The 60948-nt window shown below is 42.6% G+C and overlaps 2 protein-coding genes across 3 annotated transcripts in view; both read right to left on the bottom strand.

Moving 5' to 3' along the window:
• Nucleotides 1-755: 755 nt before the first annotated feature.
• tmem145 (transmembrane protein 145) lies at nt 756-33909 on the bottom strand. The gene is made up of 15 exons (XM_070835992.1): nt 33799-33909; nt 23060-23134; nt 22475-22552; nt 20522-20608; nt 19697-19798; nt 12649-12733; nt 12036-12107; nt 9861-9929; nt 9114-9194; nt 8723-8801; nt 7318-7411; nt 5115-5287; nt 4281-4401; nt 3698-3886; nt 756-995 (listed from the first exon to the last, which is right to left on the bottom strand). The coding sequence occupies exons 1-15, from the start codon at nt 33907-33909 to the stop codon at nt 756-758; spliced, it is 1656 nt and encodes a 551-aa protein (XP_070692093.1).
• Nucleotides 33910-38964: 5055 nt separating this feature from the next.
• The window catches only part of lipeb (lipase, hormone-sensitive b), a 22208-nt gene continuing 224 nt past the window's right edge, over nt 38965-60948 (bottom strand). Inside the window, exons 1-13 of one of the 2 annotated variants that reach the window (XM_070834961.1) lie at nt 57597-57644; nt 52601-52842; nt 51403-51687; nt 50238-50328; nt 48841-48986; nt 48257-48442; nt 47184-47336; nt 44452-44596; nt 43520-43747; nt 42348-42533; nt 41112-41293; nt 40065-40322; nt 38965-39463 (exon numbers count right to left, since the gene is read on the bottom strand). In XM_070834961.1, the coding sequence (XP_070691062.1) occupies nt 39059-39463; nt 40065-40322; nt 41112-41293; nt 42348-42533; nt 43520-43747; nt 44452-44596; nt 47184-47336; nt 48257-48442; nt 48841-48986; nt 50238-50328; nt 51403-51687; nt 52601-52840 (2505 nt within the window). In that variant the 5' untranslated portion in view covers nt 52841-52842; nt 57597-57644 and the 3' untranslated portion in view covers nt 38965-39058. Of the gene's footprint in view, nt 39464-40064; nt 40323-41111; nt 41294-42347; nt 42534-43519; nt 43748-44451; nt 44597-47183; nt 47337-48256; nt 48443-48840; nt 48987-50237; nt 50329-51402; nt 51688-52600; nt 52843-57596; nt 57645-60948 lie in introns of those variants that run through there. The other variant, XM_070834960.1, reaches the window with a different exon arrangement.

The following is a 60948-nucleotide window of genomic DNA, read 5'->3' as shown; positions in this document are numbered from 1 at the left end:
AATCCAGAATAACCAACTGCAATGAAGGCATATAAGAATATAAATTAACCCAACAAACTCCATATAGAGTAAATATCTATGCTTTATCAAAATGTGCCAAACATTAAAAAAAAAAAAAAAGTCTTATTTTTTTTACATGAATCCAATGAATGTAATGGCATGAACTTCTTCTGATGGTCACAGCACCGACTGGAATTTAATGATGTGGAAAAAACCCCATGAAAACAGATTTCCTTTTTTGAAATAAAACTATATAGAGTGGTAGCTTTCTCCTGTTTTAGCTATTTACAAACTCGTCCAGGCACACCATCAATGCCTCATGAATTTTTGAGAAAAAGTATTTCAAGAATTTTGTTCATTTCCGCATCGTGCACAGCTATCATTCTATTGCTCTGGCTACATCCACTTTGTCATCCTCCTCCCCGTGTGCCTTTTACTGGTCAACATCAAATATTTATTGCTTCTTTATTCTTTAACAAGCTCAGCACTCCTATCTAACAGCCATTTCCCCCTGACTCCTCCATTCGGGTTATTTCCATTCACAGGTGAAAAAGGACCGCTTAAGGATTCACTTTTCTGATGATTTCTCCTCTTCGGCCATCCAATCTTTTTTGGCTGTCCCTCCCGTCATTAAACAGTAACACCTTGATTTCCACTCTGACCCATTCTTTACTTTGTATTGTCAGTCTGTCCTTTCCCCCCATGCCTTCCCCTCTCTCCCTCTGTCCCGCCCTTGTCACGTCTTTCTCTCCGTCTCACGCCTTCGTTCCAAACCCTCCTCCACCTCCGCCCTGCATGCTGAAATACTCGGTGAAGGAAGGGAGCCGGGGGGGCAGCGGGGGCGAGCGTGCGGCCGGGCGCGGGGGTATCGGAGGTGGAGGTGGGGGCAATATTGACGTCAAGTCAGCAGCTGTGGTGATGATCTTCTGCTCGCTGTTCCTCGGGACCTCCGGTCCTTTACGGGCCACCGTCTCCTCCACCGTCTTCACTGGGTCCTGGGGGGAGGGAGATGATGGGTTTACACTTTTGACCTGGTCTGATCCTCTGGGTGTAGGTTACAGAAATGGGTTGCCCTGGCAAGAGAGTGAGACCTTGCAGACACCGTGTCACTAACACCATCCTATACATCACATTTTGACAGCTTCCTCTGCAGCTCACCGATGCTGTGGTGGTTACATAGGTTGGGCTACATTACACATGTACTGGGTTTCCTCACCTCCAGCTCACTTACTTAACTATCCACAAACCACAGTTTACCCTACTTCGCTTAGTTACGTAGTTTAGTTAGTTAATTAGTGTTTACTGTGTAGCACAACCTTTACGTAGGCCTTAAGTCATCATCAAGATATAATGAAGGACTTCTGTTATACATTTAACAATATGGCACATTTATGCTAAACCTAGGGATGACCTCAGAAAGAAGTGAAAAATGTCCATTAAAATTTCAAGGTCATCATCAAATATCTTGTTTGGTCTGACGAAAAGTCTGAAACCCAAAAATATTGAATGAACAGGTTCTCACACTGTGAAGCTAGAGCCACAGAGGATTTGGTATTTTGTCATGAAAATGACTTTCATTATTAACCAGTGATCAAAACACTAGAACATTTATTTTCTGTTGATCACTATAAGAATCAGCAGTGTACTGTCGTCAGTCTTCCACTGTTAAACATTACAGTGTATAAGAGCAAACTTTTCATGTGTTAAACCAGCATTTTAGCAACTAGTTTAGTTTTAATGATAGCGTGTTCAGAAATTGTGAGACATATAACATGATAAGTTCACTTAACTGTGATATGATCATCATATGTTATCATCATCATGTTAACTTATGGGGCAACACCATCCTTCATGCTGTCTATGGAAACAGTAACAGAACCAAGTCCCTCCAGTGTGGATGTTTTTATACTAAATACAGTATTTCATACATTTAAGTCTTGCCCTCCTTGGGAAGAGTAATAGCAAATTTGTTTTATCTGTAAATGGTTTTCTAAACAATTTTCAAGCTGCCTTCTGACCACATTACAGCACAGAGACTGCTTCTGATAACCTCAGTTTTCACCCTTCAGGCCAAATACTGCAAAACAATAAGACTGCGTGTCATACTGCATATAGCTACAGACAACACTCAGATTTACTTTGCTCTTTCACCAAACGACCCTCATCCAATGGACTCGCTTTATCGACGCAAGCAATCACCTGTAATGATATTTTCTTCACTTAAATAATGCATTTCATTTGACGACTAAGAGATGACACTTTTATTTCCCACCTTAATACAATATTCGATTATTAAGACTAAAGGCCAAGGTGGAAATTGTGGTGTTTTATATTACTTAATCCACACTGTTACATGGTCTTCTCAGTGTTTTCCAATTAAATGTCTGCAGCAAACGCAGCAATTCTGGTGCTAGATTTGTAACAACATCTAGGGGAAATGAGCACATTACTCCTTGTAGCACCACCACTATCTGGGTGGCGGCGCTACAAGGCAGATAGTGTTGCTAGGCACCAGTAATTTAGAGGGATGTTCAGGAGGCAGGAGTAAATGCAAAAAAAAAAAACAACTAACTTTTATCAATAAAATGTTTCCCGAAACACCAGCAAAATGAAACTTAATTTACTAAAATTAAAAAACTAAATTAAGATGGAGCAAAAAGAACAAAGGCACTAACCAAACCTGCAGCCTCACAGCGAGCTGCAAACTCCTTACTAATGTCAACAGCACCCAGCCCCTCCCCACTAAAAGGACCAAACATGTTTTATCTCTGCCTGATTGAGCAGCTATTTTGGGCTATTTATTACTGCCATGTCGTTCTATTCATCTTCATTGTCAAGTTTTGATGCCTTTTTATACATTAAACATTGTTAGTTGTATTTGTATCTGTGTTTGAAAGGTTCTGCGCTTGTAAACTTGCCTTTCCTTGTCAGGACTTGGTGTCAGTTGTCATGCATTTTGTCAACTTTGTACCAAGAATCTGGGTTGCTCCTTCATGCTGTATTATTCCTGCTGGTGTCTGCACATTCTATCAGTGTAGCTGAAGATTTGGAGCTCATCTTGTGTCACTCATTTCTGTGCGCTGTGAAAACGCAAAAAGTTCCCCAAGCCAGACAATTCATCACGGCGAACACGACACCTTCATTTGGGCTTGTCAAACTTTCTATTTACTCATTATTTCCTCATGCCCAAGTGTTTTCACGTCTGTGCGTGTGCTGCGTTACGCTGTGCTTACTGTCATTCACCTGAAGCCCACAGGAAGAGATGACAGTTTCCACAAGAAATAAACCTTAAAAACATGTCTCTTTACAAACTGCATTGTTACACTGATGCCTTGTAATTTGAGGCATCTTTGTTAGATGAGACAGCAGTTAATTTCAAGGTAGGTTTGACACAGTGAGGTCTGCATTTTAAAAGCATCAAAACATGACTACAACTTAGATGTATCTGGTTACATATAGCAGGCACTGCAGAATGGTTGGGAGGCGTTTAAACTGACATACAGTACACGGGCTAAAGTACTCACCGTGGTGCTTGTATTTACAGTAAACCTGTCTGCACCTTAATTTATTTCTCTTGTTCACGAATGGGGCAGATTTAATGCAAAATAAAACAATGATAATAATTAGCATTTGATCTTCTGTGTATTTAATCCAGGACATTCAGCATGCATCCAAAAACATGTGAAGTTAGACTCACTGATTGGATGGAGAAGAGCTCAGTAAAGTTGGGTTGTGAGTCTCCCAGGAAGGAGCTATTTCCATAGGCATGATGGGGGAAGCTCTCCGCCCCCTCGCCACCTTTCGGACTAGACAGCAGGATCCCGATCTGGGACGTCCGAACATGATACGGGAAGTTCTTATTGGCTGCTGAAGGTCGTGTGATAACCTGAGGGACACAAGCATGAAAAGACATGAAAGATCATTTTGGCTGATTCTTACATATGTAACGTATGTATAATCAGTATATATAGTAGAAAACATACAGCCACAGGATATAAGGTCCAAGTGAGAAATGTCAATTGCAATGCAGGCAGTGCCCAGGAATATGAAAGGAAATTTTGTGAGAGCAGTACGGCCCATTAGTAAAGAACAGTGTGTCGAAGGTGAGGAAGAGGTAGATAATGATGTGTGGAGAAGACAATCAGCATGAGGCATTTATGAGTCAAGGAGAGTGAATAATGTATGACTGACAGTGGAAATAATGACTCTTGAATAACATGAACTATGTAGAAGTGCTCTGCATAAGCGTCTGTGCCTGTGCGTGTGTGTGTGGTACGCACGAGAAAGACGATGTGAGCGTAGAGGTGGATGCCGAGCTGAATGCCGTTGACGATCTTCTCCCGGGCCCAACGAGGAATCCCAAAGTTGGCGATCAGAGCCATAACTGGCACTGCGAAAAACCTGCGGAAGACAAGTGGGTTGATTTAGGATAATGGTGTGGAGAAAGCACATTAAAAGAACAGATGAGAGCAGAGTTTGGTGGTGAGAGAAAGAGAGGCAGGGAGGAAATATATTAAAGCACAAGGAAAGATAAAGATGGGAGGAGAGGAGCGGCGTAGATAATGAGACGGGAGATAGTGGCGGCAATGAGAGAGAAATGCAGAGATAATATTAGTCTTTGTAATCTACCCTTTATTTCAAGCTCATGCTATTATGCACAGTGAGTGAAGGGCAGAGAAGCTGAGCAGTGTATGTAGAAGGGTTTTTCTCAGGGTTGTGTAAATGAAAAAATGCTACTTTCCAGTACAAAGCTTTAAACTGCCACACACATATGGGAGCATAAATTATTCTAATAGAAGAGACTTCATCAGCTGAGTAAAAATAGATATATTCCTCTAGCAATCATTCGTTCAAGTACAATTATCTACAGTGTTAGTAGAGCATGGAGGTTGGGCACACACTGTTGTAGAAGGGTGGCATAAAATAAACAACTTTTCATTCCCGGGCCGCTAAAGCATCAGCTATCTTGTGCACATTTTTACAGAGCGGCATAAATTATTCAAATTGAAGAGACCTCAAACAGAGAAATGTGTATTTCCCTACTCTGGCAATCCCTCGCTCAGGTGCTATTATCTGCAGCAAGGCCAGAGTGGAGGAAGCTGCGCAGGTCTCACCATAGTGTGTACGTGGTGAAAAAAGGGATGTAGAAGGGTTGTTTCTCAGGGTAGTGTTTCAGGGAGACCAGCACGGCGTAGCAGAACCACACGTAGGCCAGAAGCTGCAGTCCCATCAGTCCGTAGCCTGCAGGGCTGTCGTAGGCGTACAGCACTTCACCTGGGTCAAAGAACTGGATGAAGCAGGATGAAGATACACACGTTAAACTAGCTTAACTTTCACACAAAGTAGAAAAGGAGCATATAATGGTTTGACTACACATTGCGGTCTGTGTCCTAATTAATAAGATGAATAGCTCGTGGTTCAGCTGGTGCACTGCGATGCCAAAGCTCAGCTTGTAGGATTCTGTGTCCGTCTTTGACATTGACACTTTTTCTCCACAACTAGGTCATCGGCATGTGCGCCCAAAAGTGTTGTGTGTGCGTGTATGTGGTGTGTGTCCTTGCATCTGCACACACAAGAAGATTGTATTTCACAGTCCAGTGACTGGATAGCGTTGGCCATACAGGGTTACCCTTGCTACATAATGCATAGGTGTGACGGCTCGCTGTGGAGCTTCTTGGGATCCAACCAGAGACTTGTCAGATTCCCAACTGCAGGCCCAGTGCCAGGAACACTCTTCAAGTCTTCATTTCAGTTCCAATTGTAACCTAGTTTGGCGTATTTTTAGCAGGAGCTCCCCTGAGTTTTGAGCTCTTTAATAGCAGGGACCATGTAGGAGGGCAGGCGGCACATAAATTACACTGCTTCAGATCCACATACTGCAGTGTGACAGATGGCTATAGGCTCCAGCGTTAAATATAGCACGGATACTTCCACTGCATGATTCCCACTGGGTCATTACCACGCTGGATTCAAAGACTGTAATCCACTGTCCTTAAATGTACCATCATTAGATCTGACTGTGTGCTGGAGCCTCTGTAGTATGCAGAGATGTATGCACACACTCCTGAGTGTGTTATTAATTCATAAACCCGTATGCTGAACATCATATCTGGTGAAATCTGTTTCCGTCTTCATACACAGAGACACAGTAAAATTAATGAGAGCGGAGATCTTACAGTATGCTGATTAGTAATGTAAGTCCGACTTTCCAGTCCCAGGAAACCTTAAAGAAAGAGTCAATGATCTGAAGATTTATATCTCAGGTACAGTAGTAAGTACTGCAAACCTCTCAAATCAACTTGATGTGTATTCATAATTACCAATGTATCAGTGTAATGAGTGAGTTGACAGAAAAGGCCATTACAGCCCACGTTGATCTGTGGGCCCAACTCTTCCATGAATCTTTATGAGATTATTAAAAAAGCCAAAGAGAGCAATAATACGAGTGCAGCACTGTGTCAAACGCTGCCAAGTCAGAAATCTTGCTCCCAGTCAGCATAATTTAGACGCTGCTTTAAGTCACATCTGAAGAGGCAGAGCTTGGAAGCGTTCACACGCTTTACAAGTTGGAATCTAAATGTAAAATGTAAATAATCAAACTGCTGTACACTTTGCTTTTATTTACTACTGTACAGAGTAGTTAGTGTGAAATCGGGGGCTGTCACTAAAGATTACTGTCACTGCTGAACATTCTGTCAATTATTTCCCCAACTGATCAGTTAATCTTTGTCTATGAAGGGTGAGAAAATAAACAAAACATGCTCATTGTGTTTTCCCAGAGCCTAAGATGAAGCCTTTATGTTGTTTGTTCTGTCAACTCATGAGTCCAAATTTACATAAGAGACAGCTTTGATATAATATAATAGAAAAGCAACAAACTTAAGAAGCTGAAACCAGTGAATGATTCTTTTTCTTTTATTTTTAAAACTGTAATATCAATTTTCAGCTCTAGTTAAAATAACCCAATTGTGTCTTCCTACTTAAATGTATTACTGACAGGAATTTTTCCCAGCTTGCAGCTCATATTTACAGAAAACCTGACTAAACACCAGCGTGGCACACAATCGCTGCTGGTGAGGAAAGCAGGGGATGGAGTTGAGTGTTGACTAGTGATGAAACAGTTGGCAGCTCAGGTTCTGGGAATTATGGGGATTTACAATTGTTTGACATACAGCTGAAATGATAATTGATTTAAATACCTAAAAAAAAATCCATAAATTAATCAGTAATTGAAACAATCATTGACTACGGTGCAATGTGGGTAATGTATGGTGTGTGTGTGTGTGTGTGTGTGTGTGTGTGTGTGTAGCACTGTACCTCTGCTTCATAGATGAAGAGAATGACGTAGGTGATTGTGTAGACTGTCATGTAGATGCTCAACTTAACCGACCCACTGTGACTGATCCTCGCCCTGACACACACACACACAAACACACACAAAGAGGGTCAAAGGTCACACAGAAGTTAGCGGAAGATAAAAAACAAATACACACACACACACACAATCATGCATTTGCTGCTTCACACTCAAAGCAAAATCAGCTTAATCTAAAAGCAGCTATTAAACACCACATGGCACAAAAGACTGGTGGCTCAGCTCTGAACTATGAATATAAAATGGCTGCAGACTCATGGCCACTGTGAGGCAGGCTGTGAAAAAGGCTGTCCACACTCACAAAAGCAGAAACGACTGCTTCTTTATTTGCACAGCAGATATAGAAGCATTTCAGCGTTAAGCCTTCATCAGCATTTCAAAAACGTCCTTTGCTCGGACTAATTTAACAGCACACACCAGAGAAAACATATCAAAGTCATCGGGTAGTTATCTCCAAACTGTCGACTTATCAGTCACTGCAGATAAACAGACGTGCCTCTAGCTTGATGGTGATGCAGTTTTCCGTTTATTCACTGGGGTTTTAAGAGGGTCTAATAAGTCCAAGAGATCACAGAATCTCCCGAACCCAGAGGAGGATGTAATCCTGGAGTCTAAAAAGACAGCTTAAATCTTTGAGTTCAGTCTAGAAAACACCCACAGAGATTCAATTGCGCCCCAAGCAGGACCAGTCTTCAAACTACGAGTGGTGGTTTAGATGTTGACTCACCACGAATCAAAACTCCAGACATTAGGAGCAGCCTTTGTACTGAGCCCTTTAGATTTAGAAAAAAAACATCATTGTGACCTTTTCTCACATTTAACGGACTCAGATAGCCACTTCTGGGGATAGCTTGGCAACAATTTAAAAGCAGTGTAAGAACTGCTGGCATGTTTGATAACTGGACTGACCACTGAGAGTGGAATAGGGCATTTCTCTAGTCAGGTGTGAGATGGATACATGCTGATGTGCCAGAAAAGGATAGAACTCATAAATCATCTATTGTGCAGGTTATCTGAAATGATGCCTGTCGCAAGCAAAAGTCCACTAAGCCTTGCCAGACAACACTGAGCAAACCAAAAGTTTTTAGACCTTCAGCTGACATGGAAACACATAAAACATCAGATTCCCCAGACGTATCAAGTGTTCATCCAGACCCTGTGTGCTAACTGACTTTCTGACTGACACCTAGCATTGTCACGCCATGAGATACAGCGTAATGACCGTGACAGAGAGAGACAGCAGCAGCACAAACACACCCCCACAAGGTGACAGGTTTGCTTGAACAGAGACACACACGAGCATGGAAAAATACAGACATAAGCTGCAAAAACAGCGCAAACCCCCACCTGGTGACAGTGAACCCTTTGCCCAACAATATGAGCATCAGAAGGAACACCAAGAAACTGACGGAGAACAGTAATTTCCCTGGAGACAGACAGAGAGGAGGAGAGACACAGAAAGTGAGAAAGAGGAGACAGAGGGGGTAATTAGGTTGTGGTTTCCGAATCTGTAATTTCAGAGGGGAAAGATAAAATCAGGTTGCCACACACATATGCGTGCATACACATACACACACAAAATCATGCCTATGCCCATCAAACCAGCTATTACACTTCTTCACCCGCGCACACATCCATCATCGTCCACTCATTCATTCTGCTCGAGCGGCAAGTGATTTTCCAGTGCAGAGGCAGAGTCTGTCAGTCAGTCGGTGGCCGATGCAGGAGAAGAACTCACCAAGTATTTTCAGGCTGCCGTTGCCAACTCCATCTCTAGCATACAGGCCCCAGTAGACACAATGGAACAACAGGCTGAGCACTGCCAAGTGGAAAAGATGCAGCGAGGAGACAAATGAGAAAATAAGAGAGCGGCAAAATGGGGGAGGGAGGGGAGGAGAGAGAGGGGAGAGAAGCAGGGGGAGGGGGGGGTGTTGGGGAAGAAGGAGAGAGAAGGTAGATGTCAGAGAGGAGAAGTAAAGAAAAGATACAGAGCAGCGGAGATGGGGAGATGATAATGAGGATAGAGGTAGAATGGGAAGGTAGAGTGGGAAGAAGAGAAGCGAGACAGAAAGGAATTGATAAAAGGAGATGAGAAAGGAGCAGAAGGCTTGAGAGAAGTGGGAGGAGAGGGAGGGAGAGCATTTAGAGGTGGCAGGAGAATCGAGAAAGGGATTAGGAGAGGGGACAGGCAAGCGGGAAGGAAGACGGCGAGATAAGGGGGGAGAGGGGTGAGGGGAGGATAGGGTGAGAGGAGTGGGGGGGTGTTCGTCAGTAACAGCATGCTCCACTGAACACAGCATGGCTGTTTGCAAAAGTTCCTATTCAGAGGCTAATAAGGGCGATAATATCTCGGCTCTTTTAGTTGGGATTAAGGTATGAGATGCTGCAGCCATGTGTGAAGCTCATTGTCATCTTGAGTGTGTTACGGCGTTGTGTGTGTGTGTGTGTGTGTGTGTGTGTGTCTGTTCGGGACAGAAGCGCTCACCCTCCACACCTGCCGCCGTCATAAACATTTTGTAGGTTGTGTGAAGAAGCTGTCTTCCCTTCAGATTGTCTGCAGGGGAAAAAAAAACAAGAATAAGATGGAGGTGATTGAGGTGTGTGTGTGTGTTGGTGGGGAGAGAGATAAAAAGGATGGAGATATGCTAACAGATGGCGAAGTGGAGCGAGAGAGGTACAGAGAGAGAGAGAGTGAGAGAGAGAAGAGGAAAAATAAAGAACAAGGGAACGGAGGGGAGCGACCATTAGTATGCATCCATCTTGTGATGCACACGTCTGGATGAGGCCTTATACGTCTTCTCTGCTCTCTCCCCCTAATCTGAGAGGAAATATTTTTAATGCGTATTTAAGCAGGCAATTTGACTACCGAAACACTCCTACAAACAGCAGTGGCCCGGAGGGAAGAATTTACAGGGGGAGGAAGGACCATAAACCTTCACACACACACACACACACACACACGCACACACACATACATACACACTCACAGCTACCCGTATAACAACAGCCTTAGCCAGCCAAATGCTGCTGGATCATCCCATGACTTTTCTAAAAAAAAAAAAAAAAAGGTCCCCTGATGACTAAAAGGAACATTTCTGCCAAAAATTTAAATTCTGTGTCTTGAACTTAATGTCTTATGACCTTTAAAACTTTTTCCCATTCTTTAAAAAGCTGCATGCATCCCTGACATTAGTGAATACTGTTTTCATTTAGGGCCCTTTAGGCCTTTTTCCACAATTTGTTCAACACTCTACACAGTTATTTTCATGACATTTGTTTGATTCTAACTTGTGCAAATAAATAAAACTCAAACTCAATAAAACTTAAGCCTCCATGTGTGTGAATATTCCAGTGAAGCCAGCAGAGGCAGCATACACATGGTGGATAAGATACAGCAGTGCACTCAAAGCTGTTTCCCAATTTGCATAAAATCACAATAAGATTTCAGCAGAATCCACCAGTCAAAAGATGTATTTGCACCTCATTACGCTGCCTGATTCCCCTGCACTATGGCAAGCAAAGCCAGAAATAAACTTCCCCCTACAGTTATGACAGGTCCACTTCCATTTCCAATCAATATACTAACTTTCAGATACATTTGACGACAAAACACTTGAACAAAGGATCAGTTTTGTATCCAGCCATGAAGATAGTTTTGGTTCTCCTAGCCCAGATTTTGAGCCATTCATGTTGCAGATTTCTGCCTTCACATTCACACCAATAAAATGGAGCTGTGTGTAATTTAGAAATGGTTTCTGCCAAAGACAAAGTCCCACTAAAAAACTACTGACAGGGAGTTCTGTTGATTATCCTGAGAAAAAGTTGCTGCTGAGTGTTTCAAATTATATTTTTATTAAGCTGTGAGCGCAAAAACAAATTCCATTTTCCTCCATTGTATTGGGGTGGCTGCAGAAATCTTAGACATGGATACTTCAAAGTCCTGGCTAATAAAACCAACACTTTGATGATAATAATGAATGAGACATTAAAAAAGAAATCTGTTACACTCATCTTTTTCTCTAATTCCTGCCATTTCTCTTTGGGAAACACTTCTTCCCCTGCTGTATTGGTTCATTGGTTCATTTAAATGGGTTACAAGTCACAAGTGGTAGGAAAATAGAGTTAAGTATGAAGATGTGTTTTTTTTTTTGTCATTTAAGCAAATCAGTTCTTTAAGAGTGTGGAAGAAGGGAAGTATGTGGCTGCACAGGAAGAACCTCACATGAAGAAAGAGGAGAATGACAGAGAGCAATCATTTGTTCTAAGCTGCTTGGGGTTATTTGAGCTGTGACCTTCGTATGACAAACTCGCTTCACTAACCTTCAGGCTACCACTACCATCTCCATTCAACCATTCGCCTTAACACGAAAACCAAAACCCGCTCTCACCGTCCTCTCACTCCTGCTTTTTATGTTGCTCATGCTCTGTTCCGACAAACCCAGAGAAAGAGAAAAAATAGGTACATGCTCCACCTTTACTTATCAGAGGAAACATGAAGACTTACTCCTATCCCATCAAGAAAACATGTAGATTTTATAATAGATCTGAAGAAAGGGGCACTTTGTGACTGCTGTGGGCTTTGAAAGTCAGAATAAATTGTCTTGTTCATAGAAGGAGAGAGAGAGGGAGAGATAAAGTAAGTGGAAAGGACAGTACTTACAGGCAAAGTAGCAGGAGAGGAGGAACACCATGGAGAAGATGACCAAGAACGTGATGTCCGTCTCCAAGATTCCTGGGGAGAAGGGGGGTGGGGGACATGGAGGGAGGAAACAGAATAATTGATGAGAAAGAAAGATGGGGAAAAAAACCCAGAAGAGAAGCAGTGGGAAAAGGAAAAACGAAGATGTAAGAGAGAAGGTGGATTCAAAACCAGGAAGCAAAAGGGGTAAGTGAGGTTTTCAGAGAACATCAAGGTGAAGAAGTGGGGGGATAAAAGAGGAAGAAAAAGGGAGGGATGAAAAATCCAGAGAGGCAGGTACGTGATAAGGGTATGGGATTAGTAAGAAACAGAGAGAGAGGGAGTTACAGTAGGAGAGCGGGAAAGAGAGAGAACATTGGAGATGTAGGAATAATTCATTTAGAAGCTACCCGGGCCTCTTCTTCTTTTCATCCCGTCCTCTCAGCTCATCTATCATCATTAATTCATTCAGCCGTCTCTTCATTATTGTAATTTGTTCAGTTCAGTGTGCTTTATTGGCCGTGCTAAGTGGTGTTGGCTTGTGCCATCAGCGATTCGTTCCATAATCTCTCTCTTTCCATCTAATCACTCTTACCAAACTCATCTGCAGAGAAATGCTGCGTCCAGAAAGACTGGCCATTGGTCAGTTTCATCTCGTACTCCAGCTGCAAGCCTTCGCCCTGGAGAGAGGAGAGGGGCAGAAAAAGACGGAGAGAGAAAGACAGAGAGGAGGCAGCGGAGATTAAAAATACATTCTCTTACACTGTTACAGCCTTTGCGATCCGTACAAAATATACATTAATGCTTGAAGCTGTACTAGACAGTTCTGCAGGTTGAAATGTTAGCAAGAAGTAACTCTTCAGATATATTCCAACACATTATTCCTCTGACTTTTTGCTATTTTCTTTTAAATAAATCTGACAATAGAGGCCTGCAGGGCCTTTGTGTGAGATAAAAGGCATGCTAGCTGGACTTACAAGCTACATCTTACAGTTAACCTGTTTGAACCTCAGAGTGCTGGATCACCCAGACAGCATGAGTGAGAAAGAATTAAACTAAAACAGCAACATCACAACATCTTGGTATCTATACATAAAAATCAATATAAGATAACAATATTTTGAGGATGGACACAGAATATTTACTTTCACAGAATATTTACAACTCTAAGAGGGATTGAAGTCCATCTGAAATTAAATTGCATATTTATTTTCTGCTACAGCACACATATCTGCTCTGAGCACCTCATGTGCTATGTTCTGCTTTGAAACACAGAAAATCATAAAGCAAAAAGGAGAAACTTTTGATTTTCGGATTTCATGATGGTGCCCTCTAACTTCACATTGATCTGTCAGAATACTGCGAGTTGCATCGATGGCGGAACGTCTGGGTTTTGTTTGATTTTTGCTTTTCGTTTTTTGGCACAAGCGCGAGTGCAGTGGCTGAGTGTGGAGCCGATACCAAAACGAAACGTTTTTTTTCTTTCCTTTAGGGGCTCAGAGGTAGAGTGGGTCGTCCAACAATCCGAGAGTCGGTGGTTCGATCTCTGGCTCCTTTGAGTCAGCATGTCGAAGTGTTCTGGGACAAGACGCTGAACCCCAACTTGCTCCTGAAGCTTCATGAAGCTTCAGTGTGAGTGTTAAATTCCACCTGAATGAATGGTGTGTGAATGGGTGAATGAGTGGTCGAAATGACTGGAAAGGTGCTATACAAATACAGACCATTTACCATTTTACCATTTCCCGGACCTAATCTGTTCAACATGTAAAACAAGATAATGGACATGTTTCCACTAAACACTTTTTTGTGGTTTAACAGAAGAATCAAAAGTTCTCAAAAGTTAAATGCTGCCATATGAGAAACAAAAATGCTTGATGCTTTTAGTACTCGACAGCCTCTGATACTCACTGCTTCTCACCACCAAAAAAGTATTGAAATTTGTCGGTGAGCTCCATCGATAAAGAAGCCTTTATTGCTCTGCACTCAGACAGATCACAATGATCAGTGAGCGATTAATAATGCAGCCTTTCAGCCTGGGAAAAGAAAAATCAAAAAACTATACCACCTAATGATGAACATTTAAATACATGAAGATGTTTAGTCTCCTAACACATCAACCTGCTTTAAAAAAACAAACAAAAAAAAAACATGCAACATATCCAAAAAAAAACGCACAACCAAGATGCAAAATGTTTTCTCAGAGCCGCAGACATTTTCCCGCTGATGTTATATTCTTGTTGTATTCTACGTGACTGAACAGTGTGCCACGCGCAACTTCAGTGGACTTACTTTCGGATTTTGTTTGATGAGTTTTGACATAAAATTCCTCCCTAACACAGCTGTAATTTCAAATAACACAGCTCAGATTGCTTCCGCCTTTTGCACCCAAACAGGAAGGAAACGGGCAAATCCTCCTTGGGGAAGAACACAGTGTTGGTTTCGCTGCTCGGTGTAATTGTGCCATATTGTCAGTCAGCCCCCCAGCTGGCCTCAAAGGGCCCTGGGATCCCCCAGGTGTGTGGAGGAAGTTAGTGGAGAAATAAAAAGGAATCTAGGCTGCTCTACCGACTGTGCTGCCAATGAGAAGATGACCCAGATTAACAGGAAGGAAGGATGGATGGATCATATCCATAGCAACAGTTTTCTTTGATTTAATGCAGAGTATTCCTGTTTTTTATTATTAATAGTTAGTGTGGCACACTTCTAAATTATTTGTTAAGCTCATTATAACTGTGTGTCATTCAGATATGATATGTTCTACATAGCGGCTTTATGAATGAGAGCTCAGAAAGAGAATATTTGGATGAGTAAACAGGCAGGAAAGGAGAAATACCGTGGAGAAAACGAACATTACCTGTGTGGTAAACCACTGTTGGAAAGATGTTAAGTCGCACTTGTCACACAAGTAAAAAGTGTCAAACTCAAGTGAATTTGGAGGGTGACAGAAAATGAGGAATGGGGAGCAGAGAACAAGAGTTGGGGGACAGAGATGGGTTGACAATCAGAGCACAGAGAGCTCATTTCACACACACAAGTTCAAAGCCGATGGAGTTCGCGCTTGTTGCGGTGGAGCGAGGGAAAAGAGGGGGGGAGGAAAAAAAGACTTTGATTTCATTTGGCAGCCTGAGACTCCATCTCACTCCCTCCATCAAAAAGGGCGAGAAGCATGGAGCGTGCACTGCCACAAAATCAATACAGACACAAAGAGCAGGGAGACAGAGATAAAGAGAGTGATACATGTAGAGAGGGAGAGTTAAAAAAAAAAGCAGGTACAGAAAAAAGCCAGAATGAAGAAAAAGGAGCAAATGCAAAGACGGAAAGAGAGATGGCTGCAGGAGAGAATGGACAGATGAGCGGAGGAGTAGCACTTCGCACAGCAGGGAATCTCTCTCTGTGGAGTCGACAGCGAGTCACAAGACGATTTTGGGGGGTTGCTTATTGGTTTCAGGTGTAAAAAGGCGTCCGCCTCTGAGATACTGGACTGATATATCACACACTGAAGGTGCTCTCACCCAAACACCTGTGCAGTCTTGTACATCTTCCAGCTCCCCTGGGCTGCTGATAACTGCATTTAAAAAGAGTCTTTTGGGAGTGTTGATCTTGTCTCTGGGAGTGTTTAGATATCGCTTGCAGTTTAGGGACCTGGGGAGTGTTTCTCAGTAATGTGAGTGTACACAGACAGTAATGCTGGACATCTAAGCAAAATATGTGGAGACCCAAACATAATACTAATACAAATAATACTAATAATAATTTACTAAATAATGGTCAAAACTGAAGAAGCAGAGGCCCTGATATCCTGACACTAATATGAGTCAAGCTCTAGAAACACTGGAGCCTACATTTCCCAGAATGCCCATCAAACTCCACACCTCCAGTTTCTAATATAGGTTTTTTATAGGACATGACATGTTTTCACAGGCCATGTACCACTAACCATAATGAGTAAATTGACTTTGACGTGGAAATTAAATAAATAAAGTGTCCTATTAAAATGCTGTCATAACAACCTTCACTGTTTGAGGACGACTTTCCAGAACATTTTGGAACCTGGCTGCAAGGATTCAGCCACAAAGGCATCAGCGCTGATGTTGTGCTTACACAACCTGGCTCAGGGCTGAGGTCAGGGCTCTGTGAAGGCCAGTCGAAGTCAGAGATTTCTTCATTTCTGCTCTGTCATGTTAAAACAGGAAAGGACCTTCTCCAAACTATTGTAACAAATCAGTAGTCAGTTGTCTAAAGTACCATTGTAGGCTGTAGCACCAAGATTTCCCTTAATTTGATCGAAAAACAGCCCTAGACTAGAGGCACCTCACTGTCCAAAGGCTATAATCTGACATTCAGACAAAACAAATAATCAATTAATCAAGAAAATGAGCACCAGATTAATAATAACTGTAGCCAGTAATGAAAATAATTGTTAGGATAAAGCAGATTTTGACATACAAATATTCTAGCAGAGTCACAGTAAACTATATAAGTGCTGCACTTGTGTTCAAATAGCCACACATATTCAGGCCTGTTCATTTCCAAAAAGATGAGCATCTCTCCCAGAAGACTTGCAACACTTTCAAATACTCCTCTTATTATTTCTTATTTTTTACATGAAAGAAAAGCGGTGTTTCAAGTCCAAACTGGCTCCCCATCTGGCACAAAAGGATACGATAAGGATCCCTCTTCTGTATGTGACTAGTGTCTTTATGAGAGATGTAGTTTCCAGTATTTTTGACTGAAACCTGGACAACACACAGCAGATGTGGGCGTGCTTGTTCCATAAAGATGAGTCGTGAGTTGACAGCTGAGAGATTTCGGCCATTGTGGAGGTCTGCGCCCGTTAACAGCCAGACTAATTTTAGTGCTTCCTTGGCTCCCTGCTGGGGTCATTTTGTTTCATTACCAGCAGTTGTGCTCGGCATAATTAAGCAGAGGTTGATTAGAGCCATTCAAAGCTCTCCAATTCTCTTCTTCTGTTTCAAAGACCACAAGGATAAACGCCTCATAAACTAATACTCAGACAACAGTGGCTGGGGTGCGAGGCAAGCAATGGAGCCATGCTATTGAACTGTTCTGTTTTTTCTATTTTCGGTATAATTAGCTCTACCTAAGGAGTTCTACTCCTGTAACTCCTCCAAAATAATAACATCATAGTGACTCATCAAAAATAAAAATACCAGGCAATGTGTTCTTTGCCTTCACCGCTACATGGATGCAATTAGAGCCACGTTGTGCAGTATGATGTATTATGACAAGTAAAGCTTTTTCAAGGAAGTTTTTGAGACTATATTCCACATTCAAGCCGGCTAATTTCAGTGAACTTTGATTATTCTGGCAATTTACTTGTCTGAAAAACCTTCATCCTGACTGCCAGAGGTCCTCTGCTCTGCAAGTTGTGATGACCTGAATTTTATTTATAATGACTGTCTTTCTTTCCACCTGATGAAATAATGATTATTTGCAGCCTCAAGGTTTCCTGCTATAATTAATCAAGAGAAATTGCCTGGAAATGTTAAATAACGATCAGCCTTTTATTTTAGGCGAGTGCAGGCGAGTCTACATCTGTGAATTGAGAGTAGACATCCTCTGTTTATAAGGGCTTATGACCTGATATAGATCTAGACCCACTTCAGCACGGGTGCAGACTGAGATGGAAAGTGCATGAAAGGAGGAGGATAAGAGAGAAACAGGGACAAAGTGAGGTAAATAAGTAGCAGCACATAAAAGTGAGGGTGCACGGACAAATGCATGGAATGAGCGAGAAGCAAAGAAAAAAGGAGACCAGCGAGATGGCAAGATAGAGAGGAAAAACACAATTAGAGACAGAGAGCAGCAGGAGGCGGCGAGGTAAATAGAGATGAAATGGCGTGGAGCGCGTCACAGCCTGGTGACAGAGGGCTGAAAGAGAGCGGGACGTAGCCAAAGATTGTGAGCGACAGAGGTAGGAAAGACAGAGAGGTGTGAAAGCGAAAGGGGGGCGGGAGGGGGCGGGAGTGGAAATTGGCCGCAGGGCGCAGCGTGCATACGTCCCCAGGAATGGAGACGGAGCTTTTATACTTTAGTCCAACAGCATTAGGCAGCATGTCTATCAGCGGACGCTGGCGTAACACTAAACCACACTCCGTGGGAAGGATCCATTCTAATCATATTCCTCTTCAGCCAGCACTCTCAACAGACAGCACAAAAACAAACCCACAAAAAAAAAAAAAAAACACTCACACACAAATACACAGTCATGACCAGGAGCGTGATGCTGATGTAACCCAGAGTGTGACACTGATAGGCAGGCAGACGTACAGTGATACACATCCAGCAGAAGTATAAACGTATTCACGCTTTCCCTCACCCACTTTCACAAATGTGAAAACAGTGTACACATAAAAATTTAGCAACAACAGTGCACACACACACACACACACACACACACACACACACACACACACACACACACACACACACACACACACACACACACACACACACACACACACACACACACACACACACACACACACACACACACCTATTCCTGGGATCCGTCTTTGACTGAAGCACTCGGTGTGGGAGGATGCATCATCTCCGTGCAGAGCTATCATTGTACAAGCTCATGATTTCTTCACCAAGTGCCCCAGTCCAGACTCACATCAGCAAACAACACAACACATCTTTTGCTCCTGGCACACCATTAGCGCAGCACTGAGTCCCATTATAAAACAACACAATGCTTAAAAGTCCCTGAAGCTAGCTAATCAATAGACTACAGTGGAGCCCTGCTAAGGCATGTTTAGCACGGTTTAAGCAGGGGGTCGCACGCTATGAGTCTCTGTGCTTTGTTGTACAAAGCATGGGTGGCAGATAAAGCGCCTCACACTGTCCATATGCAATTCAGAGAGAGATGCACAGATTCAGGATCAGCTGAAGCATATCATTACTATGAGCTGTATTACCGTTGGGATCAGGTCTGCAAAACATAATAGCATTTCTAATCGTTGGCATTGTATCATTTTTTTTAAATTGCATCCTGTATATCTATCTCTGTAAATCAAAGGGGTTTAATTTCCATGCACTTTGCCAATTGAGATGACTTTACTTCTAGAAATTAAAATGTAGCCTGGTGGGAGATGCTCAAATGGGGACGCACTGGGACAACAATTATTCTCAATTTGATTAAAAATTTAAAAAAAATGAAGCCAGCATAAAAAGTAGCCTTAAAGCATCCAGGTCCTTCACAGAGCCCTCCTCAGGGTGTAACGGGTATATTTTTGCCTGTGCGTTCCCATTTTAATATCTGGTGCTGCTGCTCGCACCTGAAATCTGTTGGAGTCCTTTTTTGTTTTTTGCTTGATTGCAAGAACTTAAAACTATGATCTAAAATGTTAGAATAGCTATTCCTTGTGAAAGAAACAAAAAACATTTCAATCAGTTTATAGATACTTAAGACAAGTACGTGAAATTTTGTCTTATAAAGAATCTCCCTCATCAGTTTTGATGGCTTGACGCTGATGATGAAGTTTTTTCATTTGAACAGCAGCAGAAAACAAACAATGACGGCGGAGTGATGCCGTGGCAGCCGCCTGGTAGCACGCCCTGCCATCGCATAGAGAAAGAGCCAGCGGGGTCACGGGGGGGCGTCAGAGGTCAGTGCTTACCCCACACTTGCTGAGAGCGATGTACCACCATCTCTCCCTCACTGAGCGGAAACTACGGCCACCCACACAGCTCAGAACCTCCTCGTCGCCGTCTCCCTCCACCTGAGAGAGAAGAGAGGAAGAGAGACAGAAGAAATGCATGGGGGTGGGGTGTGCACAGAATACGTAGTTATCCGAAAAAGCCGGCGTGTTTTACCTTAGAGACACAGTAAATTATCACAGTGGAGTCTGCGCCTGATATATCAAGATACAAACATATTTCACACCCAGATATAGCCTGAAATGTGGCAACGAGATCCACTAACCGCCACAACAACAGAGTCTCGCTGGAGATCACACTTCCTAATGTGATAAACAAACACGGTGTGTTGCTTATTGAAAAAGACACAAAAGAAATATAAAAAAAAGGTGCTACAGGAGAATAAAAAACTTTTGGACCTATTCTAGTTGACCGGTATGAATCATCAACAGTGGAAATGTGTGAACCAGTAAAACACTTTATATGCCATTAGCTCTCACTGCTTCTCTCTCTGTGTATTTGTTTACCTCTTTTACATGTTTCTGTTCCTTTTTTGCATTACAAAAGAATAAGTAATAGGAAAGATTCAATAAATGCAGCTGTCTGGTGATGAAAGGGAATAATGCGATACTCTGTAACACACAATATATCACACACAGTATTACACAGAGAGGTCAGAGAGACGCAGTACGGCATCCCAGCATTAGATTCTGTGGGATTCTCAGTGGCAGGATGCCATTTAGTGCAAGTATGTGTGTTTGTGGATATTTGCAGGTGTGTGTGTGTGTGTGTGTGTGTGCTCTTACCACACAGCCTGACCAGGTGTAGCGCGTTGTGAGGTTGATGACCTGGTTGTTCTCAGGCCTCAGCACCGCTTCCTTCTGGTAGCAGTTCTGACGGGAGGAGACACAGTAAAATCAAAAGGGGGGACGATGTTTAAAACATCTTAAAAAGATTTACATTTCTGTTGTAGCTACTTACCCTCAGCCTTTCGCAAAAAAACCCTTTTCAATAAAGCTCAGAAGAGGTGCCCAAACTTGGTGCACGTAGCTGCGGGTTACACACCTACATTCAGCTCTGTGCGTATTAAGTAATAAGAAAACTAGCAGCGAAAGCTTATGAGAAACTGTTTTTGTGTGTTTAATCAAACTGTAATTAAAATTATGGCTGCACTGCCTTCTGGTCTATTGAAGCCGCTGTAAGTGGAATTAAAATTGATATTTTTTTTTGTCTCCTCTGTGATGGATTTCTCCCCGTGTGACTGCTGCCTGGAATGAAGGCCACGCTATTTGAGTCTGGGAAACAGACACCGAAATCGTCCTGAGAGCTGAAAAACGGCGAGCTGTTTGTCGCTGTGCTGGAAATATCTGTAAGTCACATTAATGTCACATCTGTGTGTCTAAAGATGTCTGGAAGAAGAAGAATTCACCACCAAATGACTACATGTGCCAAGAAATGTGAAGTACCAGGTCAATGTTATCGTTTTTTTCTTACAGTGCTCGACTGTTTTAGCATGGATTTTACACAGAGCACAAAACACTTGATAGCCCTAATAACTGTTTGAAACAGTTTTACTCTACACTGCTTTAATAACACAAGAAACAGTTCTGTCAGATGGTGGTTAAGCAGAGCTTTAAAAGGGGTGAGCGGATGGTACTGGCATATGTCTACAGTAAATGGTTGCATGATACATTATTCATTGGTTGTGAAAGCAATTTAATGTTGATTTTATAGACTGTATCGTGTTATATCCCATAGTACCAAGCTGACTGTGGCAGATACAGGCCAATACAATAAAGATGAAGGACTTACGTGCGCTACTCTGAGGCCAATATTACATGACTCCACTCTATCAGCTCAGAAAGTCAAAGATCTCAGACCTAAGACTCTAATTATAGAATCGACCAGATATTAAAACTACAAATTTCACAGACCGTGGAAAGGAGAGTACGTTTGTAAACCCGCTACAATGTGGGAACTCTCCAAATGCATACAGTGAAATCTGTTAAGTGCGTGGAAAGATATGCATTTTTTGTTGCTTTGGCTCTGCACTCGAAAAGATTGCATTTGAAATAAAACCCCGGCTATGAGGCTGAAGTGCTGACTTTCACTTTTAAGGGCGTTCAAGTATTGTTCACCCAGTGATATTGTTGGGCGAACAATATCAATATCAATCATAACCTAATTTTGAACAGTGCAGCGGCACAAAGACAGGGTTGTATCGCCCAATATGGATGTAAATATCCTCAAATCAAGGCTGATGGCCAAAACTTTACCCTTTTAATCACCGTTTTATCTAGGTTCTAAGCAATGGGCCAAAAACAACAAATATATGTCAGTGTCCAAATATTTGTGAACTTTACTAAAATGGTTGCACTGCTGCTTTCCAAATCAGAAAATAGACGTCCATCTGCAGAAAATCTTCCTCCTGTCATTTACTGTGGAGCAGCTCCAGTTCAGACAGAACTCTCTGTTCACCAACATGAATTGTACCCTCCATGATCACTGCATGTATCATCAATAATACATCATTGCCTGTGAGTGAAAAGCCTTTCAGGAACTGGGAAAGACAGCTTTGTTTTATTCCGAGCAGCGTGAGCAGTGTGAGATCTTTTAGTTCAAGTCAAAATTGGAAAATTACCTAAATTGGAGTCACAGGGCTTCTTCATTACAACAGTGGCATGAGAATTAGTGAATGGAGGTGCATTTCTTTTACATAACTGTCTAAAGACATAATGCAAAGGGTGTCAGTATCTCACCTTTTCAGGCCGCTTGTACACAGCAGGCCACTGAGAACTGTCATCAAAGTAGAGCAATATGTTCTGACAGCAGCGAGACTGCACAGAGGAGAGACAGATAGAGAGAGAGAGAGAGAGCTTAGAGAGTGCACAGATCAGAGAGGAGGCAGTGAGACGGTTTGAGATTTATACGACAAAAACTGTTTCCAAAGTCTGCAGGCTACAACAGCAGAGCAAAGCATGGGTAAAAGAAGACAGAGCGGAAGAGCAAAACAGACGCATAGAAAGACAGAGCGGGGGAGAGGAAAAAGGAGAAGGAGGGGATATAAAAAGAGGACGAGGCGGGTAAAGCAGGAACAGCCGGAGGAAGAAGAGGGGAGAGAAAGAGCGATGGCATCAGTTTAGAGAGAGAGAACTAGTTGAGAGGAAGGTACTGAAGTAGGGAAAAGAAAGGACGAAGGCAGAAGAAACGACACTTGTGTTGCCAGAGAGGAAAGCGAGGCCAAGCTGAGGCAATGTGGAAAAACGGACTGAAAAGAAAAGATTTAAAACAAATCGATGATGCAGACACACACACACACACACAGCTGCAGTGAGCCATCCTACCTTTGGATAGCGGAACCGGAAGTCCAGACGTCCAAAGTCGGTGAGAAAGCAGAAGCGAGTGAGGAAAACCCAGTCCTGGAGAGAGAAGGAGAAGAAAATGAATGAAAGTCTATTTTACACGAGCCCTCCTACATTAAGAAGCATCTCAGCTCTCTGTGATGAGACGCTGGAAGTTTTTGGTACAGTTGCACTCTGAAATGTCCCAGTTAAATGTCCTCGTAAGTGCTCCTCCAAAAGGCAAACACTTTCAAAAGGAGTGAAGGGAAGTGAGCAGGTTGACGTAATTGCCCCATCAGCCATGTTTTTTTTAGCTTGATAAAAGTGTTAATTTACGCAGAATTCATGGCATGTTAGTCTCACTTGAGGTATTAAAGTACTGAACGGCTTTGTGCAACGGATGAATTCACACGTCGGCCACTGATGAAGTCAAGGGATGACGAGAGAAATACGTCACAGCCTAGATTCATTCAAGTTGAGACATTTCACTCAAAACCACAAATGTCAGCCGGCAGTAGAGGAAGACTCAGGGGTCAGTAGCATTTATTGTCTGAAAGCATGAATGTCTGTGCTTATGTTTGTGCCATCTATTAGGATGTGAGGTACAGTGTTGCACAGGATGAGTGAAAACAGTGACCTGCTGGTGACGCACATCAATCCATCCAATGGATGCTGAGATATTTCAGTCGACAATAGTGAAGTGAATGACCGACACAACAACAGACCGACAGACTGACATTGGCATTCAGTGCGCTTATAGAGGAGGGAAAAGAAACCGTTAAAAAGAGAAAAAGAGAAGAAAGAAAACAAAAAGTCATAAAAGCGCTAATAAGGAAGAGAAAGAGAAGGAGAGGGGAGGGGGGGAGGGGAGGGGACACAGAGGGACAGAGTTTCACTGAAGTTTAAGAGGAGGTAGGAGAGAAGCAATAAAAAAAAAAAGGTTAGGGTAGAAGAGAAAGCAGCAGAAGTGGCGAGGAGGGAGGCAGTGCCGAGAGGGTAAACTTTTAGAGAGGGTAAACAGAGAGGGCATTAAGGGGCTGCTGAGCACATTAACACAGGAGAGAGGAAACCCATTCGTTGTTAATATTATTCAGCCATAAGCTTGGCAGCATGAGACCAGATAATAGTGCTGATAGTGTGCTTCGCTGAGCTTACATAAGGCACTGCAGCAGCATCGGCATGGCAGATCAGTCAGTGGTGGTCTATATATACACTCACATACATACATATATCTTATTTATTTATTTATCTGTAGAAGGCATTTATACATTCTGTAGATATGGATCACAGTGCTGAACGCAGCACATCACTTATATGCTGTTTACACACACGCCTGTTTTATCTGGAGGACTGTCCGGTGTGAGTAAGATGAAGAGTTTTGAAGCAGAATGAGACATCAAGTGTTTCACAAAAATTAATTACTAGTCTTCTAAAATTAGTAGAAAAAAATGAATTTAGACTAGTGGCGCTAGAGAGAGGCTGGATTCAAACCTAAAATACAACAGATTTATGGTGAACGCCTTTTAGTCCATAGAAGTCGACCCTTTTTTCTTCTGTTGGTCAACAGAAGATTAATCAGCAACAATTTGCTAATTGTTCAATTGTTTAGGTCATTTTGAGTCATTTTAGTAAACTGAACACATTTTTAACTGTAATATGAACATTTCAACATGGGCTTTATTAATCCAAACATCTAAGAGACCAAATGATTAATCAATTAATCCAGTAGGAAACATCACTTGTCGCAGCCTTGATTATACAAAACGTCCCAAACATGTTCAATAAATGCACCAGAGTTTAATATTAACAACACAAACAGCCACACAAGAAGTTAGTTAGAAAATATCACAGGAGGGGCTGACAAGGTGCCGCCAATGTAAGTTTGTCAGTACTTAAAATTATTGAGGTAAGTTTTCTTTCTAAATAGGTACCAATGAAACGCCTGAGCTTTGGTACCATCGTCAAGGCAGTATTATTTTTAGTATCTGAAATTAGTTAAATCCAAGTTGTGTGACCAAGTTGCCTATTAAATGCCAATTTGACACTAGAGCTAGAGATATTGGACATTAGAGAACCAATTACAATTACTTTGATAAATGCTTAGTTATTGCCAAGCATTTTCTGGCTCTCAAATGTGATAATTTGCTGCTTTTTCTTCTCTTAAATACAAGTAAACTGAATACTTTGTGGTTTCAGACTGTGATTTTTAAAAATTATTTTCTTACATTTTATGGACCAAACAATTATTCAAGGAAATTACAGCAGATTAATATATAATGAAAATAATCGATAGTTGCAGGCCTTTCCTGATTTACTGCAGAACAGGAACCAACTTTCAAAACTTGACTATGTAGACACTCAAAGCTGCAGACAAAGTACTGACTGCTGTTTAAAGTACTGAGCCTCAGCACTCAGATACTGATTTGGTGTGTGACGGCTCGTGCTTTCCTGCAATACCCAATCCTAACAGGAGTACGATCATTTATCTGGATATGAGGACAAAACTGATATTCATTTATCATGAAACACAAACGTCAGTTGAACAGTTCAATTATTCCACTGCAATGTAAATTTCAAGAGTAGGAAATCACAATTGCACAGTATATAAATAACATAGTCCCTGGTGATGAGAGACTCTCTCATATCAGGTTATTATATAATATTGATGCATCTCCAAGTTTTACCTCAGGTGATGTTTCTTTTCCCTTAAATCAATTGTACTCTTCAAATGTTAACACAAGCAGATCCAAAACATGACCACAACCGTGTTCGCATTCTGTTTCCATTCATCCAACCACACACAGAGGAGTCTGTTGCACATTTCAGCCTCTTCAAGGACTCCAGTTCTCCTCTTCCATATTAAAACAGGCCTTCAGGTTGGATGTTATGAACTCTTGATATCCACCCAACCAGCAAAACTCCCCGTGCACCATTATACTGTAATTACCTCTGCCCTGCGTTCTTCCTACATAAACAAGCACAGTAATTTCTGTGCTGAGAAATAAAGTGCAACCAGAGCAGTGTAGCGTGGCTAGCACCGCTGCCTCCATATATCACAGCAAACAAAACCGCAGCCATATTTCAGCTGCTGCCAGCCTCCTTCATCCCCCTGAGCCTCTGGGTTATAATTCATGGCAAACTCCTAAAGTCACTGAAGCCCGAGACTCACTCCCACCTCTGTGCGTTGTCCCCGGTGACGCGTACCACTGTAACCATGACAACCGGGGCAGCAGAGGGAAGCATTGACCAACAGATGAATCCCTGGAGAGAGGAGAGAAGGGTGGTCTGGTTGGGATAGTGGGGGGTATCATTTAACTCACCCCCACAGGCTGGGACTGTGAGAGACCCCCTGTCGGACACAAACACAAACACACACACAGAATTACCCACGAGCATCTGTCACACATGCATACACTCATCCATGCACACCTTCTCACACGCATCGTAACAAACGTCAGACTTCACCCCCCCCCCACCCCCCCTTTATTGTCATAGCAACCACAGCATGTTTGCAGCTGCCATAGAAACATTAAAAGGCCAAACCCTTCATTAACAGGCAAACTCTTTTATTTTGTCCCGCTCTAACACGCTTGTCCTTCAAATTCAAAAACCCAGTAAGCAGTAGTATACAGCTCCGACTAAACACTGCTGTTCAAAGAAGATAATTAGTTAGACTTTCTACTTGATACATGAGCCAATTCATGGAGCACACACACACACGCAAACATACAGACACACACATACCCACACACCGAAGGACACGTGGCCATTGATTGTGAATCTCAAGCATCCACCCCAGTAGTTTCTAAACCACAATAGGAAATTGATCAGTGGGGCTGCACATTAAACCGAATGTGATGAATTATCAGAATCATAATTTTTGAGTTTAATCAAGTCACTACTTTCAGTGAATGTCCACAACCAATGACATCTAAACAGTACATGAACCAACAGCCCACTATCTTTAACTGGTCATACAACACTGTGATTAAACTGGACTATATCAGACGTGAGCAAACATGAGAAAGGAAATACAATACATGGCCAAAAGTATGTGGACAGCCAAACATTGCACCCATTTGACATTGTGGAAAAATTTCATTTCTAAGCCATGGACACTAAAAAGCTGCAATAACAGCCTCTGCTCTGTGAGGAATGCTTTCCATAGAATTTCACAGCCAGGCTGCAGGGATTTTCTACCTCTCAGCCACAGGAGCATTAGTGAGGTCAGGCGCTGATGTTGGGTGATAAGTCCTGGCTCGCAGTCGGCGTTCCACTTCATCCCAAAGGTGTTTGGTGGGGGTCGAGGTCAAAGCTCTTTGCAGGCCAGTCAAGTATTTCCTTAACAAACTCAGAAAACCATTTCTTTAGAGATCTGGCTCTGTGCAGGCGTATGGGGGCATTGTCATGTTGAAACAGGAGAGTCTCTTCTCCAAACTGCCACATCCATTCGTTCCAGCTTCTCGAATGTGAGGATTTAAGATTAAACTGAATATTTCTAGGTTTTGAACGTTTGGTCATGGGAATATGGAAGAATGGGCTGTACGTTGGGCTTTAGATAGAATTTTAACACACATTTTCACTATTTTCTGACATTTTATGTCAGTGTAAGTTCAATGATTAATTGAGAAAATATAATGCTTAGGAAAATAATTGTTATTTGCAACCCTAAACCATGAAATACTGTCTTGGTGCACAAATACTTATGACATACATTTGGCTGCATAGTGCCCTGACGCACAACATAAAAATATTTCCATATCACCCAGCTCTATACAGTTTTCATTATCAATTAATCATTTAAATAATTTTGCGAAATGGCAAATATTTAGTGATTGTAAAGTAAATAGTTTTGGAGGGTTTGGACTGTTGGTCAGACAACACAAGTAATCTGAAGACGTCACCAAGTGTTCTGGGATATTGTGACATTTTCTAGACAAAATGATATTTGCAGATTATTTAAAAAAAAATCACCAGTTGCAGCCCTGAAACGTTAGTGAGAGGAGAAGCAATAACGAATAAACAATTAGTAGACAATCACCAGTTAATTGTTTGAGCTATTTTTCGACATTCTTTTGAAGATTTGTTGCCTTCCTTTTCCAGTCATGTCTTTAGGTTTTAGAGTGTTGGTTGGACAAAACAAGCAATTTGGTCAAAATCCCTTTAATGACACAGGGACCTTGTGATGAGCATTTTCTACCGTTTCTGACATTGTAGACCAAGCGATCAGATGAGAAAATAATCAGCAGATTAATCGATGACGTTTCTGCACAATGGAGTCAGGATATGTTTAGCTTAAAGAGTAATCCAGTGATGAACCACTGCACTCCTTTAACAGTGTCAGACTCATGACGCACAGATTTTTAAAAAATTGAGGCAGCAGAGCCAGAGATATCCTTCCTTGGCAAAACATGGTAGTGGCCACAGAGGTCTTGTAAAACTCACAACCCACAACCTCAGATTTGACACTCTAGAGCCTCAGAAGGTTTTACATAACCTTGTTCACATATGTGGTAGCAGTAGCAGTAATAGTAGTAGTAGTACTCCCTGAGACCTGTGAGCAGACTTTGATGTGTAAAATCGGTGGAGTTCCCCTTTAAAGGCAGATCACTGTGTCTAACAAAGCAGAGACAGCCTCAACAAGCCAGCACAGCTCACATAGCTGTTAGATATCCCACCGATGTCAACAAGTAAACCAAGCGGACACTAGTTAGCCCTGCGTAGCTTGTGTGTGTGTGAGTGTGTGTGCGGAGAGTAGAAGAGAAACTAAGCCCTGGAGAACAGGAGCAGTGGATGAGGTGTCTACCTTAATCCCCTTTTAGTCTTCTTATTTCTCCATGGCCACTGCATTGTGATGCAGAATCACTCAGCCACCTCCCCAAGTGTGTGTGCGTGCTTGCACATGTATGTGTGTGTGTGTGTGTGTGTGTGTGTGTGTGTGTGTGCGTGCTTGCACATGTGGGTGTGTGTGTGTGTGTATACGTACACCTCATTAATCAAACCCCATGCCTTGATGCAGTATCCGGTCAATTCAGCATCTCTCCGTCTCATTCCCACTGTCTTTCTCTTTCTTTCTTTCTACTTCCCTCGCATTTTCTGGCCTTTTATCTCAGTAGCTTTTCTGTCTTTTTCCCTCTTTCTCTCCAGATCCCTGTTTGCTTGCTAAGCCTCATTAACAATTAATTACCAATCAGCTAGTCAAGTCACCCCTGGACCGCTGGGCTTCTCAATGATTCATTAGTCAGGGTTACACAACGCTGCGACACATAAACACACTCACGCAGCGACACACACACACACACACACCACAAACACATGCAAGCTCTGTCCCTCTCTGCCTCTCGGGGTGTTTCACAGGGGCACACATGGACTTTGTAGACATGCAAACGCACAAATGCACGCACCCACACATACACACACACACACACACACTACAGCAAGCATATGGACACATGAAAACACTCCCTCACATGCACATACCTGTATCTAATCACAATGTGCTCATTAAAAAGAGATGCAGGAAAACTGATTGAGTTGGAAACACTATGCATACAGGGTTCCCTAAACATACTTCAATGTAACTTGAAGGATTTTTAGTGACTTTGAAAGTCTAGTTTGCTGAAATTGAAGAATTTAGAACGGGTATATTTAAAGATAAGACATGACATTAATTACAATAAGACATCACATACCAGGCCTCTTTACTTTATTATCCTATTAACTCCAGAAATCCTGCATCTCAAAAACGGCTGCCATGCCAACCCCGACGTCCATCACAGTGTTTTTTTTTCTTTTTTTCCTCAGGATGTTGATTTTAGGATGGAGAGAGTCCCAGTGACCCGAGGCACGCTGATGAATATGGGCGCTAGATTTTTTTTTTTTTTTTTTAAATTGGAAGAGGAACTTTCAAGGGCATCTGTTCATTTTCATTAATTTTCAAAAGGAAAGAAGTTTAAAGACCTTTCTGGTCTAATCCACCCTTTTCCATTACCGGTGGAAACAGTTCTAACCTGTCTGTCGACAGCCACATTTTTAACAGCATTTCAGTCCTGATTCTCTAAACCCACACAATCTATTCCCCAAAGGAATGCAGAAAACTGAGTGATTGATTTTGAATTCAAAAGCGCAATTTCAAAGAGTGTAAGGGGTTCCATTTTCCATTGAAGTTATACTTCTACTTATTTTACTGAGCTGTGGTCAATCAATTTTAATTCGTGATTTGGCCAAACAACAAAAAAGAAGCTTGTCTGTTGTCTGGTTAATGAATTCTCTGGACTAACTGTACTTGTGTTCTACTTTCTAAACCACGAGTACGTGCTTGAAGCTTCATTTCTAGAAAATACTTACAATTTAAATTACCATTACAACATTGGTCAGAAAAATCGCAATTACATATTTTCACAAAATCAATCAGTCTTTTGGAAACTGAGGTTTGCCACCTGCAACTGCAAGTGTGAGCCGTCAAAATGTAACAGAGCAACACCTCAGCCCAGCCAAAGGTCAGACGAGGACTTTGCCTTTGTAGAAAGTTACAAATCAGCATGCTGCAGACTCGTTCAGCTCAATGGATCCTGACACAAGGGGAAACAGGATGAAGCTCGGTGTGGATTTACTGCCTTGCTCATGGGTCCTGGCACTGTCGGCTGCTGAAGGAGTGTGAGTGTTTTTAAATTGTTTCCCAGCTAGGGTGACCTTCCTCTGACCTTAAAGACACCATAGCCCCTCAAAGGGATGTTTTATCAGTGCCTCCACACGCCATGAGCCTCCGAAGCTAATTGTGGACATCGACCAGTCCAAATAGAGCCAGCGACCAGTCTGAAGCACAGATGCCTTTGGATAACTTTGCCTGTCTTTCTCTATATTCCTCCACTCCAAAGTTTAACAGTTCACCCGTCCCAGTGAGGTGAATTACATTTGTCAATTTACAGCTCTGCACAAACTCTGCCTTCACCTCTGCAGACACCGATACAGCTACAGCATCGAGGGATTGAAGCGGAGTGTTTTTGTGTGCGAGTGCTGTCTGTGTGTGTGTGTGTGTGTGTGTAAATCTGAGCGAGAGAGAGAGAGAGAGAGAGAGAGGATGTGGAGTGGAGTTAGTGGGTGACCTTGGGGCAGGAATGAATGAGCAAGACTGATGATGTGTTAAACTATACACACACACAAACACACACAAAATATCAATATGTCAAGTCTGGTGTTGCCTGATGTCATTCACAGCGCTGTGCTGTTTCGCTTAGGTTGTCAAAGGATCCCAGAACGGTTCAAAAGATCAAGAATAAGGCGACAAAACAGACCAAAAGGTTGAAGAAACATTTTGAATAGAAAGAACTCAGAACATCTCCACTTTTTATTAAATTGTTTACTCCAGATAATTAATTTCTTCATTCTAATTTGTCTGACTTCACAGTAAAGCTAAAGCAATCGCTCAATTAATCAATTAATTCATCAACAGAAAATTCATCAGAAACTATTTTGATAATCGTTCAAGTCATTTTCACGCAAAAAAAGCCAAAAATCCATTGGCACCAGCCTCTCAGATGTAAATATTTGCTGCTTTTTGCCTTTTATGACAGTAATCTGAATATCTTTGGCTTTTTGGGTGTTGACTGGACAAAACAAGCTGTAGGATGACATCACTTCTGGAAGTTGCAATGGACATTTTTCACTATTCGCTTAACATTTCATAAACAAAACAATTTATAGAATAACTGAATTAACCTAATGATGAAAATAATTGTTTGTTGCAGTCTTCAATGTAGTTTAACTACTGAATTTACTTATTTAGGTAAAACCTCTTTTAATTGGGGCCTTGCATAACAAGACAGGTTGGTTAAAACTGTATTTTTATTTACTGCAGAGGACTAGAATGAGCAGATGTCCTCCTAGTCATGAGCTGGAGAGTCACACACACACACACATACACACACACACACACTTGGAAGTTGCCCAATTCAACCTATTGCCGGCCACTGAGCAGCTCCACTGGAGCAGGTGCAGATTCAGCGCTGCGTTCAAGGGCATCTCAACAGCGGTGATGGATGGATGAGAGCCTCTGCTTCAATTTATCCATTCAGATTCCTGTCGACATCCTGGGGATCCAAACTGGTGCCTTCAATCTCTCACTTCATGGCACATTTTTATTAAAATTGTGAACACAACAAGTCCGCGAGCTTGAGTGACAATTAAAGCTTGTTCCTTAAAACTACCTGGCGTCTGATTCGGAGTCTGTTCTTTGTGCTTTTTTAGAGGGAGCCAAGTAAGGTGATATACAAGTAAGGCGATATACTGGTGCTCAATAGCAAAGTATTTCAAGGTTGGGTCTTTTTGCTGCCAAGTCACATTTTGGCAACACATGAAAATCTGTAGTACATGGAGCACCTGAGCACATGTGATTATATGATTGCTTTTTTTTTTTTCTCTTTTACAACCGTACCTTCCATGATATGATGACCTGAGCCGAACAGTGCAACATCACAGTCCCCTCTCCTGCTGTAGGTCACCCAGCAGCCCCACTGTGGCAGCCACAGATCACAGCTGGCCGCGGTGCCTCATGACAGAGATGATCAATTCAACCAATGAAGGCAATTTTAAGCAAAAACACCAAACATCTAGAGCTTCCCAAGTGTGAACATCTGCTGCTTTTTCATGGTTTACATCACCGTCAGATGCATTTGCACATGTTGCCTTGGGCTCTGGGGAACTGCTGCTATCATATCCATTCTGTGTTATGTTTGTGCGATCTATGTGGCATGTTTGTTAAACATTCATTTTCTCCCCCCCCCCCCCCCCCCCCCCCCCCCACTCTGGTTCTCACTGACTGAAAGGTCAAACGTGTCCCCTGCTGCTCCAGAGAGGTAAATACTCCGACTCCCCCTGCACAGTCTCGGCAGCAATTCCAGCAGAATAACCAGGATGGTTTGAACCATGAAGAAGGATCTGAATTAAGGCTCACTCGCCGGTGTTGTTTGTTACAGAGGCTGCTTTGTCTGCAGAGTGGCCTGCCTTGTTGAACTCGCAACAAAATGGTAGACAGCCCTATTGCACTACTCATCAATGTCAAACTTGATCCACAAACTCGTGAGAATGCGAACCGGAGATGTGGAACAGCAGGTGGTAGCCTCCTGCGTTACAAACGGCCCGGGGGCTCACAGCGTCTGCACACTTAACATCTCAACTCGTCAGGGCAGCGATGGTGCTGATCCGTCTGAAAACAGCACAGAAACCCCCCCGAGCAGGTTGGACCGACGGATCAGCCAAATGACGCACACCTGTAACGGCTCCTCTGATCATAAACACAAACACCGCCGAGCATCTACACCAGCACCGTGCACGTAAGGCTGGATTCGGGTTGAGGATGAGGAGTCGCTGCCGGGGAGGCTCGGTGGGCAGCGGCGGGCTGGTGGGATGCCGCTGAATGGGGCTACAATGATGCCAAAGACCATCACAATGAGGGGGAAATATACGCCACAGATGACACGCACGCAGATGGCGCGCAACATCAAGGCAGAGCAGAGGTGAGGGTGCCTCATATGGCGGCTGGAAACAGACATGACAATATCCGAGGCAACTTAACGGGGGATCGGCGGCAGCCCCTCCGTCCACCCGCGGTCCGGTCCTCCACAGAGACACCTGCGTGCGGATACGCAGTCCAGTCCCCCCCTTCCCACTCCTGTCAGTCCGCGGCGGTGTCATTGTCGCAAGTAGCAACTAATTAAAGAGGTAAAGAGGGAAAAACAACTCACGTCTTTGGTGTTGACGATGCCTTTCACGTATTTCCCGACAACCGAGTCCACGCAGAAGACGCTGGACAGCACGGCCAGGCACAGGAGTCTCTCCCCGACCCTCACCTCCATCTTTCTCTCTCCCCCGCTGTCGCTCATCTGCTCCTCGGCTCTCTGAAGCCTGGCTCTGAGCGGGAGCGCGCACGGAGGCAGGGCGCGAGCACGGAGAGAGAGAGAGAGAGAGGGGAGCCAGGCGCGTTCACGCTGGTCCCCTCCATGCATGTGGCTCCTCTCCAGCAGCTGTGTGTGTGTGTGTGTGTGTGTGTGTGTGTGTGTGTGTGTGTGTGTGTGTAGAAAGAGTGCGCGCTCCCGCCTGGCCTGCGCTCGTGCTTTGAGAATGCGACACGCTCACACACATTAAAAATGCCATCGCTGATTGCAATCATGTTTTCATTGGAGGTCACACACTTCTAATGAAGTGGCGCTGAGACGGGTGACGCCTGGCCTCCTGGCTCACATTATTATTTCACTAATCAGCAGGACATATATCAACAGGAACGGAACCTAATTGGCTCTTAATGCTCCTGGATTTCTTTGACAGGAGGTGACTGTTTTCACAGAGTCCGCCGCTAAAACAGCAGAGGAGGAAATAGCAGGCTGTCAGCACCATGTGAAATACTCTGTCACAAGTATAATCCCTGTATTCCAAATGTGCATAAGTACGGGTACAAGAATATCAGATAAAAATGTACTTAAAGTAGCTAAAGTTGTGCAGAATGTCCACAACTGTGTTATTATTGATATGTATATTACTGGATTTTAGTTACCTTATGTTGCAGCTGGACAGAGTAGAGATACAGTTCTACTAAAGTTTTACACTGTTTGGTAGATTATTCTGTACAAAAGCAACAGGATCATCATACTTTTCATGTGTTGCAAAGTAAATCCAGCTGTCATATAAATAAAGTGAAAACTGAAGATTTGACAAAGAAATGTGGTGAGTAGAAGCATCAAATGGAAATAGCTTCAAATAGCCTCAAACCCGTAGCGACAGCACTTGGTTACTTTGCACCTGTGTGCAAAGAAATTATGATGAATGAATAATAGCACAGAGAGCTCTCTGCAAATGTGTTTTTACATTTCAATCGGAGACTTTTGATGTTTAACGCTGTAACTGACCTTTCACAGAGTCCTGCCTGAATCAAGATTTTGATAAAATTCAATTAGGAGTTTTTGGTCTTCATATGCAATCATAATCAGACAAAATAAATCCAAAGCCATCCAATATACCAAGAATATCTGGGCAGCTGGATTGAATCATACTCTGCATTTCTTAATCTCAGTGCTTTTCTGTTAACCTTTAGTTTGATCAGTACTAAGAGAAGGTTAATTCATGAGCTTGAACACAACAGCAGCTTCATGGGAGAATATATTTATTTAGATAAAAATCAACAAAAGGAAGAAATGAGCCTACTCATGGCGTATCGGACACAAACGTTCTAGTATGAAACCTGCAAAGAAAATGCAGTCATATCAGTCAACCAGCAATCAATCCGATCAACAAATCTGAAGGTAAAAATATCTACATGAATCATATAATGTTTATCATACATTCGTTTTCATTCACAGGTTTGCACTTGTGGTGTTTTGAAGAAAAGAAAAATTAAAAAAGTAAAAAAAAAAAAACCAAGTAAACTCAAAACAGCTTTGTTTCCAAATCTATGGCTTGTTTCTTTTAAAAGGCTGATCTTATTCTATGCCAGAACTGCATTTCACAGTGCGAAGCAATTTGCATACGGAGTGCAGACAGGCTATGACACTGCCTGGCACCTGCATTTTCAAATATACCACTTAAAAAACACTAAACAGCAAGGACAGCACATCTGTTCCAAGACTCTGGCGGCAGTCTTTGGTTCTGCTTGAAAATGTAACCACATATGTAGAATATCTATATGATCAAATGAGTATTTCTCATTTGGAAAAGTGTCTGAGAAATGGTTGAGGTCAGTCTGATGCACTACTGCATTTGTGAAAGAATTAGGTTTCCAGCAATCTTGTTCAATCTACTTTAAAACAGGTGTTGTGATACATGGATCGATGTGGTAACTAATAAGTCCAACCTTGAGGTGATTTAAACATGAAACGATACAGCAATAAAACAGCATCATCACATTTCTGACTGAGGAAACACAAATTGTGAAAAGAAAAATGATGTGATGCTGGTACGTAACTGCACAGCTTTATGAAGCAGCTAGCCCGCGCTCGTAGCAGCATTGCACGTCACTGAAATCAGCCTAGGGCGAAGAAAACCTCAAAGTGAGGGGAGCTTTCCGAGAAGTGGAACTGAAGACGTGTGCTGTGCAAACCGATAATTGCATCAAACGACCGACGGAAAAGCAGCATTCCACTGAACTACTACTAACGTACTAAGTACTTAGTACGCACGAGGGCAATTTATCTTTACAAAGTTGTGGATCGTCAACAATTAGACACTATGAAACATAAATTTAAACAATGCTGAATCAAACGTTTTAGCTCTAATTTGCAGGCAGCACATACAGTAAGAGCAGCAGCGGAAACACAAAAATGCAAAGGATGGGGAAAACTAAAAGGTAACACTGATTATCTCTGCAAACTATGCAAAGCACCAGATGGGCTCTGTGATCCATCACCTGCAATCAGGTTAGCCTGATGCATGAGTGGTCATCAGGGGTAAGAGGCATACGGAGGTCAATAAACAGCAAGTGGGTGAATTTGACACATTTAAAAAACAAAAAAGAAAGTTTCCTAGTAGCTCACATATTTTATACAACAAAGTGCTAAATGACCAATCAACCCTGTTGGGCTTCATAGGCGGTGTGTTTTCAGTACTGATGAGGAAGTCAAGTCGATGTATACCACAGAGTAAAGCTGCTGTCCTGAAGCGGCTTGACTGCACCAAAGAGGTTGTTCTCAACGACACACGATTAAAACCACGGCCGTCGACTGTAAAGTGCTGTTCCACACGACACAAACAAAGAGGGCGAGCCCTTGTGTGAGCTCATGTTTCCCGCACACCACTAGCGTGAGCACGTGGATGAGCACATGCAGACTCCACCTGACACACACACACACACACACAAAGTAAAGAAAAGGGGAAAACGTATACAAGCTCAAGCTTAAAATACACTTGCATGGATCGACAAATCAACTACTGCAAAAGTGCAGAGTGGGCATAAACAGCGGCTAGTAAAGCAAGTACAAACTTGAGTCCAGCATCTCAGAGCGGATGAGTGTATTACTTTCTTCCTCTTCACGGCCCTGGTTCTCTCCATCAATCTGACTAAAAATATTGCAGTAAGTACTCCGAGCTGACAGAACTGAGCATGGTCTAATCCTGTAGCATGACTTTGCTGCTCAAAATCCTGCTCTTCTACGGAGGGAGGATTTTGCACTCGGAGCTTCGGCTAAATCCTATTCACCACACAGCATCCCTTCTCCACAGACCTGGCAACCCTAGCCCCGTTACCGGGCGAGGGCAGGACAGCGCCAGCATTGTTGGCATCTATATTTAGTTGGACCTGATAGAGGCATCGACCCTCCAAAGGACATTTCTGTGTATTTCAAAGTGCTTCGGTGGCAACGTGCTCAGGAGTGTCCTCAAGTTATCAAAAACAAAGTCGACCCCAAATGTGATGGTGGGTAGCAAAAAAGAAAAAAAGGAAAAACTGGACCACCAGCCAATTTTAGCTGGCCAAATACAAGTTCAGTGGCTTTTACACAGCACTCATACGATCTCTTTTCTTGGTCAGGGTCCTGGAGCTTTGCCTAAAAGCCTCTGATTTGTAGAAACAGATTGTCAGGCAGGACATACCCTGGCGCAAGAGAAGTGGTACTTTAACACACTGCATACTGTGCAGTGGAGACAACCTGAGAGGAAATCAGTGCAGCTGACGGCTGGACTTAATGGTGCCTCTCTCCCGCTCTCTTATTCCAGTTCTGCTGAAAGAGAATCTTGATTGGCTGTTCCCAGTATCAAAATAATGAAAACAAAAAAAAAAACATTTTGCACGACATCTGAGAGCTACGATTGTTGTTCAAAAGACTTACAAAGATGGAACTCAAGTTCCAAGTTCAAGTGAGCACTGTACTTCTGCATCTCAATGCATCCATCCACATATTTCACTGTAGCAATCAATAAAATGCAATCTTTGCATTAGTAATACCAGCGTTACAAAGAGCCAGCATCTAGATGGGGTGTAGTGTCCCTGTGTGATATTCTACATTTACTTTAACCTATCAGTATGCATTACTGAGAGTAGGATGTGAGTTTAATCGAAAAGGCCAAGGATGTCGGAGCAGCTGTGCCAAAGAAGCAGAGGTAAATATTGAGCACATTCACAAATGTGGTATAAACAGCACAAGATTACATTAAACATGAAAAATATAGTATACAGACCTGTAATGATTCAGGGATTGAAATACAACGATAGAAAAGAAAAAAAACAAAAGATATAAATAGCACGAGTAATACTACTGCATAGGGTTAATAAGATGATTTAAAACTGCAACAGAATCTCAAGAAACAAGTAAATCAATTCATCCAGTTTAGAGCCTTTCAGTCTGTTGTGTTTTAGCTCTGTAATTCTATTCTGGAGAGAGTCAACAGAGTTACTATCCACAAAGTGAGCTGTATTGACTGCCAAACTGGCGTAGTGGAGAACACAATGTGGAGTTATTAAGTGTGATTTAGAGTAGCTCCCTAAAGGACAAATGGCCATTTTGATGGGGATGACTCTATACAGACGCGTATAGTGTGCCCACCGCTATCTGATTAGGGCCTCAAATGACTGCCTTGGCCTAGATGAATCACCCATTCAGGCCCCGTCTCAAGAATCTTCTGTGCTGCTTTATGTCCGAGCCTCCGCTGCCTAACGGCAACTCTGTTAAGTATGTGTGCCGCATGTGTGGGTGAGTGCTGGTCTTTGATCCAAGTAGCTACTTAAATTACCATTTTATTCTTTTGTAGGTGTGTTCATTTTGTCTGCCAGATTTGCGTCACTGCATGATGTCTGTAGACAAGTGGCAAGAACTGTAAAGCAGAAGAAGTTGCATTTCAATGCTGCTCTATTTTTCTCTTAAGAACTGGGTAATCTCCGAGACTGCCCCCCACCCCCCCCACTCTTTTTTTTCCCTCTCTCCCTTTTAGGCATTACACTGCCTAAATTTGTCTGACTTTCATTTACTCTCTCCCCTCACTCCTTGGGTGATCTGTTGTCCTTCTTTTTTCATTTGACCTTATTTAAGACCCAATACCACCAGCGTCAGTGTTATTCTGAGCTGCCACAGCAACTAAGCCTTCCCCATCAGCAATTTTAGCTCCTCTCCCAACAGTCAGATCCATTCCCTCAATGGGGCCGACGAAGAGCGAACAGGCTTCCCCTGAAGAGGCAGACACGCCCCTATCGGTCCGTTCCAGCTTGCGGTGCTTGCGTGGCTCCGGGGGTGTGTCCTTCTCGCTGAAGACTGTGCGAATTCTCTCCACACAGACGTTGGCGGCCTCCCTCGTCTCCCTGGAGAGCTGTGATAGGCTGAGGAAGCCATGGGGGAGGTCGTCCACCACGCAAAGAGTGACAGGCTGGTCTATGTTCCTCAGACGCTTGGCAAACATCACAGAGTCATCCAGCATGGGGTCCAGTGCGCACGCCTGATGGGGTGGGGGTGGAGGGGACAGGGGTGGGAATGGTGAAAAGCAAATTAGGATTCCGTTCAGACATGTCAAGAATCTTAATTAAGGGATGAAGAAAGGGAAGCCAAGCGTCCCAGTCTCTTTTGTCCCTGCTTTCTTTACATTCTTGCTGACTCACGCTAGCCACTTTAAAATCAGCACCAATTTCATAATTTTCATATTAACAGCATTCTCACAAGAGAGAGCAGGCTTCATCCTCCCCAGTCTCTCCCACCACACTCTGATACAACAATGTAAACAGCGTACAGTGCTTAGTACTCAAGTTATCTTGTTTTAACTCCTTCCTTCTCCTCCCTTCTTTTCATCACCATAAAGAAACAATATCCTATCGGCTAAGCTTAAAACCTTTTGAAGAAACACAATAATAATCAGTTTTCACATAGAGGATGATAATTTGTGCAACTAAATGTAATCAGGACTCAAAGGCTGTTTAATGTGCTGATTAACAGCTTGGCCAACACTTGAGCTGAGTGAGCAGCCTTTGACCATGTGTATTTAACTATGTAAATGCCTTCCCCATTGCATTCCAGCTGCTGCTGCTGCTGCTTCTTCTTCTTACCACTATGTGTACAGGTGGCAGGCCTTTCAGCATGCTATCAGGAGCCAGCAGAGGAGAGCAAAAGGGATCCTTAACCACCGGAGAGCTCTCCACCCTCATCTCTGCCAGCATCTCCGAGCGCAGTGGCTCAAACCCCAGAGGAAACTCCCTACACTCTGATCCCTCCTCTCCAGCAGGGGGTGGTATGGCCATTGAAGACAGGTCGCTGGACATGGACGGATGCGCATCTTTGGAGAGGAAGAAATTCACATCTTCTGGCTACATAAAAAAAGAAGAAATAATTCACGTGAGGTTAGACAGCACTGAGTGGCCAACTCATAAGAAGAAGTATGTGACAGGCAAACTTGATTAGAAATACACACTTTGTCCTTGTGTAAATCTTCAAAAAAAAAAAAAAAACATGGCTCAGTGCCTGAGAGTCTTGGCTGAATGATCTCCATTTCAAGAAGGAAAGCATATTTAAATTCTTACGTCACCTATGGTTGCTATTTTTTCCCCAAAGCCAGCAACTAATCCAATCTGCCTGTGTGAAAATACATGCGAGGATAATCTGCAATACCTTGCCAGTACCCGCACGACCAAAAAGTTTTGATATTCTGTCAGCATTTTAAAGCCAAATCTGTGAGGCATGGGTGACAAAACCTCGGCTGAGTTCATCGAGACGAAACATGCACGTCACTGCAGGATATACAGATTTGCATGACAGAGGGCCAAAATACCTCCATGCTTGATTAATTGCTCAACCTCCTAAAATGGCTACAACTGTATGCAAAATGATTATAATGCCAGCTGTATGAAAGCGGAAATAACCTGATCATAGATAGGGGGCTGATGTGACTTCTGTTCACTGCAAAGGTGCAATAATCATCAAATAACAGACCTTTCCATAATCACAGGATTAAATTCCCACAACAATTCTCACTAACAGCCCAGTGTTCTTTTGAACAACAGCCCTTAGCTGTTTAATACCGCTAGTACTTCTTCCGGATAAGAGCATCAACTGGGAGCATCCTAATCTCAATGTAAACATGTTCAAGCGTGACATACCGTGCAATCAGAGAGCAGCGGCGCACTGTGAGAAGTGGAATTCTTGTGGGAGCCCAAGTCCTGGCAAGTCTGACTCTTTACAGATAATTTCTTGACGGGGAACTCGGAGGTCTTTGAGGGTACAGGGGGGTCGGCGTGAGGAGAAGAGATGGACGCCTCTGAAATGCTCTTTCTCACTGTGTCTAAGAAACAAGATGGAGAGAGGGGGAAGTAGATTCAGACATTTTGTAAACAAAAATCAAAATACAAAATAAGTCATTAAAAATAGCCATTAGTCACAAAAAGTACATGTTGTATGTAAGGATAAAGAGGGCACACAAATTTACTTGGGGTGAATGGCAACTGGGGGACACAGAAAAAAAAAAAAAAAAAAAACCCATAATAGTGCACAACCACTTTCACTTATTCTACTGTTTCCACTTATCATATGTCCCCTGGTTGACAGCCAACAGTTAAAAGCCTAGAAATGCAAATTGGTATATATCAGGAAGAAGAGTTGAGAAGTGGGTGGAGGAAATTCAAATAGTGCTGTCATGGTGATATCATCTGCTCGCCCTGAGCCGTCAAAACACAGCTGTAAGAGTCGTCATGGCTGGTCTCTTCACAAAGCCCTACTCTTTAATAATGAACCATCTCTGCTCCATGATGGCCTTTTAATAATCTACACCCACCAATGACATTCTCATTAGTTTGGGCATGCAGCTGTGGGGGTGTCACCTAGCTAAGGGGACACCAGGGAAATTACGATTTGCCACCAGATTTACGGTGGCTACAATTAACAATTACTGTCAAAGCCATGCTGCTCTAAAGAGGCGAATTGATATGAATGGCGCTTAGAAGTGTTAGGCAACATGGTGGGATGAAGCGATAATTGGTTAGTTTTATGCTGAATAAAGGTGATCCATGTCAAAACCCTCCTCCATATGGGTTGTAAATGAACTTTGGGGCAGTTGATGTTGTTACAGTCATAACAATTAAAGAAAGTGGCTTAATGAACACACTGAAAACGTGGGCGGTACACACATACACACCAATCCACGCTGAGACCTGGAGTGTACTTTCAGCAGGTAGATGGGATCAAAGACACAAACAGATTGCATCTGCAGAAAACTTTGAACACAATAGCTGCCAAGCAGAACACATCTATTCCCACCCACATCTCGCCCAGCATTACCACCAGATTGCACACACACGCACAAACACACCCATACACACAGTCACAGTCAGTGGGTATACCAGTGGCTGCTGGTGGCATCTCTGCAGCTGTGCTGGGGGAGGATGAGGCTCTGCTGGGATCCAGCAGTGAGTGGATCCAGTTGGAGGCTCCCTGTCGAAAATCTCTGAGCAGCAGCGCTGTGTCTCTCCTTACCAGGCTCAGTGTGCTCACTTTCTCTACCTGCGTCTCTGTCAGTGGCTCATTGCCTGGAAGAGACAAGGAGGAAAGAAAGACAGAGGCACGACAGAGATTTAAGTGTTTTTGTTATTCTTGAATAAGCATTAATGAGTAACAACAGAGAAGATGCACGCGCAAAAATATGAAGGGTATAATAGTAAAGAAACACATAGTGATCGCAGTACGAATGAATAGAGGTTGATCTGTGTTTTATTTGACAATAATTGATCAAAAGACTTATCACTGTTTCTCCTGTTTTTTTACATGCATTAAAAACAACATATCCAAAGGTTGAGTCATTCGTGAAGGCTCATCAGATATGATATAACACAGCTATGCTTTAGACTGGAGCAACCGTTTTAGAAAATGAGGAATTTCAGTGCGTGTGTTTCATTCTTCATGTGCTGAATATACCACTGAAGTCTTGTCTGTAATTTATAAAACTTTATGATTACATTACTTTTTATTATACACACTGTGTCCTACATAACAAATTTAGGTAATAGAAAGATCCAAGGCCAAAGTAAAACAGTTTCTTGATAACTGATTGATGATTGATTGGTCTACACTAAATCTATTTCAATTTTGCTAATCAGTCAATTACTTATTTGGAGACAAAGCTGCTTTTAATGCCATAAACTTTTTTTATGGCTAAAACTTTATGTTTAAGTAGCTTCATTCAAGTAATTGTTTTCACTTTTTTATCGAGTAAATGGCTACATTTGTTCATCAACTGGAACAGAATAGAGTTAGAGAGAAGAGAGTTGACTGTTCCAGCCCAGCAACAGACACCCTATCTTAATAACCTAAGCATTTATGCAATACAAGTAGTGGTCTGCATTATTACTGTCAACTACAGTTCTGGCCATTATGTAAAGAATATGACTGATGTGGTGCATCAGAGACATGCAGAAATGCTTGAAAGCAAGAAAATGGCTCTAAATGCAACTCTCAACTTCAGATAAAAAAAAGGAATCCTGGCTTGATTATGTTAAAAACACACACGCACTCCTACCTGCGTAGGCACTGAGACACCTGGAGAGCACACTGAGCGGCAGCAGGGGATCCATAAGTGTTAGTAGACGGGAGGGAGATGCGTAGGCAGTCAGCAGGGTAGCCGGGTAGGCTGCCACGATGCCATCTGGCATTCGCACACCAAAGGCAGCAGCACGCATCGACGTCGTCACACACAAGTTACCTCCTGCACTGTCACCCGCCAGACACACTTTCTCTCCGGTCCAACCTGGAGAGGTACAAATGGGGTAGTGATGACAGAGGTGAAAGAAAAAAAGGGAAAGAAACATAGATTAAAGGAGACAAGAAAAAAAGTATTTTTCTGTAACCAGAAGTCCGCTGAGGTGCAAAAAGAGAAGAAAAACAGCACTGACACACATCAATTAAGAGTATCTCTCTTTTCTCCACAGTATCACTGCCGAGTATGTGGCTGCTGTCTCACTGTCTGCCTCATGGCCGTGATTTTGTCTTCTTGTACTAACACACACGCATTGCGATCATTGTTAATTTGACACAGCGTGCTTCAGTGGTCGGTTGTACCCCAAACAGACCAGATGTCTTTTGTTTTCGGCCTGAATATTGAGCATCACAATTTGTGTGATATTGCAGAACAAGGAGTACAGTGCAAGACATTGTGTTGCGGCATGATTACTTTCAAAGTGATGAATTAATCCTCATGAGAGGTACAGGGAATATGGGTGAAGATTTACAGAGGCACTTCAGAGGACACCTTCGCTCTGAAAAGGGCGAGTTTTATCCCTTTTGTTGTGCCTGCTCATTAATTCGAATAAACAACTATATTTTACCTGCCTAATGTTCACATCATTTCAACTGTGTACACTTTTCCATGACATTAAAAAGGTAAAAAGAAAATGTATAGGAGATGAAAAGCCAGCACTGCGGTATAAACAACGCCGTGTGGTGTGTGTGTACCTAATAGGTGGTGATTTCTCAGAGCCCAACAGTAGGCGTAGAAACACTCCTCCAGGGCCCTTGGGAAGGGGGCCTCAGGGGCCAGAGAGTAGTCCACTGATAGGATGGGAACACCGAGGTCCTGGGACCAGCTCTTCAGATAGGGCTGCACAAGTCAAAAGACAAGAGTATGGATGGGTGAATTTATGAACGGAAAAACACTTCACAGTGAATACATTCTACATTGTTAAATTTATGAGAAACAACAGCAGTCACAATAAAACAGAGGCAGGGAGACACGGAGAAGAAGAAATGTGATGGGTGAGAGACACGGGGGGGGTGAACTTTAAGGAGCAAGGATAAAAAGTTATGAAAATTACATATCCCTCTGATGTCATCCGTCTGCTTTCTGGCTTACTGTCTAGACAAAGGGAGAATGCGCACTGCCCTCACAGTCACCTCTATTTCCTTTCTTCTCAAACAGTAATAACAAAGCTGCCCACTTGTCCGAGTTTGCTGGGTATGATGGAAAAAGACGAAGACAAGGGGACCATGTGGGGATTTACTGGGATAGTCTACAAAAACATAACTCACTGTTAGAATACTGAGTGTTTCTCTATTTCTTGTTGCTACAGTCAGGTTGCTGTTTTCTATTCTTATGCCAACCTAAGGCAAGAACTTTACTTCAGAACTGCAATGCAGTGACCTTGAAATGCAAGAAAGGCATCAAAACTTCGTACAACAAAAATATTCCTTCCACAAAGCATTCGTCCTTTCCTCCGGTGTCTTGATCTTCTCCCCAAAACCTTTTTGACTAGCTATGACAGGGCTGGTGGTAAAAGTGACAGCTCTCCAATGCCAGGAAAAGCACAATGTGTGTATGTTTCTATGTCACCTCACCAGCCAGTGACTCAGTATCAAAAAAAAAAAACACAAAGTAGCAGCTCCAGCTGCCAGCTGTGCTGTCTTAAAGCCCTACCTGTCACATTAACTTTCAGAGTAAGACCACTGACAAGTGAGTGTGCATGCAGTTCAAGCACTGTTCAGTTCAGGGTGGGATTAACACCCTCTGTGTGTGTGTTTTGGGGTATGTGAGCAACAGCCATTGTTTCTAGGCTACAGTGAGTGTCAATTATGCCAGAGCACATGGGCAGGTCTGTCAGTCACACAGGTCATAATCTGTCTTCATGACAGGAGGACTCACAAAAAAAATGGGCCAGCAGGCAGAGAAGAGGTAAATGTTGGGGACCAAGGCTGGTTCATTTTAGATGCCTCAGGAAACTCTTCTCGTACACACAAACATCCTATTCACAAAAAAAGCGCACACACCAATTTCAGATCTATTCTCAAAGGAGGAATTAATGGGAGCTGCAGTCCCACTCATTCTCAGGCAGGCAGAGCAGTTAATCTGCAAGCTTATACCTCTACTGGCCAAACAGTGTGTGCGTGTGTGTGTGGTCTGTTCCCAAGTTGCTAAATGCACAAATGCCAGCACATTCATTCCTGTGATCTCAGCATCACTGGACACTGAGAGCACCAGAAGCTCCTGCCACTAAAGGACACTAAGTGAACAAAAAGGATTGTGTGAGATATTAGAAAGATTGAGGGGGAAAATGCAATAAAAAAAAAAAAAAAAGAGCACAGAAGAGGAAGAGATAGTCTGACAAGTCTTCCATTAGTGCCCGGGGTAATCTTTCTCTGTGGGGTTGTACAGTTCTCAGTTAATTCAACATGACAGCCCTGTTCACCCCTTCTCTGATTGCTCCCTCTCATCCTTTGGTTGCTACGCAGCTGCAGATCAAGGATGCCCATGTCCTTGGCAATTTCACAGAGCTCTGTCATGTGGTAACTATAAGTAGCCCGATGCCACATAAAGACTACAAATAGCCATAGATTACCAGATCAACAAAGGACAGACAGAGAGAGGCAGGGGCACATTCCATGTTAAACTGAACTTAATAAGCATCAAGATGAACTAAACAAGTTAAATCTTTCCTCCTATTATTTCATATATTGTCACTCATGTAAACTAAACCCTCTGACAAAACAAAATCTTCTTTAAGTGCTTTCCAGAGCAATGATAAGAAAGATCAGACAAAATTTTCAAAACACAAGGCCAAAGCTTATGTGTGTGTGTGAGGGGTGAAGATGAAGTGTATGACAGGAAGCAATGATTTATATGAAAGTGAAGTAACCAGTAAGGAAGGCATGTGGCAAATTGGCTCCACTAAGTTTTCGGGGACTAATTACAAAATAATTAGCTCAACAGCTCATTACTTGCCACACTATTGACAGAGGCAGAGATTCAAACTGGTAACCCCTCTGCTCCTCCACTGTCAACTAGTGTCTCCTCAACACTTTAATTAGCTGGGGTTCAATTACAATTAGTTTGAGAAAACACAGGCAGGAGTTGAAGCATTGAATGATGAGAAGGTGAACTTGGTGGATGACCACTGCGGCTGTACTGGCTCAAATCCTGGAAAAACAACATCTGAGCCAGGTGTCCAATGGTGGTGGTGTAGTGTTGTCAGTATTCGGATATGTAGGTGCCACAAGATACATTATACCACAGTTTCTGACCAATTGTTCCATTACAAATATCACAAATAGGTCAAATACTGTCACATGCAGACGTATGTGTGACGTCAAAGTGCTACGTGTTATAAATATGGAAATAGTCTTTGAAATTCTTTAGTCTTTCTTCCAAAATAACACGAATTGCATTGCTTTTCTAGCCAGAGTAAGGATCTCACCTCATGGGACTTGGAGGTCTGTGCCACAAAACCTCCCCCATGGAAGTGGATCAGGAGGCAGGGAGAGGAGGGGAGGCGCTTGGTCTTCAGCCCCAGCGACAGAGAGATGGCGCCCCCCTCAGAGCGGGAGAGAGATAGCAGAGTCTCGCTGTCCTGTAAACAGCGAGACAAAGAGGTGGAAAAAGATGAATGAAAAATTCACACGCATATAATGAAGATCAGCTGATATGGTGTAACAGAAAAAACATCACATGATGGCAGATTATGATTCTTGTCGTCACTCTGATAACTGTCGACAGACTGTACATTGCAAACAAAGCCTTGTTTTCATTGTTAACATTTTATTGCTAGTGGTAGCAACAGGGCTCCTTTGAGAGTGGGATTAACTAGCAGTTCTGCAGCAGCTTGCTGCCAGCCTTTCCTGCGCCTGCATGAACGCACACTAATTCCCATTCATTAACAGAAACAAGGAGGGAGGGGAGCTGTGCCTGAGAGGGAGGGTTTCCGCTGATGCAGGCTTGTATTTTGCGACATTAAAAAGGACACTGTTTTTTTGTTGGAGCGTGATCAATAGCTGAAAGTGTTTGTTGATAGCATGTCTGGTTAAGTGCCAAGCTACAAAGAAAGGAGGAGAACAAGCCTGGATGGGGAGAGGTAGTCTCCCGGGAGAATTAGGCAGGGAGGAGGAGCAGGAAAAGTGAGAGTGATACCTATGACAGAGAAATGGGGGGGGGGGAAGAGAGATAATGAAGGGTATTAAGTCCATGAGGATGAGTCGAAGCTGTTGTTTACACTAGCAGCTTGGAGAAATACCACATATACTATTAAATATTGTAATATTTCAGGAATTTATATGACTGGTATATGCAAGGTGGTTTAAAAAGAGACAGCTGTGGAAAATGGTTAAAAACTGGGTCACATAACAAATACTTAAACACGCTACAAGAAAGCAGTGTGAGACAAGTACACAGCAAATACAAGCACTCGACTAGTTTTGCATAAAGTTTGAGATTATGAAACTTTATAATGCACTTTCCACTGTGCCTCTATGAACAAAGCAATGATTTAAGTACCTGTCCTTCGCGCAAGTCATAAGAGATGAGCCTCATCTGAACGGGAGCAGTGCCAATGTGTGCTGCCGGTGGAGCTATGGTTACAGATGCTCTGTGGTTGGCCGCCAGGGGAAGGTCAAAGGGCACGGGAGGCACAGAAAGAGCCCGGTTCACCTTAACTTGAGTGGATGTCATACTGGCAAGACTCTGCAGGAAGGATGATGGAGAAAAAGAGAGAAAGAGATGGGCATGTAGGGAGAAAGAATTGAGACAGAAAAGCAGGAGGAGAAAGAAGAGTGCAAGTTACAGAGCAAGTCAGGTCACTGGAGAGAAAGAGAAACAGGATGAATAAAACATGAGCCCCATTGAATAAATTGAATTCAACTCTATTATTACTAACGGCCCGTAGGCCAAAATGCATAATGATACAGAGGTACTTTCACCAGAGGAAAGTAAAATATCCCCGATACAGTTTTAAAATTAAAAACTTGGCCGTGCACGTATCTGTGGGCATGGGTTAGCGGTGACAAACATGGGTAGATCACAGATCTCTAGGGAGCGTGTCTGTCTGTCTGTGTAAAAAGGAGAATTAACTGGCTACTCACAGACAGGACTTCGGTCTCAGTGATGTTCCAGAAGGTCTTCCAGAAATGGACATCCAGGTTCTGGGTGATGCGTTCAAATTCTGCCCCTCTCAACTCTGGGTCGATGGCGTACTTCCCTGAGGTAAAGAAAGAGCTGGCTGCTACACCTGTGGAAAAGAGGAAGGACGATACGGCAAGTATAATGTTATAATAATGGACAGGACACACCAGAGATGGTGTCATGTAAGAAATGAAATGGGTTTGGAGTTACAAGGAAAGGGAGGGAAAAGAAGAATATGTGTGGATGAAGGGAGGGGGGGGGGGGGGGGGGGGGGGGGAGTAAAAATTGAATTGAAAAATGACTGACAGAACAGAAGACAAATGCTCAGGATAAGGGAATGAAATCAGTGATTTCACAAAGATAGAAGCAACTGGAAGGAGGACAGGAAAAAGGGAGCATTAAAATTGCAGTAAGAGACTGAATCCTAACAATTAAAAACAATAACATTAGAAAACTAACTCACTGAGAATGCAAAATAAGGAAGGTGAAAGGATGGAGGGAAAGAAAGAAAAATGGTCAAGATGGAAATAAGAGTGCTAAAACACAGCAAACCTCAGAGATATGGCCACAAATGAGAACAGCTGTCAAACTCAGGGTGAATTAGCTTTTACATACTCAGGGCATTGCAATCTTATATCCACACAGATGTTTCAGGTCTACTGTGCTATTGTTATGTTGAAACAGAAGCATTTCATGGTATTGCAGTCAAATTCTACTCTGCTTTACGTGCTCAGCAAAAAGTCATGGATGAGCAGTAAAGAACAGATACCATGACTGTGCCTCAGTTTCAATCTGTAAACTAAAAGACAGACAAAGGACAGCTAATGCAGCTTACAGTGCTGTGTGCAGAGCCATCTAAGGTGATAGGAGCTGTCAGACAGAAGCAAGGTCTTCATATAGTCATATAGCTGACGTTCACTACAGAGGACTATGATGAAGGAGTGAGGGGGTTCCAGTACACTCACCATACGGTGCAATACCTCCTGCCTCCACTGTGGTGCAGCACAGAGCACAAGAAACCATGAGAGTCGAATGATTCCTTTTTGAATGTTAAATATTTAGGTGCGTTTGTGCACAGTCAAAACGTGTATACGAGTGCATGTTCTTCTATCTCTGCCTCTGTACATAACAGTGTGCATGTTCAAAACATTCTGAAATATAGAAGAAGCACACCAGCTAGCCCCCGAGATTCCAAAGGATGAAAGAGCATCTACAATCCAAACACACAACATCAAAAGGTACACAGTCAGGGGCCAAGGAGCAATGTAGAAGAGGTGCGTGGATGAGGACGATCTATGAATGAGAATCAAGTGGCTGGATGATGAGAGGGTACAGCTGCAGACAAGATGATGCTGACCTATTCCTGACTGATGGCGTCTGTAGTTTTCTCCAAAGGCCACGAGGCCGATAGCGATGGTCTGGAGACAGGGTCGAATGGCTGGAGTGAACTGGAGAGAGGAACAGAGTAAAAACAGAGAAACCCTTATTGCATTCATGGTCCATTTAGAAACAAGAAATGGACTACAATTAAAACTGCAATCACTCGACTAGAGAGAGTGAAATATAAATGATGGGATATCAGAATATCAGATGAGACATTATAAATTGATGAAGACAATACTAGGGAGGTTTCATCATTTTTTCCCTTTGGTTTGATTTCAACCTCTGTCTGCTGAAGGTTCGGCCTCTCTCATTAAGCTCAACTAAGAACAGAGAATGTGGCTGTAAAAGAGGAGCGTTCCCCCCGTCCATCCAAATCCTCAACTCGCTTACCTGCAGGTTTGAGCAGTAGGGGTCATCTGTAGCCCTGCATTTCTTTCCCGGCTTTTATATATTACACTTTTCACCACTCTTGCTCTCTTTTCAGGGCCAATGCCTCTAGTTTAAGATGTCAGTAGGGCACCTGGTGGCACATTGTCCTCTGACGTCAAGAGCCTTTTCAAAAGTGGTGAATACTGACCTGAAACTAATGATGATGGACAGGCTATGGGAGCTTTATTCTGTACGTGACAAGTCCTAATGTAGTGGCCGAAATGTTTAGGAGCTGCAGGCTGTATCATGAACAGTAACATGCAAGACTACCTTTGCCAGGACTGTACATATGGGTACATTCACTTGCTGGTTTGTAAGTGTCAAGTGAGAATTGGTGAGTTTGAGGTTGCTTTTCATGACATCTTCTCTGTATTGTTGTGAAATGTTTTAATATAGGACAATATCCTCCTAATCCCGGATTACCTACAACAGGTTGCTTTGTGAGGTCGTTACTTTCAAAACCCACCTCCTCAGATCTGCTTTTAATGAGTAATTAATGTTGTGTGTTCTATGTGCTTTAACCTTTTGTAAAGTATCTTTGAGTTTTATGAAAATCATTCGATAAATAAGTGCACATGTATGCATTTGCCGCCTTTCTGTCTTCCCAACCATTGCTTCACCATCAAGCATGAGGTACTGCTAATTCTAACCCTCCCCTATTTCTCTCATCTGTCCCACTGTCTAACCCTGTACCACTCAGCTCATCTCACCTGAAAGCCAAGGCAACGGCCATAAAAGCACCCCTTGTGCATGGAAGCGTACTCGCGGACAAAGCTCTCACTGAGGCCACTTTCATCCTGGAAGAAAAGGTTGCCATGGCTGTTGTCATGTAGCATGCGCTGAGCCAGGTAGAGCAGGGCGCGCAGCTGGCACAGAGCGTTGCAGTACGCCTCCATTTCCCCGGCGTTGTGTGCTACTCGAAAGAAGATGCTGCGGCGGTTGGCGGTGATGTAGCGGCCTTTTTGGATTATGTGGAGAAGGCAGCAGCGGACCACCTACAAAAGGTATGTAGAATGAGTTTAATTGTGAGGACGACTGATGAGTCTTGAGTTAAAAATTTAGTATCTACCAACCTATCCCCCATTCTCAAAACGGAAAATTAAAATCAGTGTACATACCTAAAAACCCAAAGGCCAGTCAAATTAAATTACAATCAAATTAGTTAAATGTTGTGATTAGGTAATAAATGGACAGGAGTTTTACAAAAGGATATATGTAATGATATGTATTCATGTGATAATGAATTAACTTATTATCCCTTTTCTAAAAAAATGGATCCATAGCATTTTGCCAAAGCAAATCTTATTTCTTAAATTGTGCAGTCATCAAAAGGCCACGTCTTCTGGGTCTGCTTAAGCTGTAATTACGATCAGAATGCTTTAAGGGAAAAAGCCATGTATGATAGCATGCCTGAATGCAAGCACGTGGAAAACTTGCTGCTTCACCAGGGTGTTACAGATTAGTCAAAGTAACACTGCGGGATGAGAAGGATTATAAATGTGGAAATCGAGAGGCTATAAAACAGAACAGCATTCATTTGCTGCTAGACTACAAGACTCATTCAGTTGTGGTGGGCTGCAGCCGCTGAAGGTCGTGATGTTTCATCAATAACTGCAGAAGATAAAGTACACTGGGCACAGTAGGGGTAGATAGTCTACAGCTCGAGGAATTTATCTAACTTGATTTGCAACATAAAATCAATCTGTAATACAAATGGGCTGACCTTGAAACAAAGCAATATCAAGGCAAAGAGGGGCTGGTGAGCAGTTTCTCACAGGGTGGAGGAAATATTGATAGGAATGTATTGCAATAGGGGGGCAAAGCTGCACTGGGTTGAAACGAACACAGACCCACATCCAAGACTTCACTCGTACATGCAAAAAGACTTCCAAACATCCCACAGCCTACCTTGACAAGTGAGCGATAGCCATTCGCAGGTATGTGTGGGTCAAAGTCAAAATGATGGTAAACTGCAGCGAAACCGGAGATAACGGGCTCCAGACTGCGAGCGTGCTCCTGGATCAGCTTCATAACATCCACCAGACGCCGTGCCGCATCACCCTGCGCCCCCTTGGCTCCTCCTGAGAAGAACGTGGCATTCTCTTCGCACACGCTGTACAGGGCCGCAAACACTGCCTTGGTGTCCATCACTAGGTGTAGGACACAGAGAAGCAAGGCAAAGGTTGAAACCAAAATAGAAATCAGTTGTATGTAGGCAAGAGTGCGTGTGCATAATATCTTTATTAATACTTACTACTGTAATTTTTTGATAGTGGGGGAATTCTCTTTTCATTAGGCTGAACATTACTGATATAGAGGCTTGTATCCCATTAACACCCTCTAATCTTGCTATTTATTATGTCACCTTGCTGACCCCACTGCATATTTTATTTGTAAGATTAAATATATTGTATCATTACTTCCGTAGTTGTTAAACATCTCAGCTGGTACCTGGTCCTGCAAGCATAAAAGGGTGCACCCTGATCCCTATTCTGCACCACATCCACACTTGTTATCAGCATGTAGACACTGCACCAGGTGGGATATCATTGGATATATCCTACATAATGTTCTCTTACTTCCATTAACTAATCCCCATTAGCCTGGCGTATAGGAGCTCATTGATTGAAACGTGTTTAGCAAGCCTTGAAATTAAATGATGTAAATCCCGGCTAAGCAGCCAAAATCCACCGAGATCTAGGCAGACATGCATGGAACAGGAGGAGAAGGCAGAGGCCCCTTGCTAATGTCATGCTGGTGGGAACAAATACAGATTAGTCATTCACTGACAAGAAACATAAAAACAATCGTCTGAGAGTCCCAAAGGGAGATATAAGGCTGACAACACGCAGCTGAGTGTGTTTATCTAGTGTGCCCGTCCCCCCAGCCTAATGCAGCATAACAAAGATCCAGCGCTACGTCCCTGTCGGATTTCCATTGTTGGACTGAGCTCTTCTGCTCGTTCTGAGTCACCTGAGACCTCTGTTTCCATAACACCCAAGTCAAGGGACTAGCCGATACTTACTGTATCGGGTGACTGGCATGCTGAGAGACAGTGGACACAGGAGAAGGGATAGTGGATACTCAGAGAATAAAACAAAAAGGAACTGAGACAGTAGTGCCTCCTATTAGATAAAAAAGTGAGAGTTTCAGAGGCGAAGCAGACAGAGGGAAGGAAAATCATTTCTTTGTTATGGATGTGTGTTAACAAATTGCCTTGTAGGGCTGAAGCACATTATCTGTTATGGGGAGATTACAGATAATGACCAGATAAAAATCATTCTTAAAGAAAGACTCTATGTGCTGTGTATTGGGCTATATAAAATTGAATTGAATTAAATCATCTTTAGTGAAATCATGTATAGCTAATGAACATCCCAAATGACATCAGCCTGAGAATCAGCACACACCCATCCTCAAACTTTTACTTTTTACTATTCAATCTTCAGCTAAGATAGTTACATAAAGCAAAGCAACAAGAAGAAAAAGACAGTGAAAACAGCACTGATCTCTAAAGCAACATCTTGGGATGTGGGGTGGAGGTTATCTATGCATGCTAAAATGTGAACAGATTCTACTAAAGTGAAGTATTGTTTCAAGGGTCAAAGAAATAATGAAGCCCTTATCATACAATTATTCTGCTGTTCCCTGCCATTCAGGAAGAGTAATGGGAGAGGAAATTTCAGTTTTTTGGGAGGAATCACAACCCCTTGGCACCTGAGAACAGACATTTATCAGCCAGACGACTTCTAGCACACGCACACCTTGCATTAAAAAAAAAAATCTCTTCAGGCATTGCCTGTCTTCTCATTTTCCTTTCTTGTCTTTGCCTCTCACTTCACTTCTTTTAAAGGGGAGCTTTTTTTTTCCTTTTCTTTTAAACTAAACCCTAAAAAGCAAAATCCCTCTGTGGGCATATTTTTCCATATTGGTTGCCACTTTCTCAGTTAGAAATTTAGCAGGGGAGAAGTGAATCCTGTCACAGAGATTTCCTCCAAAATGTTTTGAAGATGACAAAGTTGAACAGTGAGCATTTGTCACTGGAAAACATGCCCCATCTGAACACATACAACTTCAAATGTTGGCCTTTGTTTTAAACAATGACCACTCAGAGATACTTCATTATTCACTTTTGCCAGTTAAACAGGTGCGTTCTGGGCGTCACGTGAGTGTCGTCTCCCAGTCCCTTTGAAAGCATTGCTATTTAAATAGTGGATAGCTGGACAGGTATTTGGTGCTTCTGTCCCCACCTTTCTTATCAACAGCACATGGGCTGCATGTGAGCGAAATACATGAAGAGATCCCATCACTGCAGAAACAATAAGTGCGCCTCCCCATTAAGGGAGACACTGTACGCATTTATGAACGAGGCAAAGCAGCGTAACATCAAAGATAATTTAAATCTGCAGACATACCAACAGATCGGTCAGGATCCAGTGTTGATTAATGTTCTGTGTTCACACCCAAAGGGTCAAACACACACAGTCCAGGTTCATAAAATGAAACTGTGGTGTCAAGCAGCCATCCTCCTGATAAATGATGAGCTCCACCACAGCTCTGTATATAGTGTGGTTAACAAGCAGAATATGAGTGTAAACCAGCTGTAGGGGCATCTTACTATCTGAATAACGCACCCTTTAAATAACAAAGCTCTTTGTGTACATCTGCAAATCTGCTGAGCTAAATGAGTGGACTAAACAGAGAAGCACTTCATTGGGAATACGTTTTTCATTGCAATATTATGTTCCTGCTAAGCTTAATAAAGCAGCTTGGGGCCTAATTTCACATCAATTCAGCTGTGTGAAAGGAGCACTGTCTCTCGCACTCAGTAAACTCGTCCCATGACTTCAGACGCTCCACACTATAGTGTGTGCTTAAGTATTATGCAATTGCCATTTCGATGGACTGTTCTTATTGAGTACAGTGACTGAGCCCTAACCCTTACGTTGCTTATGTTAGGTTATGTTAGCTCTAGAGGCTTCATGCGTAATTCTTCGTAACTCATTAAGTTAACTTGCAGTCTCATTTTGTAGAGAGAGAGAGAGAGAGAGAGAGAGAGCTGCAAATTGTTCCCACCTCCCTTGCTGAGTGAGTGATTGTAAATGCTCTGATTAATGAATGATGCTTTGTTTAGCGTGTTGTCCACTGTCCTGTCTGTCTGTTACAAACAGATTTTTGATGCGCTCCTTTATTTTATTTTCCTTTCACTGGCCACCTCAACAGCACCCTGTGTTCTGGGACCTCCTGATTTGTAAATCAAACTCTGTCAAACTCAATTTCCACAGTTTCAAACAAAAGTGAGCATTTGGCAGAGTTAGGTTCTCCTCCTGAAGTAGTCCACACTGTTCAGGGTGGAGAGCTCCATCTACTACAGCCTCCGACATAGAGAGAGATGGTCCGCTGTTCAGAGCTGCTGTGAGGAGAGGAGCACAGAGCCACATCCAGCCCTCAGTCTCATGTGTTAATTTAACTGGACTTTCCCAATAATTATGCACACACTGGAAAACAGAATTTGAATGGTAATATTCAAATGATATACAGTACAATTATAGACAACTGACATAATGTAAATATTTATGTATATTTTGGGTGGATGTTATCTTTACTCAAGTCTCAGAGACTGCAGAGGTACAGCAGGAGAGAAAAATCAGAGGGGCACAGTTTTGTTTTCCATCCACTCATGCAGATGTGTGTACTGTAAATGCAAACATTGATCATATAAACTCCTCATAAAGACCAATGACAGAAGTCTACAGCATCTGCACACACGTAAAACATTTATATAACTCTGGGATTCAGGATATGGCAATCAGATTTGGTCAATCAAATCAGTGGGTTACACAATGTGACTCTATGAATCTATGAACCAGTTACCTAATGTGCAACAACTCAACTCCCTACGTCAGCATAAAACTGGAAACACTAAGAGACACCCAGAAAAAGAAAATCTATAAATGCACATTCATCTGTCTGCATAAACACAATTAGTAGCATAGCCTTAGGGGACACAATGGCTGCTTTGGTCAAGCAGTCACCCAAACGGCAGGCTGCAGGACCAGCTATAACCATCAAACCAGTTTGGGCAGGCGGCCAAAATTAAAATTACATTGCTTAATTAGAGCGGGGGGGTACATCTCTCTCAGCTGGGCAAGCCAATCGGCCTTATGTTGACAGAGTAAGCTGGGCGTGAACTTTATGAACCCCTGGATCAGCATAAGCTGCTCTAAAACTTGCTTAATGATAATGAAGCCAGCACACACTGCACCCCTATCAGACTGCAGGGAGTATATCACATGCAAATATAATGCAAATGAGTACAGTTACATGAACCAGTACAATCTTATTGAGAGCTCACACAGTCTTCAAACATGCCATGGCCCAGTGAGGACTTAACCTTTGTCTGGTAAAATACCTCAAGAAGAAAAACAGTAAAGCTGCCACTACGCTCACACCAAGAGGGCAGTGAATATACACTCTATGGGATAGAGGAAAAACATAACTCACTTACTTGCCTTATCACCTCTGTCTTTTATGCATCAGCAAATGTTCCACATACCTATGATGGCTCACCTCTAGCTATGTCCATACCAGAAACATGTCTGACTATCCTTCCCTCCTGTGTTACAGACACAAGTTGTCACGATAAGCCCACTGCAACCATTAAGTTGCACCTGGCCTGTCCACATTAAAGATGGATGAGAGTTGGCATTAATAAGTCATGTCCAACAAGCAACACCAGCGACAAGTACACACATATAATGACTCCTGTGGGGCCAACATACAGTAAATTTAGTGTTTGTATAAAACTACCTGCGGGTTGCTTCTAGTATAGTATATAATTGATGGTATGAACTAGGCTAACTATTCACATGGTAGAAGAGGAAAAAAAAGCAAATATGTTTACCAGCGTCTGAGTTCAAGACTTTGTCCTTGTCAGTCTCCTCTCTTCCATGAAAGCAACGAGAGCATGAGAAAAAAAGAATGAGAGAAAGAGAGGGGAGGGAGGGGTGGCAGAGAGCAAAGTGATTTTCCTGTTGGCTTTGTTCTGCTTCTCGCTGTCTGTCACTGTCTCGTCTTTATGATGCAGCCCTTTTCCTGTCAGCCTCTGTATGTTAGCCTGTCATAACCAATTCGACTGAGAGGCAGTGTGTTGTCCTTTTCCTTTCTCTCTCCCATACCTCTTTTAAAAGAGGTAGGGAAGCTGCAGAGAACCCCAGCCCAGTTAACTTTCTCCCTGAGACAGTGGGCTACTTTGCTATTGGCTGTTCAGATTGCAACTCCCTGTGACCTTCAACCTAATTGGCAGACATGGTACAGACATTGCCAGCAAAACAACCATGACATTATGACATGAAAACAATATTTCCATTGTGGCCTTTTCCTTCTATTGCGTCTTGAACACTTCATTCCCTACTTAATAAAAAGGTTGCACAAATAGCAAAAGCAGTGATCAGTAATTTATCTATTGATTAAATGTTGATAATGTTCCTTTTGGCTTTGAATATGCTAGCGCTAGCTAGAGCCCACGATGACTTTAAATGTATTATTTTGCCAGACCAATTGTCAAAAACTATGACTAACTAGGTGGACAAAGTGTTTTTAAAATTCACTCGCCAATTATAGAATGATCAAACTTGTCACAATCAACTGTTTGATCAATCAACTTAGAATTTAATCGCTAATCACCATGTTTACATTATTCCATCAAACCTGCTTAAGGACAAGTTTTTGTGGCGACAGAAATTTACTGTATGTGCCAACAGTTGAGAAATACTAATGTTTGGCAATGAATTCAGAACATGGACAATATGTGCACACCCAAAATAAAGGGTGAAAATCTATTCTAGGGAAAATATGACCATAGTTTAGACTCCTTGGTTGATCTCACAGATGACAGTCCCATAACTCAAGGAGCTGAAATATGACCCCTCACCCACAGCGCAGGGACACGCAAACATACCCAGGAACGCTGAGACAGTGTCTGTTGTTTCTGTTCTTCTTATTAGAGGGTTATGTTTTCAGTCAATCTTATTCATGTCAGCTGCGCTTGTTGCTTATTTATCTAAAAGTTTAAATCATGAAGAACATTTTGACATGTCACAATAGGAAATGCAAAAGTGTAAATAATAAAATGAATTTTGCATACTGGCTTACTAGCACGCACTCATGGCTTACTGGGGCACTTTATGGAACTGCGTCATTGTCCTTGTTATCAGTAACACTTGTGCTTTTTGTACTGTGACATGTGAAAATGTCTGCTGGTAAAATCAGCGGAAAGATAAAAACTGCTATTAAAGCTAGCAGAGGTTTAGTGGAAATTTAGGCCATGACCCAAGGAACAACATATTTTCAGAAACTAATTTGCAGTTATCAGTACATGTCACCTCTATCCAATTACAGGATGTCAGCGTGTACGTTATGATGCAGATTATCGTCCAGTCTTACCTGTTGTAACCTCAGACTGGGTAAAAATATTCATAACATTTTTCGTAATTGAAATTTATACTTGATAGCCCTGCTGAGCTTTTGAAATGTTAACACCGCTTTGGATCATATTTGTGGATGCGTCCTTGAACAGTATTGTGGGGCTGAGAGAAAATAACTTATCTGACACTGATGCACTTCTACACCATATTTCTGTCGTCCCTACAACTGCATAATTTATTATATAAAGACATGTAACGTGCAACTTCTGTACAAACAGACACAAACAAATAGCTGTTCATTTGTTTGGAAAAACCTGTCTGTTTACATTGACACAAACACTTTCGTCCACACAGAAAACTTACTGGAGCTGCTCTAATGATCTAGTGTAATGTTGAGAGGCGCTACTTCTTAATTCTAATGTCAGTATGATTAAGTGTGCTGATCTTGTCTAGGCCATTTCTAACTCTCTCTGGCTCTCTTGTGTTTCTCTCTATCAAGACCCATTTTGTGGGATAATGTGAAGTCTGGGTAAATGTAGGTCCAACGTAATGAGCACACGGTAGCTGTTGCTCCAAGTGGAGTTCACGTCACAGAACAATGTGCTCATTTATATATGAACTAGACTAGAAGCAACTAGAAAGTCTCACAATTCATCATGTGTTGAGACCAGTAAAAATCTTTGGTTTTTCCCTCAAAAACATATAGTATGTGGTCTGTCTTTTTGAACTTTGCCTGATATCTGATACTCTACGAAATACCACATCTATAGGAGGCAGGCTTTAAAAATAGAAAACTCTGAGCAGTGCGGAGGCGAGAGGAAGCGCCAACAGCAGGGGGTCTGTGCTGTTGTGTTTAGGAGGGTTTGACCCTTCTCCCAGATTGAGCACCTTCACACACGCAGGGCCAAACTGAACAACAGGAAACTAGCAACAATGAGCCTCCACGCCCCCTCCGAATGGGACACATTCAACTTCCCTTCAGTTGCATGATACACCACCTTAAATGAAACGAAAAGGATTAATCTGTTCTTAAGGTGTGATGAAAACTGTGTGTCATCAACCTCATGCAACAAATTAGATTAGGTTGAACCCCTTTTAATCTCATTATGCACCCTTAAGTGTTTAATGAACACACCATTCATAAATAAAAATATTAAAGGATTGTAGCAAAGACACACACAGTGTCCTGACAGAGCTAGTGAAGCCTTTTCAAGTGGTGGCTTGGGACTGGTTGGATTGTTCCAGTCACAGTGAGTTAACAGGAGAACAGAGCAACAGAGCGAGTTTGTTTGGCCATAGCAGAAATATGTTGTCCCAGTGCCTGCAGGCAGCATCATGTTGGGTCTACTAATTTCTGTCCTCGCCATGTGTGCTGCTCTAATGTCACACGAACAGCACAGCGTCACCTATGACCCTGATCAATTCGCCTGATCGATGTATGCACCACACTGCCATGTAGCTACCACGTTGACCTGGTATGTGTTTGGAGTACCTGTTCAGGTGGGTCCTGTCAGTGTCAGCAGCTGAGACGAGGGGCACAGAACGTGAACAGGTGAATATAAAAGCAGCGTGGAGACATTATGTTTGTAGTTAAAGTCTACTACAGGGATGACATCAACACTAATGCTACACCTAAACTAACAGTACACACAAACGTTACAGTAGCTGTTACCAGGGGACGCTCGTGGCTACGGACATGCTAGCAAAGGAGGTCGACCGGACACTTAATTCAAAGAGTCTACCCATAAATTTCCTCCCCGTTTTGATGTCATACAACAGCCACAATATCCTAAGCAGCTGAGACAAACCCAGCGGCTTAAATCCCAGTTT

This window comes from Pempheris klunzingeri, chromosome 8 (genome assembly GCF_042242105.1).
Source record: "Pempheris klunzingeri isolate RE-2024b chromosome 8, fPemKlu1.hap1, whole genome shotgun sequence".
NCBI classification, from domain to species: domain Eukaryota; kingdom Metazoa; phylum Chordata; class Actinopteri; order Acropomatiformes; family Pempheridae; genus Pempheris; species Pempheris klunzingeri.
The sequence above is the reverse complement of the archived record's forward strand: the minus strand, read 5'-3'. Positions and strand labels throughout refer to the sequence as shown.

Coding starts and splice junctions, on each gene's coding strand:
- tmem145 (XM_070835992.1), bottom strand. CDS start 33,909: ATGGAGGTGAGGGTCGGGGAGAGACTCCTGTGCCTGGCCGTGCTGTCC. Junction 22,553..23,059: donor TCCGGTTCCGCTATCCAAAG/GTAGGATGGCTC, acceptor TCCTCTGTGCAG/TCTCGCTGCTGTCAGAACAT. Junction 996..3,697: donor AGCTCTTCTCCATCCAATCA/GTGAGTCTAACT, acceptor CCCTCCCCCCAG/GACCCAGTGAAGACGGTGGA.